Below are 72,089 nucleotides of genomic sequence, written 5' to 3' on the forward strand. Positions count from 1 at the left end.
TTGTTGTTGTTTTTTTCTGCGCAAGGGAAAATCTGACTCCAAACTTTTTGCCTCGATTTTGCATTTAGGGCGACAATTTTAGTAGGACCTTTTACAAGAAAAATGGTGATGTAGCTGTTTCTCCTTCAGCCTGTCCTTCTTCGTTTTTAAAGGACACTTAGCAGCTGAACGGGATTTGGTTTTTCTCGCTGTAGATCATTTCTGAGGCGTAAATCGATAAGCTCGCAATAATCACGTCAGATGACGTCATACTTGGCAGGGGACGAATCGATCTTCGGGAGGTCAGTGAGGTCAGTCTGAGGATTGATCACTACGTCACTTCCCTCCAGTCGGTTCACATCGGCATCCCAAAGGGTTTGAATGAAACTCGAGAAGTCCATAGAGTCGAACAAACTGGAAGCTACTGTATTTTGGACGGGTTCAAAATCATCATTTAAAAACATAATAACTATTCAACTCCATACGAGTCGAATAAGCTTACATATGCGCTAAATTCCAATTTGGCACATAGGGAAGTAACAACTTCAATACAGCTATTGAAAATAAAACAATAATTTATCTATTTGTCTTAAAAAGCACCTAATATTTCTATATTAAGTTAACTAAATAGATTTAAGAAAGAAAAGAGAAAGAGAGATAGCATAATTATAACAAAGCAAACAGTGACAAATTCCCAATAGCATGTGGTTGTGACAGGAAAAAAAACCCACTGATATCACCAACTGACGAAAGACACATACGCACACAGTCATACTGTATATGCCATATATTTCGCGAATCTAAATTTTCGCGAATCGGGACTTCCCGACAATTTCGCAAGCGGTTAAATTCGCGATCGTGGAGTCCTGTACTGAACAGAGAAATTTATACGCGTACGTCACATTCATATCGGTAATACAGTCAATATTTTCGCGTGTTTTTAATTTCGCGAAAAGAAGGTGACTCGTGAAATTCGCGAAAATAAAAACCCCGCGAAATATTCGGCGTATACAATACACTATTTCTTCAATATTTGATTTACCGGAATCGTCTCTGCACACGTCATGGTAGTCTTCGCAACAGTCGTCGAGATAATCGCACCACTCATCACAGTGACACAAACTTTTCAAACTGGAGGAGTGGTCACATCGTCCTCCAGCGCAAGACAGTTGAGGATCTGAGAGACAGAAGTAACAAGATGATCAAAAGTTAGGAAGAATGAAAAAAACAACAAGCAAAACCGGAAAATAAGAGATGACATACAAAACAAAATTGCTTTCTCCGTCATACAAATGATAACAGAAATACAGCGAAACTCAAACTGAAATTCAAAATTAAACCAGCAAACTTACATAACATTGCGGAATAACCAAACAATCGATTAACAAAATTAAGATTAACTTAAAAGGAAAAGATCAATTTTGATCTTAGATATAAAAGCGCACATATAAACCATCAAAGAGCAATGAAATCAGTAGAAGAACAGGAGAAATATTTTCATAATATCTCACCAGTTCCATCAGTGGTGCTGTGATGGTCAGCGTTGGGTATTGTTGACGTTGCGTCCGTCTGCGCATCTGCCTGGTAGGGCATAACAGGGTCACCCATAGGCACGTAATGGTCATCCACGTGCATGGGAGGGTCATCCATAGGAATTAAAGGGTCATCCACATGCACAAAATCATCATCCACGTGCATGGGAGGGTCATCCATAGGAATTAAAGGGTCATCCATATGCACAAAATCATCATCCACATGCATCGCTGTAACTGGTGGCATTTCTATAGGAGTTGCCTCCGTCGAGTGCGTGGTCTCAGGTGAACCGGAGGTGGTGATGGTTGATTGCATAGAGCCTTCCAAAGACGGAGTTTCATTCGCCGTGGTAACAAGCGCCTCGTCCTCAGGAGTTGTTGGTGTGACAGCTGCTGCAGAAGACGGCATCCCCTCGGTAGAAGCGGAGGAGCTCTGGCTTGTAAACAGGCTGGTCTCCCCGAAATACATGGGCTTTGTTTGTGTTACAGAAGGTATCTGAGTCGTAGAGGTAGCGTAGGCGACGTGAGGAGTTGATCCCCCTGGAGTAAGAGCTAAAAACATTTTAAAGACAATTTTGCTATTCTCAAAACAATGAAATCACGTATTGAGACAGGGGGGGGGGGTTGTATCAAAACGCAAAAAGACATTTTTGTGTTTTGTTTAGTGATAATTATTTGAATTTCTTATTTTTGTTTTAATCGGTTCCGTCAATCATAGTATAGTCTAAGTAGAATTAATTCTCCCAATCTGATATACAGTGTATTATACCGCGACCTGCGGCTCATCATTAACAAGCTTACTTCTGCGTATCACCCATCAATTTCTTGTACTAGGACCATTAAAGTCCAATTCTGGATATTTTTTTTTTGTGTGTGCGTGTGTATGTGTGTGTGTGTGTTTATACTTAAACAGACTGTTGGTCCATCCAATTTATGTTTTGTATAATTTCAGTATTGCCTAATTGCACTGTCTTCTTGTCTGTGCTATTTTTGTGAGAAATAAATTGAAATTGAAATAATGTCTTTAAGATTATTGCAGGTTAACATACCGGTATTAGAAGATGACAAACACGTTACTTTCACTCCCTTGCGACTGCCCCTAATTAGCGCTCTTCTGGAAACGGTCACCTTAACTCCCTTGCGACTGTCCCTACTTAGCGCTCTTTTGGAAATGATCACTTTTATAGTATGTAAAAAAAAAAAATGCTTAACCCGCCTGTATTCTACTTTGTGAATTATTACATCTATGGTAATGTAATGTCTTTCTCGTTTCTGAAAGTTCAAAGTTCTTTATCTCCGAAAATGTATCATTATTTTGCTTCTTTATTACTTCTGTGTGCGTGGTGTGTATGTGAATAACATGTGTATAGATAAAGAGACATAATATGAAAATGAATCATTACCATGATTACATTGTTAGTATTATAGGGCGGTGAGTTGGCTCAGTTGGTAGCGCGTCTGCCTCATGATCCTAAGGACCCGGGTTCGAACGCGAGTCTGGACTGAGCATTGTTGTGCGTAATCATACTGTCCCCTCTAGCAAGAGCCAAAACAGTCTGTCCCTCGGATAGGACATAAAATGGAGGTCCCGTGTATGAGAGAGTCACAACTAATGCACGTAAAAGATCCCGCTTCATTCATTAATCGCAAAGAGAAGGGTGTTTAACCCGGTGAGGTGGTCCCACCTCACATTCAACTGGACCCCATGGAAGACCAGCTTAGCGTAGCTGAATATGGGCTATCCAGTCTTCTTCTCGGATGGAAAATAAACAAACAAACAAACGAACAATTATACCTGTTGCACAGTTTGTGCCTTCATATCCTAGAGGGCAGTGACAGGCATATCCGGTCATTGTCTCCTCACACCATCCTCGGACACACGGATCACTCAGACAATCTAAGAGATCGACAGAATAACATAATATTATGATCTTCAAATTTCAGTTATGTTATGATGTTTTAAGTTTATAAGAACAGAGGGATTCCTTTGATTTCCAGTCTTCATGGGCAACAGATCATACGTTCGGCACAAAACGCAGTTGACTTTTTTATCATGTTTATTGCTGATAGTCTTATCTCTCCTTGTTACTGTTTTATTCACAGTCACGCACTGTTCTCAGGGAACAGCACTCATATCTATGTATCTATATATTCATATCTATGTATTGGGTTATTCATCTATTTATTGTCAAGAGTAAATCAAATCAAATCAAGTGTTTATGCAAATATTATTTCATTTTTCTTTAAGCAAGATTAATAATTGCCTTAAAAAGGACATAAAACTGCGAACTGACGGTAGACGTATGTTATTACATAATAATTAGTATACACTTCAAACTCCCTTATAATCCAAAGAATGTTGGACGAGTAAACCTGGTTTTCGGCATTCTCTGGGACCAGGAGGAATGTTTCGCTTGCTCGTTCTCCTGCACGGACCGCGAGAAGGATCTCCGATTGATGCGGAAACCACTTTGGGAATCGCCTTGATGTCAGCAGCGCCGATTCAAGAGTCTTTCTACACCGGCGGAATGCGGGCAGAGTGTAGTTGAGATCATACCCATCTGTGCAAAAAGTCTGCGGCGACCCCGTCCCCTTCGATGCATCTACGTATAGTTATGTTTGACGGGAAAGGAAGACAGGATAAGAGAAGATGCTATCCATAGAATCTGTTATTCACCACCTCCTTGTTTCAATAATGGTATCAGTCTATAATGTCTCCCTTATTTAGCTATACATGTAGTTTGATTGCTTTTTGTTTCATCACGTACTGTATCTTACCAACAGCGAAGAGAGAAATAATTACTTGGTATGATTTTGCTTTGGCTCTCGCATTGTGTTGTTTGTGGGATGCTTTAGCATGTACCCATTATGTTCTCATTCCTCTTAGTGAAAAGGTTGTTTGCAGATGCTTTTCCGCATTTATTTCCAAATAAACCCTAACAATGACTATGCAAGACACATTTGTAAAAAAGATCAGATGATAAACAACACAAAATGTTGTAGCGAAAGTAGATATATTCGATACAAAAACTTGCTTGGTAAATTAGATACAACTGCAGTGAATGCAGAAGACGAGGCTATCACAAGCCAGAAGCGACAGTAGCTCTCCCCAATGTCATAGAACATAAGTAATAACAAATAGATTAAAAAAGAATAAATCTTTGAGAACATCCTATATTCTCCTAACCTCTCATCTTCGTTCTGGCGCCGCACCACAGCTATTTTGCGCAACAGCATGTTTTATTTTGTAACGGATTATCCTTTCCTTCACAGAACTCTCACTAAAGCATGACATCTGCCGCTTATGCCATGTATGCGGATGCTATTAAATAGATGTTTGGTGTAAACATCCTTAAAGGGATCGTACAGTTTTGGTTGAGACATAATTTTAGGTTTCTAACATTTTTTGGTGAGATAATGAGAAACCTCTTATAAAATATGAAAGAGCATGTAATTCTATGAGGAATTCAAAGTTTATTTGATGAAAATTGGTTTTGAAATGGCTGAGATATCCAAAAAGAGCGATTCTGATAAAGTGTGGGATCCACACTTTCTTACGATCGCTTTGTTTTACTTTGTTTTTGGATGGTTCATTCATTCCAAACCCGATTTTCATCAAATAAATTTTGAATTCCTCTTAAAATGGTATGCTCTGTGCTATATCATAAGTGTTTTCTTGGTATCTCGCAAAAAGTTAAAAGCCAAATTCTCATCTCTACCAATACTGTACTATCCCTTTAATCTAATTAGTTGACAAAAATGGACAGGAAATATTTTGCAAAGAGCATAGCTCTTTAAGAGTAAAAAAAAAAAAAGTGATTCAGGATGCTGGAAACACAATCCATGTTCATGGATTGTACGGATACTGTAGATTTTCAATGACCCCACCAACGCATTTAAAACAAAAGGCTTATATTCCGAAGATCTTCAACGTATATGACATTTTCTACCCTGTTGAAACCTCAACCGAAACAGGTAAAAAAAAAATGAGAACATGTAGAATTAGGAAGTGAAAACGCTTCAGTTTTGGACATTTGAATTATAAAAGTCGTTTGCAATCCCTTTTCCACATTTGACCCGCTGGAAGTGAATTGTCCTTAATATCCATGGGAAGCTAATTTCATCCCTTGATCGGTTGTTGAAATGAAACAACCTTTGGTAACAAACAACAAGGTCATTCTGCATAATCGAAAATATTAAGAATTCATCTTAATCTTCTTAAGTGGTTCATTTCATTAGTTAACGGTGGACCGCATAGGTAATCAGCGTGATAGAACGGACAAATTGTGTTTGCCGTGCACGTAAATAGGGTTATTACATTATTCCCTAGTTTCATTTTGAGTGAGCTTTCAAAGTCATTCCAACGTAACGAATTTGGTGAAATTGATCAGCACTTCTCCCTAATTCATTTACGCTTTCTTTGTTAAGGCATTTTATTTTTTTCGCTGGTTCGACTCCCCACAATTTCAGTTGTGTTTACGCTGTTGGGCCTAAGATTGTAAGAGTGTCATCAACGAAATTAGATAATCGACTAAGATAAGGTTATTAGGAAAGAAACCCACCTATCAGCTGTCTATATACCGCAACGGGATGAAGCTATGGATTATGTTCAATTACCATTTATATTTCCAAGTCTTTACATGTATTACAGTTGTATTACATTGACTGATACATTATCAATTTATGTACATGTAATCTATACAGGTACAATGTATTTTATCAATTTGATGTGCCATATAACCCTTTCAGTGCCATTCTTATGATTTCATTCATTGATTATCATTTCCGTAAGTTTTCATTTTTGTGTGTGTATACACAAACGTGTGATTTTTTTGTTTTGTTTTTTCCCTACAAAACAGCTTAGAAAATGCATGAACAGAACCCTTATGACACATATACATGCCCATATATTCGAAAAACAAAAGTAGATTGACAAAAATGTCATTGCCAATACTCTCTTCTTCACTCACAATAATTAAGAAGCAATAATAAGTGTATAATTATACACCTATTGTGCAATTCGAGAGACCTTCTGGTAGTTTGATGTGAAGTTATCCTTGATTATCCTATTTACACCACTGCATTATATTTAAACTCAGTTGCGGTTAAGTGGGATTAATCAATGATTTGTCGCGAGCCTGCTTTAACATGTGCCTTCTTGTTGATTGTTTAACTAGTCACTATTCCACATTTAGAAAAAAGAATAGGTCACTTCCTTTCATGACTATGACTGGATTCAAAGTTAGTAGGATACTGACCCAAAAGATGTACAGTGCTATTATTGATACAAAATTAAACCTCTGTCTGAAAGATCTGTAGAGCAGCACACTCTTCATTCTTTTACACAGCGGGTTTTCGTAAACGCCATATTTGTGCATAAGGGGTTTAGTTATTTCTTTGCAATAAAGGGTGTAGATGATACAACAATCAAAGGTATACTATAGGTAGTGGCTTAAGGAGGAAATAAAAGCCCTACCTGTCGAAATCACAGCTGTGAACAGTAGCAGCACCTCCCACGACCGCTTTAAAGAGGTGCATGTATGCTGCGATGCTCCATTCTGTGTTTAAATGAATCGTTAAAGATATCCGATTAATCCAAAAATGAGAAATAATACAAAGAAAATACCAAACCTTTTGCTTATTTTTGCCAGATAAGATTTTCCCCTTGTTCAAATGCCATGTTTAATTTATTTTCCCGTTGCTCCTTCAGTCTTTTTTTCCTCCTTCTCTTTACCAAATTAAAGGGCGATTAATCATGATTTTGCATTCACCCTTTTTTCTGTGCTTCAAATTCTATATGATTGCCAATCAGTTGCAATTTCTATTGTTGTCAAGATACATTTAACTCCCTTTAAATCACTGTTAACTTGCCTTTATCGTACTTTGTTCTAATCTCTACTGAAATCATGTCTAGGCAGGGATATTTCTTTTTACCATAAACTTTGCATCCACGTAAAAGTTATACATAAATTGTATATCTTGTAGGTCCTATAGCTGGTGGTCAGGATAATGCATTAAGTTCAAGTGACGTGATGCCGTGACAATTTTCAGAAAGTAAGACATGGTAGAAGGCTGATATATAAAACTAATACTTACCATTTTAAAGAGAATCTCAATACTTTTAATACTTACCATTTTGGAGAGAATGTCAGTGATGGCAAATACCCTCGGAAATGATCACAATCTCCGACGTCTTGCAAGCCACACATAAAATCAGAATTAATGATACGTTTTTGAGGATTACGAATATTACGCCAATTGGTACCGAGTAAAATGCAACGATCCTACACGCGAAATAAGACAATTTCCATGAAATGTAGGGAATTCTTGTGATTCATGGGGAAGGGAAATGTGACAATGACAGTTTGCACTCGTCACACGAGGAAATCCAAAGAAAAAAAAATTGAAGATTTTCGAAGGAAATGTCATTAATTATGAAGAGTCGTGTAAAGCCCAACAGCAACGTGAGAAGAGGAACACTTCGCTTCAGATGTGTATGAAAATACCAATGCCTTTATCCCTCCATTGTGAAATTAACGTTTCCAAATTTCTGCTATCGTGCGTATGAGCTGCCGTTGTGCTTCGCATAGCCAACTTAATTTCAGGTAACGTTTTTAACAACTGACGACTGGTAGCATCCGGTTAATTCCTCGGAAAGCGACACAAAAGTTGTTACAGGTGACAATGCACTTATTGCTTATTCGATGTACGGACACGTCCTCGAAATCCCAGCATGAATTTTCAAACCCACTTGTAGTGACTGGACGCAAAACACGGAACTAAAATCCACTCATCTTCGAATCCAATTACGGATATGAATTTTCACCTTTGCCAGGAGTGCATGCGCTATCGATGGTGCGTAACAACTGATTCTGCTTTCCAATGACCTTCATATTTTTTTTTCGTTCTGATAATTCTCTTTGCCCAATCTCATCCGTATTCAACTTCCCACCCCCCCCCCCCTCCCTCTTTGTCTCTCTACCTCGCCTTCCATCAATGGATCTATTTACTGCATCTCTCATTCTATCCACGTTGTATCTTTCTTCCAGTTTATTTCTTTGTATATCACCAAATTAATGCAATTTAATCTATTCATTCATCTGTTGTCTTCCTTTTATTCCCATCCTTCCACTCACGGTCCATATGCACTCATTCTCGATGCCTGTGTTCCCATGTTTTACAGAGAGCTGAACTGCCAAAAAAAAAAAAAAAATACGACAACAAACGAGCAAAAATAAAAAGAAACATAGCAACAAACAAAGAAATAAATAAACATAATCAGGTGATGTAACCGCTGGTTAAATGGATCTTTATTGAGCACACCCAAAAAGTATAGCAGATCAAACTCATCAGTCATTACAAACTAGTGTTCATTGTCGGATATACACAATTTCGATTTTAACTAAAAGTATATATATGTATATATATATATATATATATATATAGAAGTATTGGAACAAGTTCACTCGGTTGACAGCAGGTTCATCCGTATTTTTGATAAATAAAAATAAAATACGGATGAACCTGCTGTCAACCGAGTGAACTTGTTCCAATACTTCTGTCTAAAGCTCTTCCTTTGAGGATATCGAGCACTCTTCATAGAAGGATAGAATCACCAAGTATATATATATATATATATATATATATGTATATACATATATATATATATCATATTAATATCTTTTTCAGGAAATATATTTCTTGATTTTACTAATAGTTTTGAAAGTGCGCTTATCTTAATATCCTTTGCTAAACCTTTGCACAAATCAAACGAGCCTGTTTTCGCAAGTGTTACGATCATTAAAGAGTGTTCAGGAAAAGAGCTCAGACTTCAGGTGAAAGCAGACAACAGCGAGATAGCTGGCACCAGTTGAATGGAAATCACAAGATCCTTTAAACGAATACCAATATACATCTCTCTCTTTTTTTTCCACAAAAAGTGAACACAACGTCGCCTATGATACAGTTCGTAATTCTAAATGTATACGTTATTCTGATGGTATGTTATTCTGGAGGTTTTTTAATTGAAAAAAAAAAATGAGAATAACGAACATTAACCGACGCCACAGAACTGCCAGTTACAGCGAGAGTGTGTGTTTCATCGGTTCCCTTTTGGTATACTGTATATCTAAGAAAAAAAAACCCGACAAAACTGCTCAATCTTATACAATGACAATCAGAAATAGTCGAAGGCATGTAACATTCGGGCCTTGAACAGTCAATCCCCTCTCTATAGCCGTCACAACGTTTTGACCGTACGTGTTTTACCTCCGGTTTACTTTTTGAAAGCATTTTATACAATTTTAAGCATACTGATACAACACATTTAATTAAGTTTGTACTTTTATTCTCTGGTTTTTGACACGTATATCTTTCATAATGTGATGCGTTTGCAAAGAAACAAATTAATGTTGTATCAAAACAATGTCTTGCCATTACGTTAATATTAAATTTCTGCGCAGAAACGCTGAGTGAAATATTTGGCGCTGTGAATAAATTCAATAGATTATTGTTGGCTGCGCAAAAATTTACCGTTACACTGTTGAATTTCTTCTCCTATACATCTGGTGTAATGTATAATAACCTCAAGTCTCCATCTCAAAGTGCGTTGAACTTATAAACCGATCCTCTTGGCTCTCGCTCTGTACCCGTTGAGTGCGGCCTTGCAGGGTAAAAGTACTGACGCCATCCGGATTCAGTAGAAAGCACACGGTGTACACAGCGAGCTCGAACTCCGCACTCACTCCAAAGATGATCGAGCTAGTTGCCTCGTATTCCAAAGTACCACCGTGAAGACTGAAGCTGATTTGCATCTGGTGTGGCTGTGACAGATGTGGGGAAATATTCGCACGATGAGATCCTTCTGTTTTGGGAGTTATCTAGTTGATTTGAAAAGTCTTAAACTTGGTTATCTTTCTGTCACATTTCAGTAATTAAAGGGATCATGTAGTTTTGGTTGAGACCTAATGTCAGGTTTCTAAAAATTTTTGGTGAGATAATGAGAAACCTCTTATGAAATACGAACGAGAATGTAATTCCATGAAGAATTCAACGTTTATTAAAAACTAAATTTGATGAAAATTGGTTTCGAAATGGCCGAGATATCCAAAAGAGAGCGATTCTAATAAAGTGTGGGACCCACACTTTTTACGATCGCTTTGTTTTACTTTGTTTTTGGATGTTTCAGTCATTCCAATCCCGCTTTTCAATAAATAAACTTTGAATTCCTCTTAGAATGGTATGCTCTGAGGTACTATTTCGTAAGTGTTTTCTTGCCATCTCACAAAAAGTTAAAAGCCCAATTTTCATCTCCACCAATACTGTACCATCCCTTTAATAGTGAGAGATGTAAAGGCCTATTCGCAATGATTTCAAAAGATGCTCACGGAATGACTAAAAGGAAATAGTATTGTGCTATTGCAGACGGACATTTTTTTTGTATATATATATACTTTGTATAATAGGCCTAGTGTGTATAACGCGTAGTCAATGCAGAGTTCAATCTGGCGGGACACGGATCCAGAGCAAATAACCGAAGGAAGTCGAGAGTAAAACAAAGGGAAAAAAAGAGGTACGGTAGATCAGTTAAATATCAAAATGAGAGGTCTAGTATGTCATCCGTTTTGGCCGTACCATTTTACGAGATTCCAAAGCCATTCATTTATATCTATCTACATTGCACGTGCAAGAAAGCACACCAACGTACTGTAGTGACCAAAGGTATCAGTTGTATCACTGGTTTACGATCAACAGCTTTCTGTAAAGGTTTCAATGGTGTTGTTGATTTGTATTGTTTTGTTTGCTTTTTCTTCCAACTTTTGCATGGCACCGAGAGTCCAAAGATACAAGGGAGATGCACTCGAAATAGAAACTTGAAACATCTCTCTGAATTCTTACTTTTCATTTACCTGGAGCCTACAAAGGTTGACATTACCTCTCTTTCTGCGATGTATCCATGGTAGGTAATCCGCCCTTCCTTTTCGTCCAAGTAGAAAGCTAGCCAGTTGTGGTACCCGCTGACCATTCCATTCACGACCTCGCCGACGAAAGTGCGCTCGAAGCCGGACGAGTCCACTGTCGTGCCATTCGAGCGGGAATACTGCGTGAACCAGATGCTACGGACGTGGGCCCGGAACTTGGTAAGCGAGCAAGGCTTTTGAGGGCAAAGATCTGTGGGCACGATGAGGTTGGCGAGGTCGTGCCAGTGATCGTCGTAAGAGGCACGTGTTCAGGAACAATAACAATAATTCATAAGGGTGAGAGTACACCTTTTTTTGCTTGTCCTTACTATAGAAAAATTTATGTAACAAAATAATGTTGTGGATAACGTACAGCACATCATGACGTCATTACGGACAACTAAAGAAGTCTTTAAAAATTCAATATTTTTCCCTTTTCTGGCAGAATAAAAGAGCGCTTGGCATACGTCTTTTAGAACGCATGGGGAATAACTCTTTAACATATGTCAGGAACAAATCAATGGACTGTGAACTTTTCATGAAATATAAGAATTTGTTGGAGTCTCCTTACATTTTTTTTTTTCCAGAATGACGTTATGAACCGTAGTAGTTTCCTCATTCATGGATGACTAAATTAACCGATTTTGAATCGAATCCAGATTTAATCAAACTTTCACCGATGCGATTTTCTATTATTACTACTTTCACTAAAGCCACATTTCGGGGTTGGGTTTCCTTTAAGGTTTTAGGCACATATTTACTAACGGAAGGACATTTAAACGATGTTTGTTTTGATATCTCCGTAAACCTTCAACAGCGCACGAGCCCTTGCTTCTGCATACCGTTATCGACCAGGAATTCGTAGGTAAGGTTCATAATGGAGTGGCGAAGACTTCGGTAATGAACTCATCGATCTCGATCCTTTCCCGAACAGGCATGGTCTCCATGGTACCGGTCAGCCGGAAGTAGTTGTCCAAAAGGGCAAAGAAGGATGGCCAAGTTCCGGTCAGTTTTGTCTCATTGACATAGTTGAAAAGACTGGTACTTAAATGTGAAAGTTGGGAAGAGAGAGAGAGAGAGAGAGAGATTGAAAGGAAGAAGAAGAGGGAATGAGTAAGAGAAATAGTAAAATTAGTGCCCAATGACTGATATCATGGAAATGTTATCATTCATCTTCAAATACTGGACATTGATATAATCCATAGCATATTCCTGTCCAATGTTTGGCTGTGGATCTAGGGATCTGGCTGTACCTGAGGTGAGGCTATGCACCGCTTTGACATGAACTTTCGTAGAGCAAGGCACATCTTCGTAAATTATTTTACGAGTTACATGCCCCGGGTAATTACTAGGACATTAGACCTTCTGAAGAACCAACTATGTTGCTTTAAAACGTTTTATCCCGTCCCATTCCGCTTCCCACCTAACATCAAATTCAACAGACTGTTCGTTGCTTACAGAATCCCCAACCGTTTCTTTTTTTTTTCCTTTTCTTTTTTTACATAGCCTCTATTCTTTGTTTTTATTTCCCTTCTCGATTTTTTTTCTCTTTATCTTATTCTTCATAGCCAAGAATGATGATGGCCTTACCTAGGGACCGCTTTGGTAGGAGTCAACTGGGCAGAATCATCAAGATAGTTCTGACTGTTGATGACCAGGTCTGGACCGTCCAGTCGGTTTGAATCTGCCTCCCAGAGGGACTGGACAAAGTCCGAAAGGATGTCTCCTTTAAGGAGAAACAACGAATGAGATTATACGTTAAAGATGGATATACAGATGATTAATGAAATAATAGAGAAGTTAACATCATACATTGGTCAATCTGCCATAACATAGATGAATTAGTAATAAGCTTGAAAGTGAAAAAAAATGCAAAGTGACAACATTCACTACACTGAATGCAAAGTTATATGAAGGCTCTATTTTTTTTTTTTTTTTTGTGATGATAGCACAAACACTGAATTACAAGAAGTTCAATAAGGAAAAAATGATAAGGGATTCTTTACACCCTCGAAATGTGAAAAGAGAGAGCAGGACCAGATGTTGAAATATAATCGAATACCATGAATTACACGATAAGGATTGATAAAGATCGTTGAGGTATAGTTTTCCGAAGACTGTTTACACATGCATTTTTAGCCTGTTATGTATAATTTCTCGTCAAAATTGATAGGTGAGCAATAGGTAGGTAATAAATAGGCTGGAATAATTTGCATATTCATGTTCTAAAACATAAAATTATGTTATTGTTTTGCAAGCAGCTGTATAATTGCATTTTTTGTAGGAAATAAAGGTAAATGTAATTATTGTGATGTTGTTAGACTTTAGAACAAAAATATCAATGTGTATAATTTATTAAAATCGATACAGTCGGTCACATTTTTGAAGTCCTCCTCCTGTGAAGTTCTCCACAAGCACCGTGGTTATACTTTTTGTCATTCTTTAAAGAGGAGAAGTAGTGGGAGGGATGGTGATTCAATGTTTCACCAATTTGTGAGCTGAAATGAAAACAACTACAAAATTGATGTGAAATGATTAATCTAAAACACAGGTGACCTTTGTTTGACTGAAATTGGGTTAGAAATAGCTAAAACTTGATCACGTGAAGAAACATATAGGATTCGACTGGCCTTCAAATTTCATTCGAATTTGGTTTTTAAAAAGATGTTCCTTTCCCTCTATTATACCGGCAATGGAGCCGATGTCTTTGCAGTTTCCACCATCAATCGTGAATGCAGGATTTGCCTTTTCTGCATCTGTGGTCCCAGATGTGCGTCGTTAGAACCCTGCACATTACTACTCGTCTGAAAAGAAAGATTAAAATGTAATTACTATTCTATGATTTCTGTAAATACTACTTTCACTAAATCTACATTTCGGGGGTTTGGTTTTCTCTAAGGTTTTAGGCACAGATTTACTAATGGAAGGGAATTTTAAAAGATGATTGTTTGGATGTCCCCGTAAATCTTCAACTTCGCATATGCTAAAAACATAACAGCAAAATGTAATCAAATAAAACTTCGAATAATTACGAAATTGTGAAATGTCGGTAATTCTCGCAAAGCAGATCTTGAGCAGGCAATAAAAATATGCAAATGAATGACTGGATGATGCTATTCGCTACAAAATTTGTCAAATATTTTGTTCCTGAAATCTTGGAATTCCAAAGGCTTTTTTTTTTTCTAAAACGCAATAATGGCTCAGTCTCGATTCCTATAATGTATGTGATTGATCATAATTGTAAATTTGTTCATTTGTGAATAATAGGCGTTTTAGAGGTATTGCATTTTTTTTTACATTATCATTGCAAAATTCTGAAAATGATGACATTATGATGAAGTTCACTAAGCAGTCTCCTGAAAACTGTTTTGTGTCGTTAGCAAATCAATGTTTCCCTGTAATGTGCGTAATCTCTTTTTCCCGAAAAAAAGGCTATTTCCTGCTAAGACGTTGTCCTCTAATGTGTGTCTCTTGGTTCGATTTCTCATTGTCGCCCATCTACTTTCCATCCAATTACAACTGGTTGCATTCATTACCCTGCTTGTCATCGGCAGTGTGGCACTTCATGTAAAGACATGAAAATAGACACTTTTGCCTTTCAACGGTCCATTGTTTGAATTTCACTCATGCTTCATCACAAATAATGGGCATGGATAGCAATTAAAAGCGGGGAATGGTGTCGGGCGTGACAGCAGAACACAGCGGACAATAATTATCATCGGCGAATTTTTTTTATTTTTTACAGAACATGGTGTGTTCAAAGCAATTATAGGCTATGATATTTTGTGTGGAGGACTTGCTAATGAGAACGACTTGTTTCTATGGATACTGTCTGTAAGTGTCTTTTCTTTCTTCCTCTCAAGGTCTCAAACAAAACAACAACAAAGAAGCGAGTTGCGTGCACACATCACATAGACTATAACCGTTACTAACAGCAGGCATTGATCAAGATAATGTTAACGGAAACGTGTGTGAAAGAAGGCGCATTGCTTGCCTTGCCCTCAAATGGTCAACAGACAAAAACAGCACACATGCACACACACACACACACACACACACACACACACACACACGCACACGCACACATAGAATACACACGACTGACAAGGTCCATCAACGTGCGAGGTTTACATAATGATGGTAATAAACTGCATATTATTTTAAATGTATTACGTGCTATCTGTGTGTGCGTATGTGTGTGCGTGTATGTGTGTGAGTTTACATTGTTATGTGTGAAAATAGTTAACCAAGAAAAGATGAAAGAAGAAAAGAAAACCTTTTTCATCCAGATTTACACGTGTGGTGCTTGTTGTCAGATCTGTAACAAAACTTGATTTCGTCTTGTCCCCTAAGGGTGGAGACTTAGATGCTGTTGACGTAGCAACAGTTGCAGGCACACTACTTGTTTCAGTTGTCGTTGGAAACGGTGATACCCCTGCTGCCAGTGATGTTGTTAAATCCGCGAGCGACGGATGAGATATTGCCAGCTGAGTGGTTGTAAGCAAAGTCGCAGCCATTGCCCCCGTTGAAGCTGGTTTGGATGATTGTACAATCGGAGTAGTCGTACCGTCGCCAGTGACTACAGCTGGAACACAGTATTAAAAATGAGGAATTCAGTAACTGTTATAATGTCAGACTCCCATGCAACTTTTTTTTATTTGATTTGATATGAGTTTTTTTTTTTTTATTCCATTTTATTTATTTATTCTCTGTATGGCATCATTTACAATTCCTTTTTTTAAGCGATATAATCAAACATAATACATACATGTATACGATACTCACAGTTTCTACAATAGTGAATTTCTTATCTGGGTTTATATTCCCACCAGACATGATAGAGTTCTATAGCTTTCGTACGATCAAACGAGATGTCAAGTCCCATATAAAGTTCAACTTTGTATGATTGGAAATGGTCGTGTGATGTCTACTATAGGGCCAAAGCAAATCCATTATGTATACATGTATTTCAAAAAAGTTTTTCTTGAATAACGGTTATGGAATAAAAAAGCATTTATACCTTTATGCATATTTTACCGAGATCTATGATTGACAATATCATTACTTATTTTATCATGTGATAAACATTAACCCCCCCCCCCCCCCTCCCCAGAAAAAAAAAGAAGAAAATGGCTGTTTTTGTTTTGGTTTGTCATACTCTACGTGTTTAGATTATATTGTTATCCTTTTAGAATAATATACCACTACAACAGGTTTTTCTCAACAACTTTACAGAAACTAGTGTTTGTTGGAAAGTATTGAAGTGTATCAAATAAAAATACAAAATCATACATAGATAGTGCAGTTACCATGACATTGTGAGGGCGGGGAGATGGGGTGGGAACATAATCATATCCGTGAATGTGCAAACACTATGTAACGATGAGATCTCACCACTGCCACAGTCTGTCCCGTCGAATCCCGGTGGGCAGTGACAGATATAGCCACTTATCGTTTCCTCGCAAGAACCATGGACGCAAGGACCGCTGTAGCAATCTGTGTACAGAAAGTAAAACAACCAAGCAAGTGCCGATAAAACACGAGCAACAGTGCGACTTCAGTGGCTTTATGATCAAATTTAGGAACACAAACACACATAATTTTATTATCATAATTATTATATCATACATCCTTCATACCTACAAGATTATAACTACATGCTGTACAATGTATCTCTACAGAATGTGCTTTTAAGTAAATGTCTGTATGTTATGAAAGTTATAGCACACAGACAATTATACAAAAGGAACAGAAATAACGACCATGCAAGGGAGACTATACAATACATTATTCCGTTATTAGCAATCAAGAAAGTTCATATTATCGATTGCACTCATGTCATGTTTCACAGCAAGCAAAATTTAAATGAAAAAGGTATGGCACCCATAGTGCATTTATTAAATCAGCCTTCCTTTTGGGTATAGTTGTTAACCAATAAGAAAGCTCCGTGAAAGACGGGCAATTAAATTGTTTTTGATTTGCATGATTGTATCTCTTAGTTTTCCTTGTTTTGAAATCTAATGAATATGATAAGTGGGTATGTCTTTATATACACAATTTATTTGATTTGTGTGTGTGTGTGTGTGTGTGTGTGTGTGTGTGTTTTCTTTGGTCTTTTTGGCTGATCAGGTTACCCTGTATAGAGATTTGCAATAGATAGATACTAGATAGATAGACAGATATATAGATATATAGATAGATAGATATAGATACATGGATAGATAGATATAGATAAATAGATAGACAGACATAAATATAGATAGATAAAGAGATTAATGAATGATAAATAAATAAGAGAGTTTCCTGATGGAATGTACCTGGCTTACGACAGATCCGGTATCCACGGGGGATCCCCAATCGGCTGACTCTCTGGCAAGCGGAGTTCTGCGGCAGCTGCAACGGTTCCAAAGGTGATGCCACGGGGATCAGCTTGGGAATTGTCCTAACGGCGGCGCCGCTGGGATCATCTCGAATAACCGGGCACAATTTGAACATGGGAAGGGTATAATTCAGACCAAACCCATCTCTACAACAGGTTTTCAGAGAATCTTTTCCCTCGGTGATACCTAGGCAGTACGAGTGATGATGGTAAAGATTCGTATAAAAAAAATATTCATATTCGTGCGTAGTTCATAATTATAAGATTGCACTTACATTATACGTTGTTACACAATGTATGTGTATTACGTATAAGGTGTTTGTGTATTAATACCAAACATACAAAATCTAAACAAGTATTTGCAAGACACATTCAGGTTTAATCAAGGTCAAAATGATAAAAGACGAAACATACAGGTTAAATCATGAATCACTGTAAAGAAAAAATAACAACATCGTATGTTCCTCACCCAACAAAATAGATGATGAACAATATAAAGATGACGTTTTGCTTCTTTTCACAGTGAGCTTAAGGTTACAATACAACTGGAGAGTTTGTTCGCAAAAACTGATAAGTCCATTTTTGAAGATTTTTTAAGTACGGTCTCTGTCATAAAGTACAACCTATATTGGTCACTACATGTAAAGGTACATTTTTGAAGTTATGGTCAAAAGAAGAAAAAAAAATCTGATCATTCTCTTTATTTTTCTTTACCTTTAATCGCACATATCTCCATTTGAAAAATATGTTCTTATCGGGTTTTTTGCAAACAAACTCTTCAACTATTTCCAACTAATTCCTGTTGGGGTTCGAAAGAGCAATAAACAAGTATGTTCTCAAATATCACTCGAAGATGGCAAGTCGTTTCCGCGAATTGGAAGGATATTCACTACTTTTAGTAGTTTTCTCAACCGAATATCACATGTATTCAAAACTTGCTTTTTCGGTGACATAACGAGAAGAATGAAAGTACGACAATTTACAGATTATGTCAGTCCAATATCTCCATCTTACGATAACTGAGAATAATATAAAATAGATTTTTAGAGAGTATGCTCTTACAAATTTTTAAGAAAATGTCTTACCAATGGCTAGGATTCCAAACATCAGCCATCCTGCGTAGAGAAGCCACGTCATTGAGCAGGGTATCGGCATTACAAGTCGGGGAGTCTAAAACGATACTGAAAGATATGCACGATAGCTGTAACTGTTTCCGTGTCACTCTAAATAATATCGAATTCTTTGGACATTTCCATGGCGGTTTAACATTTAGTTGTCCGTAGTTTCACGGTACTATGTATTCTTTCTTGAAAGCGAGTGAAGTCCTGAATAGGTTCTATTCAGTTTCGACATTTTGGTATGCATGCTCTTACCGTCTTCAGGAGAAAGAAGTCCAATATATCGACACCAAAGACAAAACAAAAACAAACATACAAACAAACAAAACACGAGACTGAGAAAATGACACAAAAATCATTCATTCATTCATTCATTCTATCCATTCATTCATTCATTCATTCATTCATTCATTCATTCATTCATTCATTCGTTCATTTATTCATTTATTCATTCAAGCGTATGGAACAATGTGCCTGCTTGGTACCGTTTCCCGACTGTTAAAGAACTGTTCTTCACACAATTTTCGTGACCATGAAAATTGTTCAAATACATAACTTATATACCGATTGTCTTTTTACCAACAAAAAGGAATAAGCAAAAAATCATTCATTCATTCATTCATTCATTCATTCATTCATTCATTCATTCATTCATCCATCCATTCATTCATTCATTCATCCATCCATTCATTTATTCATTCATTCATTCATTCATTCATTCATTCATTCATTCATTCATTCATTCATTCATTCATTCATTCATTCATTCAATCATTCATTCATTCAAGCGTATGGAACACTGGCCGTGCCTGGTTGATACCGTTTACCGACTGTTAAAGAACTGCTCTTCACACAACTTTCTGACCATGAAAACTGTTCAAATATGTAACCTTTATACCGATTGTCTTTTTACCAACAAAAAGGAATAAGCATATAGGTCCTATACATGCTGCATATTGCACTTACCTTTAAAAAAAAATGTGTATATACATATATATATATATATATATATATATATATATATATATATATATATGAGAACCGGGTGGCCACCGAGTGACTCTATCCACACCAAAGGACAACTTAAGAGAGCCTAACCCATTGAGGACGGACTGATTTTGATACAACAGGCATTTCCTATAGACACCTGTGTTATATATGACTAATACTTGTAATAGGACAGTTACACTATATCTGAATCGGCGCGATGATGAGCATAGCAAACTGCAGACAAATACGACTTTCCTATGCTACGTCCATAACACTTTCTAGGTAGAAGTGGTACAAAGAGTGTCGGGTGGAATACTTCAGCATAAAGCGGACCACCAAAGCAGGTCATTTGTTAAAGCCACATTAAGTCCTCTTCTTCAAATTGTAAAAAAAGAAAAGAAAAGCAAAACGCGCGAATTCACAGACATAACTATGAAGAGAGAAAACTATTCCCATCATACAGTTGAAAGCTTTACCAATTCGTGAAGTCAACCTATCTCAGTAAACGTTATTTTCCCCTAGCAAAGGAAAAAAAATGATTTAATCCACTCTGCTCCAAGTAAACCTCACGATTGCAATGCCGATACCAACTGGACAGACTTTGACTAGTTCTCCGGTGACAGGCAACCTACACGGTGATAAAAGGGGCCTGCAGTTGAGCGTGCACATCGACCACGCGAATGCTTTAAGGTACATACAACCTGCTTCCATCGTGCAGAAACATTGAAAAAAAAAGAAACCACGATTTCATATTTTATTCGTATGATGTACGTGCCTGAACACTGAGGAGTCACTCTGAGGTCACAAAATGAGGAAGAGAGAGAGAGAGAGAAGAGCGGGGGGGGGGGGGGGGGGGGGGGGGTGTTTACACGAACAACGTCGACAAAGAAAACAAAAAAGGGACCCATAACCGAACATTCAATATTAACCTCTTGTCATTTTTCCGTAAAGGCGACAAGACCGATGTCGTCTAAGCGCAAGTGTAAATAGGGCGCCCTGTTTTTTAAAGTTCTCTATTTTGATGTATTAGACTGGAAACTCGCGAGAGATCGAAAGCTACTGCTCAGGTACACGCTCTATACTAGCTATGAATTATTACTCATTTTGAGTTTAATGGTACAAACATATTTTTGCGTTGATCTTAGAGCCACGATTTTTTTTTTTTTTTTTTTTTTTTTTTGGATAACAATTACTTTCGTCTATGCTGACAACTCAGTAATCAATAATTTCAAATGCTTTTAATGGAAGTACTCTGAGAATGTGTCTGACTCTGACTCTAAGAAGCATCGCCTATCTACTCTGAACGTGTCATTGTGACGTGTATCTAATGTCGCAGTTGTTGTTGCTGCTGCTTCACCAGAAAAACAACCGTCATGAGAAAGTCTGTAACTTTCTTCAATCCAGAAAGACTTGGGATAATTCTCTGTGTTCATGTAGTTTCATTTTGTTAAAAAGATCACAATATATTACTTCATTTTTGCTTTTCAGCAGTATGTCGAATTGATAAAACAGGGATATGTTTCTGCATTTACATCAGATATACAATGTATATATAAATGGAAAGAAAATAGTTTATTTTGAATATTAGCTGCTGGATATGGACACCAAAAGATAACCTTTCTTTGAAGTTTTGTGGCAAAAAAAAATCAAAGTTTAGGCTTTATACCTTGTGTAACTTCATAAGTTTAAAGTGTCAACAGACGGATAGATTCCCTTGATAGGTTGCAGTTGTAAAAGGTTTAATGCATTTTGTCTGCAAAATCATCATTTCTATACTGCTCATCGCGTGGAAGTTAACTACAAGTCAAATCTCAGCACCATCGAGTAAAGCAACACGACAACAGTTTCTGACAACTTTATTGTGCATAATTTATTAATTCTATTCAGCCTTGCGATATTCATTTTTACCACGTTCAGAAACGTGTGCGATGTACAAATGATCATGAGATGTTTTGCTCCAAGACACGGTATGCGTAAGTAATGTTGAACACATTTTTTTTTTTTTTTAAATAAACTAGAGACATCACAGAATACAAAACAAAACATCATCACTTGGTTTTAATACTGAATCAGGATTTCATCCCTTTACATTTGATGTGTGCATGTTTCACTTAAAATTCTTGAAGGATTTCTTTTCCTCTAGCTCCATGGCTGATTGCAAGTAGGCGTGTAAAGAGTTACGTGGTTGTGGAAAGAACAGCACATTACAGTCAATGAATTGTCCTCACTCTATTCTACAATATTCTAATAGTGAACAGGCGCATTTCACAAGTTAATTAAATTTCATTAAATTCAATTTAATCTTATGAAAGTTTATTAAATTTCCATCAGTAACACTACTGAGCAGCATTAGTTCTGATCCCTCCCAGACAATGAGCTAATTTTGCTATTAATAAAATGACAAGTGACCCATGTTGTATTAAATGAAATTAAATGACAAAGCTTTCATTATCACTCCTACTTATTATAATCCCAGTGCTCTGACCCGGTTGACTGTGCTTTGGATTTAACCTTTTAGCAACTGAAGATTCCATAAATAATGACCTATTGTTCACTGCATAGTACAGCAATATTACTCTCATTTCAACAACTTTCTAAATTATGCAAATTATGTAGATCACTGCATGTTTATTTTTTTTCTATCATATTAATTATGTTTATAGCCTATTAAGACTTTACCAAGAGACTTGTGTGTTACAAAAATAATTCTGACACACTTTTGTCGACATATGACCTCTTTAAAATTACATAATTAAATCTGTATGAAACTAACAAAAATAGTAAAGCATAAATCTACATGTACAAAAAAAAAAAGCGGGCAGGTGGTTTAAGGCAGTTTAGGGAGTTATCTGATGGGCGGTTCAGTTACTAATGGGTTAACCACTATCATACTATATTGCAAGACAGGAACTTACCTACTACTTTATACTCACATACTAGCAATACATGTACATGCAACACATGACTTCACAACTCTGTTTGTAGACACCAGATGGCAGACTACAGACTGAGTTTCAGACAGTATACTGAATGTATACTGCACCCTGTGCTGGGTGGGATAGTTTGCTTGTTTGGTTTGGTTTTGTTCTGATGTACTGGTCACCAAGGATACCAAGAGAGGTCGCTGTCCTCTCAAGCTTTGGTCATGTGACTTTTCACATTAAAGGACAAGTCCACTTTTATAGACATGTGGATTGAGTGAATGCAGCAATATTAGTAGAACACATAAGTGAGAGTTTGAGGAAAATCTGGCAATCCGTTCAAAAGTTATGAATTTATGAAGTTTCTGCTCAGTTACTGTTGGATGAAAACACTACTCCAGCTTGTGATGTCACAAGTGTATAACGACATAAAGAAAATATGAAAGAAAAAAGAAACTCAAAATATTTTCACTTTTTCCACACAATAAAAGAACACTTGATTTGCCTCTTTCAGAAGGCAGGGCGAATAATATTACCCGTAACATATGCCAGTGACAAGTCGAGGAAATGTGCAATTTTTTTCAAAAACTAAATTTTTGTGAAATTCTCTTTATATTTTCTTTAAAACACTGGACGCATGTGATATCAAACACTTTAAATTAGTAGTCTTCTCATCCAGGAGTGACTGTGCAGATATTTTTAAAAATGCATAACTTTTGAACGGATTGTTCGGTTTTTCCCAAACTTTCACCGATCTGTTCTTGCTGTATTCACTCATATCCACATATACAAAAAATACTATGTATATGAATGTGGACTTGCCTTTCAAAAAGTTGAGAACGGGCTAATTTTGCTATAGACCCCTGCACGGGTAAACTTCAGGACTCATCCTCAATGGGTTAATACACTATGTAGCACCACTAAAGAACACTTCACAGTGGGGTCCAGTTTGACGGAAGGCAATATCATTGCATTTTATACTGTTTCTTATAAAGGCATACACAAAGGGAGGACAAAATAATAACAATTCTTAATATGGCACAACATAATTATTTTGTCCATCACTGTCTCTCACACCTTCACTCTGTTGCTCAGAGATCAATGAAGGGAGCTTCTGAAATTCTTCAGGCTCGAGGTACCTGGAAAAAAATAACTATGTCTAACGGGGAGCTTTCATGTCCGTACCATTGGAGATGGTGACTACTCTTGTTCTTTTAAAATGCCATACAAAACTAGAGCTTTTCTACACTGACTGAGGCAGAGGTATCAATAAAAAAAAGGAACAAAGAGAGCTACCCAGTACGTCCAATGTATTCGTGACAGCAGTGGATTTAATTAGCAAGGAAATGATTCCACAGAATACGAAAAAAAAAAATTCAGCTGCATCTCCTTGATATCATCCTCTTGTTTTTCCACCGACCAAAGTTACAGAGGAACTAGTCCTCATCCCACCAGTTATCTGGGGGTTCACTGTTGTGAGATCGTCTGTGCTGGTTGTCATGGCGATATCCTTGCTGCACATCCCGTCTCCAACGACTCCCTTCGGCTCGGTCATCCCGGTCATCCCTCCTCTTCGACTGGGCAGCCTGTCCGTACCGACCAGCATTGTCCCTGACACCATCATTGTAATCATCATCATCATCGTCATCGTCGTCGTCGTCCTGGTGATAGTTACCATGGCGATGGCCCGAGGGGTATCCTCGTGCATCATCCTCCTGCAGTCCATCCCCCTCCATCACCAGGACATCAACGATGGAACGCATCACTTTGCCCTCGTGGGAATCCTGCCGCCAGTCGGTGGGGCCTGGGTCTGTTATCTTCCGTTCAAGGACCCTGTCTAGCTCTTCTCGTAGTCTCTTCACATGCAAACAACAACAACAACAACAAATTGATAAAGACATACACTTACAGACACAGACACACTGTACATATTGTTGCTGGGGCAATAAGATCTTGTATCAACAAAATGTCATATGTTCAGGAGAGCAAAAAAAAAAAAAACATGGTAGCAAAGCACAATATCAAATGGGATAGCCTTTCCTCTGAAACGCCATGGTGGCTTCATTTTGGCGGTAAGACAGCTAGGATTTGGATAGGACACCACTTTAAGGTCATTATCAGACCATTCATTCAAAAAAAGTCATTTTCACAAAAAATTTGAGATACAAGTTATTGTAACCCTAGCAACGATACTGCATATATGCATATATCTTGTAATTTGCACCACATTGCAGAGCAGGAAGAATGATATGATCAAGGCAAAGAAACACATCTTTCTGGGTTTAGCTCTCCCCCCCCCCCCCCCACACACACACGCACATAAACACACACCAACATCCTAAACATGCACACACTCATATTATACAGTTGGTCACTGGTGGCACTCTTGTACATGCATTTAGGTTTTGTTTGTACTCACAATGACCAGATCCGCGGTGGCCTGGGAGCAGTGGAACTTGATGTCATCATCGACAAAGACCGTCTCGTGCCCGTGGTCATTGTCCCACGAGATCTTTCCCCCGCAGAAGAGGAGTGGGTAGGGTTCTACCATGGTTGTGTCGTGGAGGAAGACCTACAAGGGCACAAATGCAATGACTTCATGAACTCTTTCTGTGCCTATCAACTTAACTCTCTATGTGCCATGGTGGAAACCCCCTGTGTGCCACATTATTCTGAGACACCAATGTAGTCCTACTTTGAGAAAACACTTTGTTTTTCAAATATATGTAACTTCTGAAAATTCAATCTGTTGAGCTGCCCAAAGCTGTAGAGAAAATGCCAAGCTTTGCTTTGATGTAAATTGCATGTCAAATCTATGATTGATTTTCTTTTAAATGACCAGTAGCTATGCATACATCTCTGTAAAGGCCCAACTCTTGCACACAAAACAGTGGCAGAAACTTAGAATTTACACACAAATCCAGCAGGGAACACTGATTGCTAATCAATCCCCACATAAAATGCAAGCTAAATATGAGAGGAACGGAATCACACAAAACACTTTCATTGTTCTGTGGCATTTGGCGATTTATTGATCGGTTTGGGCAGGTTTGTGCATTTGAGCAGAATATGCGAAGGTGGCACGCTGGCGACTGAGTCGAGCGTGCGAACGTGGCACATTAAGATTTAATAGTTTAACCCGTTCCTAATGGGAACCTGGTACAGCTGTATACCAGGGCCCTGTTTCATAAAGCTTGCTATCAATAACAAGTTACAATAGTTGTTATAAGCTACTGAAATCCTTGCATCTGATTGGCTGAGAGCAAATTTGTCATAGAAATGTGTCAGTTGTCACTGAAAATAAGTTTTTGAAACGGGACCCAGGTTCCCAAAATGTAGACAGAAGAGCCTGCATTTGTGGCCTAAAGTCATGTTAATCCATTGAGGACGGTTTGATTTTGCTACAACACACATTTCCCATTGACATCTGCCCGAGTATACTCGGGACTCGTCCTCAACGGGTTAATGTGTGTTATGCTGCCCAGAAAAATGGCTTAAATAAAAAGTTTAGAATTTCTTCTATTAACTCTTTATGTGCCACGTTCGCACGTCCGACTCAGTCGACGGTGTGCCAACTTCGCATATTCTGCTCAACTCACAAAGCCGCCAAAACCGATCGATAAATCGCTAATCCCGCGGTACAATGAAAGCGTTTCTCGCGCTTTTGTTCCTCCCACATACGGCTTGCATTCTATTTGGTGATCTACTATCAAGCGGTGTTCCCAACTAGATTCGCGTGTACATTCGAAGTTTCTGTCACTGTTTTATGTGCAAAAGTCATGCCTTTACAGCAACGAAGGACCTGGTCAGTCAAAAGAAAAATTGAAAATAGATTTGTCATACAATTATTGTATATCGCAGCAAAATTTGGCATTCCTCTTTATGTCCAGCTTAACAGAAATTTGTAGAAGTAATACAAATTGGAAAAACAGAATTCTTTCTCAAAGCATGACTATAACTTTGTGTCTCAGAATAACATGGCACACAGGGGGTTTTCACCATGGCACATAAAGAGTTAACATGTTTTCTTTCTGTATGAAAAAAAAAAATGTGAGCATCACAGTATCATCTGCCTTTTCTCCAATGGAATGTGTATTTTTTTTTTTGTGCTGTAAAACATGTATAAAGATGTATATTGTGTTCAAGGTTGAGCTCAGTACATGACTAATTTTGCTGACCCCATTGAGATGCATCTTTTGTGTATAAGAAAAGAGTTTGTGTGCCCATCAGCGCATGCTATATGCATACCTTGGTTTTCTAGAAAGAAATGATTTAGTAAGAGTTTCTAATTAGGGGGCTCAGCTGCGATAAAGATGCAAGACCAACTCTTGGAATGATAAGGTAGTTCTTATTCGTGGGAAGGCACTTTTATAGAGATATGAGCATGGCAATATAGTGGGTGATGTAGAAAAAACTGGACCGAAACACTCACGCTGGTCGACTTGAGTTTCAGGTGGTACAGCAGCCACTTGCTGGTGAAGTTTGTTTCAGAGACATTGACCGATTTCGGGTGGATGGCCACACGTCCATCTTCTGGTGTGCTCAGCTTTGGGGGCCTGCACAAGGAGAGATCGACGTACAGATTGTGATGAGTTTCACGACTTCATAGAATTGGGACTTTATACCAGACAGTGTCTGACAACCACAGTACTCATGCATTATCAAATGATCATGGTGGCTGCTTCAACTGCCCTTACAGTAACATATCACAGACAAACCAATTCAATGGGGGAAAAAAAATCATTCCCATAATATAGAGATTAAAAAAAACAATTAAAGTGTTAATAGTAGAATACATACACAAATGCACTCACATACACACACATACATAAAAATGTACATACATACTTGATGTCTTTTTCTATACTTTAAAACATGATATATTCGCGGCAAGAATTTTTTTTTGCGAATTGGAACCAACAGCCTTTTTTGTGGCATGACATTTTTGTGTATTGCCACTGGCATTCAAAGCATGTAGTGTAGACAACAACTTTTGCATGCATTTTAATTTCCCAATCTTGGCACTAGCGAAATTAAAATGCATGCCAACATTCCTCATTTTACAGTATATTCTTGGAACAAAAGTGAAATTTACTGTAAAATATGTCCCCTGATTGACCACTAATCTTGACTTGTGTTATGTTTCACAATTTGTGTGTAATATATTTTTCCCTTTCTTTCATGCAATATTCTCACAACCCTGGAGGTCCACTCACCTACACGAACGTACATTGTAACATACAGTATTCCTTTACTCATATGACAGTTAACATATTATGGATACATAAAATAATATATTACCGGTTCATCTTGTGTGGAACCTTGTAGACATGAGCCACTTTGGGGTACAAACCAGCACATAGTACAGCCTTCACAAGTTGGATGTTCTCTGCACAGTGAATGTTGGACAAACAAATCTTGCATGACTCAAGACTCTCTTTATTAAAACATGGCCAGAGAAAGTAATGAGATTATCAATTTCCAAGAAATAAGATCAAGGATCTTAACACAAACTCTTCTGAAGATCCCATTCACAGTCAGACAAGATAACACAAAACTGATGCCACTCCTAACATTCTCATTGAGGACTCAAACTAGCACAGGAAAGAATCTATAGCAGTATGCATTCTCTGCCATCAAGTGCAATTCATATATTCCCCTGTAAGTAGTCTTTGCAGCATTATCCATGCCAAAGTGAAGCAGATGTCTTCGAAGCACAAGGTTTTAGAATGTTTGCAGATTGTCATGATTCAGAGAGATCGAGATTACAAAAACAAATATCCATCAAACAGGCAAGCTGCTACAGTACATACAGCGTACATACATACTGTATAAGCCGTTTTCTTCACAAGGGTTTAATTTTCGTGAATTTCTTGAATCACAGCTTGGATCGCAAATTTAACAACATGCAAATATTATGTCTCCATGTGCTTGGGTAATACATGTACATAGTGCATTTATGTTAGTATCGGCGTCACTTCGTGAAAACATCTTGCAAAAATATCTACGACCTCCTCATTTGCGAAAATATCTGTACGCTAAAATACAGTGTATACAGTAGTTGCCAGTTTATAATGACTGTTCACAACATGCTTCATGGGGTGGACGCTTTCAAGCTGTGTACACACATAGTACACACATTACCACAGATGCCAACCTCTTGACAAAGAAATACAGAATAGATGAAGGACTATCCTACAAAGAATAAGATGTTTATAGCAGTGGAAAATCAGATTTTCAGGAAATCTTGATACCACCATTAGCCCACTGGCCCTGGACCAGCGAATTGTCAAGGAAAAAAGAATGTGGCTCTGGTAAGAGCGGGCAAGTAATACGTTACTACTTCATCAATATTGCTACAAGGATTGTAAAGCATCCGCATATTTCCTGCCCATTTGGACTCGTAGTTCAACGTTTTTGTAGGGGGTTGCAGGAACTTTAGTTCACTGTATATCTTTCTACATTATGATGCGCGTTTTTTTGCAATTTTCTTGGGTTTATATTGGCTTCTTCTATTTTTTAATCTAAAAGATGAAAAGTGGTACTTCCAACAGGCAGTATCGTACTATCGCATTTCACTTTGTTTATCATGCTAAATACTGTAAAGTAGTATTGGTTGGCATCTCTGCATTACATACCTGAATTTCTATTGGCAGCAGGATGCTTGGCTGATCGATGCGAGATGAATCGCAGCTCATGGAGAAGATCACTGTACTGTCCCTTCATCTTGTCTAGCATCTAGCAGAAGGAAATATTACAGACATGATTAACACTTGGCATTTTGTAGATGTTGTGGTCAAGTTCGATCAACAGTGAGATTCAACATGCATGACACCCACTTGCAGAATGGCAAAGCAATCGGGAATATTGCCTGATACATGTCCCTGGATATTCATCTTAATGCACTGTCAGTCCCACATGCAGCCTAAATTTCTTCACAAAAGGATCATGTTCATATGCTGACCTAAAGTCAATCACTCATCAGAATATCTCCACTTTTTTTTCTTCTTTTTTTTTTTGAGAGAGAGAGAGTACAGGTTTCATATTTCTGTGATATCCAAGAAACCCTCATTTACATGTGCAATTTGTATTCATTAGGTTGTGTTTTACAACCTTAGTCATCATCATTAGCTGCTATGCTATCCTCCTGATTTCCCATGAATGAAGTCATCTTCATGTACAATACATCGATCATCAATAACGTTATCATTGACTGCAGTTACACATCATTTATTCCTCAAATAATCATCACTCTTGGTTTCATCTACCGTCCACTAATTTCTCAGCCCTTCCACACTATCTAATATCAGTCTTTTCCAGAGCACGATTTTACAGAAAAGACAAGCACAGCACTCGGAGAGCACAGACCTCTGCCAAGCAGCTACTTTGTAATTTCCACACATACACACATGCTGAAAATTGTCTAATTTCCCAATATTTTAAAGCTTTTTTATTTTTAAAGCTTTTTGATGCCGTCATCAGCTTCCAACTGCATGTCATATCGCCCAAGCAGAGCATGCGCTTTAGAACATGTACGCAAACCTCAAATACATGCAGCTTGAACTCCCAAGTTTATTGACCCTATCAATCTGCAAAAAGAAAAATGTAAAAATCCTTTTAAAAATTCACAAAAATGCCTAGATCACTAGCAAAATTGTCATCTGTTCCTTGTATCATTATCAACTTTTCAGCGAAATTTCATCCAAAGCCGTTCACAACTTTTTGAGATATTTTGCACACAGACAAACAAACGAACGCCAATGAAAACATAAACTCCTTCCTTGATGGAGGTAATGTGAGAGTGATCAATGATAATGACAGGAGGTTTGAATCTGAAGAGTTTTATTTCAAAATGAGCTAAGTACCATTTCGAAACATTCCAAAGTAAGTCCATCATCAGATAGTCAAAGAGCAAAGTTAAAACTTTCCAGTGATACCTCACTTGTGATAGACATAACAAGGAATATTCTAGAAATTATGATAAAGATATCCTTTTTTTTTTAATCAGCTTTAATCACAAATATCTCAACTTAACAAGAATGGAGTTAGCTCATTTTGAGATAAAACTCTTCATATGATGCCCCCACCTTCAAGACGTTGTTGGACATGAAGTTGTGCCAGCAGTAGGATCCATCATCACCATGCTCTCTTGCCTCCTCCCATCCCCTCACAGCATTGCAGAGCATCAGGTGGTCGCTGCGGGTGTTGTTTGACAGCTCCTTGCGTCGGGCGTCGGCCAGTTTCTCCTTCCCCTGAGGAGGAGGAGGAGGAGGGGGGAATTTTCTTTTTCATCAGAGGCAAACTGCCATCAGTAATTGTTGCGTGTGCTTGTTTTACTATGAAACTCATATGAAGATGTACATAGCGATCAAGGATGAGCTTTATAGTAGATTTTGAGTTTCGCTGACCCCATTCAGGTGCCTCTTTTGGTACTGGCAGAAAAAGAAAAAAAATCTTTAAAAAAAAAATCAGAAACTAGTGAATCCTTAAGTCTAAAGTGCTAAAGTGCATTAAAGAGACTGTACAGTACTGGTTGAGGTGGGGATTCATGTTTTGAACATTCCTATTAAAGTGAGATAATGAAAAGCCTCTTATGAAATATGAAAGAGCATGTAATTTTAAGAAGGATCCAATGTTTATTTGATGAAAATTGGTTTTCAAATGGCTGAGATCTCCAAGAAAATGCTAATAATAAAAGGCGACATGCCACAACTTTATTGGGATCTCTTTGTTTCACCTTGTTTTTGGATATTTCAGCCATTTCAAAACCAATTTTCATCTAATAAACTTTTGATACCCCTTAGAACTGCATGCTCTTTGACATCTCATAGAGTGGTTTCTGAATATCTCGCAAAACATTAAAAGCTAAATCCTCACCTCGACCAGAACTGTACACACCCTTTAAACTGTGAACATTTCACTACTTTGGAATTTCCCAAAAGTCTGAAAAGTGGGCTCTAGGCAAAGCAAGAAAAAACATTCCTGAAATCAGATTGAACTCTAAATTTTTATATCCATGACTAGAACAATGGACCTCTTTTAAGATTGAAAATCCAAGTCTAAATATTGGCTCCTCTGGAGTCTAAAAGAGGAGCAAGGGCCTACCAGTGGGATGATGAATGGGTCCTTCCAGCTCAGGGACGTTGCTATGGTGAGGATGGGATCCAGGCAGCAGAACATGGCCCCGAACAGCATCATCTTACCGATGCGCGGAGCGACCGGGAGGCGGGAGAGGTGGTGCCCCAGGGCAGTCAGGTTTTCTTCCTCATCAAGGGCATTCTAGGGGGAAGATGGAGGCGGGCATCGGAGGCAGGGACCGGAGGCAGGGACCGGAAGCAGGAACCGGAAGTAGGGACCGGAGGCAGGGACCGGTGGCAGGGACCGGTGGCAGGGACCGGTGGCAGGTGCCAAAAGGTGGGCGATGATTGGAAGTATAAGAAAGGCAGAGGAAGTGACATGACTATAATGGACATGATACATGTACTGCCTGGAGGGTACACATAATAAATTAAGTGCAAAGTTGCATGATCTAACTCAAATTACATGTATGCAACTCTGCATTTTCAAACTAAACAACAACTTGCCAGACATGGATTTTTAGTGAATGGCAGATTCTGAAAGAGGTGACTCTAAAAAGCTAGCTCAATACAAATGGACCTTCCTAACCTACACTTGTACATCTAGATAATGGAAAGAAAGTACACTCTCAGGCACAGTATTTACTGAGAAAAGAGGCTATGAAGTCTAGGATCTATTCAAGTGCTAATAATCTCACCAAGTTGTACTCTAGATTTCTGCAATAAATGTGACAAATAAAAACTGTATGTAAAACTGCAATGAAGGGATTATTGGACCACAGCTGTATGTTGAAATTTTGCACATTCTAATCATGACTACTAATAACTTTCAAAGCAGTAGCATCACCCTTTCAAAAGTTATTAAGAGTTGAAAGTGAAGAATGTGTAAAGGGATTTTTAAGAATTTAATGAAAAGGGACCTCTACAGACATACATGTACCTACACGTAATCACACACTTCCATATTCTAAGAGTGGTTTACAACAACACACGAAATTATTACTATGACAAAGGTGGGAACAGCCAACTCTGTTTCTTGGAAGAGGTACATTGTAATCCTCAACTTCTCATTCTCTTTGTTCAGGCTCTCTTTCACAAAACTCACCACCACTAAGATTATTCCAATCCACAAAAAAATACGCTTGTGAAATACATAAAATATTAAGTACAAATTATAGAAAGTATCCCCTGTTGGATGACCTTACCATTTGCTTCAGACTGCTAATGGCAAGAGTCACAGCTCTCATGTCTGGCGGCTGCAGTGCTCTGCTGATGAATGGAATGATCTGACCAAGCTTTAATGTCTGGAAAACAAAAGGGAAGAATATGTACACAGTATATAAGTCTACCTGGAAGACCATGAACAATCATCAGCAAAAAGAATAATAAAATCAAAGCATAATAAGGTGTATTTTGAATATCTAATCAAGTATCTCAATAATAATGTATGCATTGGTTTCTTTCCTATCATCACAGGGAGATGTAGTTAGACTGAAAATGAAATACTTTTTATTCATCCTTTCATTGACACAGGTCAAACTCTTGCATTTAAATTCTTGAGATACATGTATGAATGGGATATCCTACCATCACATTAACTTGTTGAGGACGGACTGATTTTGCTACAACATGCATTTCCCATAGACACCCACCCGAGTATACTTGGGACTCGTCCTCAACGGGTTAACGAGGAACTCACAGAAACATTGAACCTCCCAATACATCGAACATGCTGCTGAACAAAATGATTCATACATCCTTTGATCCTCTAAAATTCATCACTTCCATCGAAAGAAAAAAGAAAATGAAAAACAAAACAAGCAAATCTCAAAGAGAATCAGCCATGTGTGGGTGGGGTGGGGGGGAGGGGGTAGAGATGCCCCCAGGGCCCACCTTGATGTTGAGACAGAGTTCCTCCAGGGGTGTTCTCTGAATCTCTGGCAGCTGGTATTCCTCTAACTGGGACTCCTTTAGCTGGCTGTACACATGGAAACACTCCCCATCTTGGACTCTACAAGAAAACAATCGGTATAAAGATTGGTGTCATTTTTTTTTTTTTTTTTACGGTTTCACCCTTTATGCAATAGTATACACAGGTGAGAGTGTGTTGGTGGAGATGCAGCAATCTTGAGGTAATGAATACGATGGTATAACATGTTGAACGACACTGTGAATACCCAAGAGTGAGCTGCATCTCCACAAATGTTACAAACTTAACCCATTGAGGACGGACTGATTTTGCTACAACACGCATTTCCCATAGACACCTGCCCGAGTATACTCGGGACTCGTCCTCAACGGGTTAAACTTGTGCATAATTCGGTTTATAAAATGGATCTATGAAATGTATCTTCAGTATAATATCAATGATATTGGGTGCCTCTTCAATAGGCTTTATGAATGACCCTGTAAAAGCATACATATGACTGTACTTGCACATGATGCACAGCTAGCGGCTACGTACTGTATACCACCTGTGGACTACACCGAGCAAGTGGTACATTTGTAATCTGCCATAGGATAACACACCATGCTGTTTTTATGGATAATACACAGTTTTGCTGCACACTTTTTGCATATTAAGTAAGAAAATATAGAATGCACACATGACTCATTTCAATGTTTTGGCTATATTCTTTGAACCCATTTTATAATATGATCAGCAAGAGCAAAAGGTGTGCTCTCGCTGCTGAACCGTTCAGACATTGTGAAACTATTAATGTCACAGGGTCACATGATATCTCTCCAATACCCAGTGTATCATAAATGCCCTCTGGTGGGACTGTCTTCAGGGTCACCTGACTCTTTTGTTCTTGTTGTTTTAAAAATCATATGGTAGGGGAGTAAACGACCGACTGTGGGCACTGGGTGTAGCATGTGTTATCTCCATGACAAATTGATACCTCAGGTGCATTGGGCTATTAGAGAAGCAGAAAACACTGTGTAGCAAGATAACATAGAATGGAAGTTTACATACAATAACACAGATAATCTTGTACGTATAGAACATCCAATCATAGTAAAGGGTCAAATTGCAGCAGCCAACTCCCTTTTAGTTAATTAAAGAGAGTACTTGCACCCAATTTCTTGTCTGCAAAGTAATAAATAGACAACTGCATGACAGAGTTTTGACAATGATTTGAAATGACAGGTATGATCATGTATATTTTTCCTTCAAATTCATGAATTTCTTCCGTCGAGATGTTTTCATTGCAACTGATTGACAAATTGCCCTACATCGACATAAATAAATAAGCACTGAATTGATCAGTGTTTAGTAGTAGCCATGATAAAAAATAATGGGCGTACATACTCGAGCAGGATTCGAACCTACGACCTCCTGATCACCGTACAGGCGTCATCTCCACTAGACCACCGAGCTTTCGCCCGAAAGCAAGTGTTGGTTCTTATCCTTATAGCATGCAACGGGTACTGCTTTGTTATTCAAATTCATGAATTTCTTCCTTATCGGTTCTTTATATAGAAAAGTCATTTGTGACCGTGCACCTCAAAACGAACCTAAAGTCGCACACACTGATTTTGCGTGAGGATTGGAAATAAGTGAAATGGGTCAACCTAGCCAAACTTGACTTTTTCATATTTTCTGAAAGAGCGGGTGTTCTTTTACATTATGCTAAAATTTGGTATCATAAAACGGGCAGGAAAGTGTGTTTTTTAGCAGTTTATCTCGAACATTTTTGGTAGAATAGTGTGATTAGGTGTGTCTTTAGAATCCCTTTTTCATTTCTGAAAAACCTTGTCCACACTCTTCACTTTCAACTCTAATAACTTTTAAAAGGATAGTGTTACTGCTTTGAAAGTTGGCATTAATTATGGACAGAATGTGTTAGAGAGGCATGCTTAATTTCAGTTTAATCTGATAATCCCTTCGTTGTTGTTACTCTGGTGGTTTACTTCCTGTTTTTTGTCCCATTCATCGCACAGCCAGCACGGTTTGGTAAAGAAAGCGCTTGAATAGACACTGTACTTCAGAACCTCTTTTCTCCGTTCACACTTTTCCTGAGTTTGTGCTTTCTTTCCAATATTTAGATAGGTTAGGACAGTCCATTTGATTTGAGTTATACATCATTTTAAAGCTTTAAGTCTGCTCTTTCAGAATATGGTCTTAAAACTAAAAATTCATGTCTGGCGACTTTTTGTTTTTTTTGAGGTGCATGGTCACATTTTATCTCTCTCCATTCTTTCCCTTTGTCTCCTATTCCAGTGCATCATCAAACATTTAGCCCTTTCTCATAGGATCACTCTGCCTTCTCCCTCCTCGACACAGATACAGATGACAAAATAATTATAATTATATTTCTCTTTTTTTCCATAAATTATCTCTCTCTTTTGCTCCTTTCCACTCATACTCCAGTGCCACACCAACCATGGGAACCACGCTCACCGGCCCGCCCTGCCCCTCCTCTGATGAGCGGAGGCCTTGCTGATCCACTCTGCCTTCAGCGTGCTGATGTTGCGCTCCACGTCAAAGTTGTGCTCCTTGGCCCGGCCCATGTTCAGCACGTAGACAACGTCGTCGATGGTGATGCTGGTCTCGGCGATGTTGGTGGCGATGATGATTTTCCTCACGCCTGGCGGGGGACGATCAAACACCTAACAAGAATGCAATCAGGGGGGCATTTCATGAAGCAGTCTGGTCCGATATTTTTCTGACAAACTGTTACAAGCTACTGAAATCCTTGCATCTGATTGGCCAAGAGCAAATTTGTCTGACAACTTTGTCCGACAAAATGCTTCACGAAAATAAATTTCTACTACTGCTACCTATAATGATGACTATAAGGAGTGCACAAAGAACTGTAAAACCTGAAATTTGGGTACATGAAACGTTTGTGAATTTCGCAAGTAGCCAAGATTTGCAAAAGTTAACTGCAGGCAAAAGCTTTTATCTCCAAAATACATCAAATGCCAGTTGCCCATTCGCGTAAATTTTATGCCACAAATATTGCCAGTTTTACAGTTTGCAGGAAAAAAAATAATTATGGTGCTACTGCCGGATTTCATTTCAAATTTTTCTTTTATTTTACGAATAGCAAAAGATAAAGAGGGGGCGTGCACCCAGTGCGCCACCTTCTGGATCTGCCACTACTATGTTACTGTCTCAAAACAATGTGGCACACAGGTAGTCTACACCATGGCACATAAAGAGTTAAAAGAGAGTCAGTGAGTTAAACATACTTGTCTTTGGTTTGCGGTGGGCATCATGGAGTGTAGGGGAATGATGATAAACTTGCTGCTGGCAAAGAACTGCTGGGAGGTCAGCTGGTCATGGAGTTTGCTGATCTGATCCCAGCCTGGGAGGAAGACTAAGATGGCTCCTTCCTGAAAGAGATAATACAGTTGGACCTCCATTATCCAGCAATCGATTACCCGAATTCAGTGTTATCCTTATGTACGTCAACCAGCAGACATATTTTTTAATGTTTTTTTAAAGTATTTCTGTGCCAAATCTCACTCAAAGCAAACACACAGTCAACCATTATCCAACGAATACACGCCGGGACAAATTCCAATCATCACAACCGACTTTAACGTCTACTGCAAAACGAGGAATGTTCGCGTGCATTTTAATTTCGCAAATTCCGCAAGCACCAATATAAGCAAAATCAAAATGCATGCGAAAGTTCTTGCCTACATAATATGCATTGGATGCCAGTGGCAACTCGCAAAAATTTCATACTGCGAGAAAGGCCGTCACCTCCAATTCGCAAAATTTTCATGCTGCGCATATATTGCGTTTTACAGTATTTAAGTCATTTCGTGAGACAATGTCAATGACTGATGCTGGACTTGTCACTGGCCCTGAGTGCACAGCAGTGGTTCAGTGCAATATAATGTAGGGGCAGTATTGGAGAAGTCGCAATATCAATCTCATTGTCAGTCACTATCAATCGACAATTCATGAAGGGACATTGTACTCTATATAAAAAATTACCCAGCTTTGAAAAATACAATGTTTTCAAAATGTGCTCATGCATTGCAGTCTCGGAATAATATGACACATCAGGGGTCTACACCATGGCACACATAAAGAATAAAGGAAATACAGAACTCATTTAACCCGTCCCACACTGAATTCTGAAATCCCAACAGACTTATACACAGGCCACCAGGTTCCCGTATGGAACGGGAAATGTATGAAATCTGCTTCATCATATGACTCTTTGACACATCCTCATCCTAAACTTTCTCAACAAGCACGCCAACAAGTCTTGTTGTTTTTGTTGCTGGCATGTGGCTATTGTCATTGGTGTTGCTGATTGTTGCTGCCATGTTGTTGGCACTATTGCTGATGTTGGCATTGTTGTTAAAGTTGTTGCTGTGGTTGTGTTTGTTGCCATTGTTACCTCCGCCAAGGAAGGAGGTTACGTTTTCATTGACATTGTACAACTGCATTTGGTATGTTTGTTGGTTGGTTGCCTGCTTGCTTGCTTGCTTGTTTGCTTGCTTGCTTGCTTGCTTGCTTGGTTTGTTTGTCTGTGTGCAAAATAACTCAAAATTGAGAATGGATTTGCATGAAACTTACAGCAAAGGTTGAGAATGACACAAGGAACACATGATTAAATTTTGACAGTGATCCAGGAATTTTTAATGGATTTTATGAAGGATTTTCAATATTTTGGCAGGTACAGTAGGGTCAATGGACTTCGGAGTTCAAGCTGCGCATTTGTTGAGGTTTGCATACCCACACTAAAGTGCGTGCTCTAGTTTCAGCCCAAGTGAGGTGCGCCGCACAGCTGGAAGTCGATGATGTATTGAAACAAAAGGCTTCTACATCAGGAAATTGGGCGATTTTCAGTCTGCATACGTATGGGTGGAAAACACTGATCTCTATGGAAGAACAAGACCAGTGTTAGAAATGAGCTGCTTGGCGGAGGTCTGCGCTCTCAGAGTGCTTCTCTAGTTGTATCTATTTTTGCTCTTTCTTATTGCTGTTGCTCCTGTAGTTGTGGTTGTTGTAGTTGCTTTTATATCAATCTGAAATAGTTTGTCCTGCATACTTACCCCCTTGTTAAGGGAGATGTGTTTGATGATGGCTGCTGCTAGATTCAGATCCAGCAGGTCGTGATCCATCGTTGTCAGACTGTCGACGACACGCTCCGAGTACCTGAGGGAAGATCCACAAAGGATGTCATCATTCAGTATTGACCCTTCAGTGACTGAAGATTCCATATATAATGTCCTATTGTTCCCTATAAGGTGCAGCGATATTACTTTCATTTCGACAATTTTCAAAATCACGTAAAATAGCTAACTGCTTGTTTTTGTCTATTATAAGTTATGTTTATTATGACTTTACCAAGAGAATGGTGTGTCACAGAAGTAATTCTGACATACTTTGGTTAACCTTTGACCTCTTTGAAATTACATAATCATATATTCTATATGAAAAAAAAAATGGTAAAGCATAAAACTGTTTTGAAAAAAAGATAAATAAAGAAATGGACGGGCAGTTTCAGGCACTTTCGGGAAGTTCAGTTACTAATGGGTTAAATGCATTCAAAAAGTGCATCATCACTGTTGATCTTGAAGTTGCTTCTTAACAATATTGAACATAAAAGATGACATTTGAAAAAACATGTTACAGACACTTGTTAAAGGTAATTTATTTCCCATTCATTCTAATGGAGGTAAATCAAGTGTGTGTGTGTGTGTGTGTGTGTGTGTGTGTGTGTGTGTGTGTGTGTGTGTGTTCATTCTTTGTTTTTCTTTTTTCATAATGCCAGGAAATTCAAGACATATGATTCTCTTCATACTTTTTTTCTTTAGATCATGCCACAACTGGGTCATCACAAACATGTCCTGGTCATCTTACCCAGCAATGTCAGCTCATGGACTGAAAAGAATAAAAAATAATACCACCATAAACGACTTCAGAAATCCACAACTTTGTAACTGATTTTCATTAGACTCCACTGATGTGTACTACTTCAGCTCTGCTTCTGCATTCACTAAATCCACATAAACTGATGTATGAGGAATCATACCTAGGGGTTAATTTCCCTTTAAAGGGGAATTCCAGACCAATTAAAGGGATGGTACAGTATTGGTGGAGATTAGAATTGGGCTTTTAACTTTTTGCGAGATACCACGAAAACACTTATGATATAGTACAGAGCATACCATTTTAAGAGGAATTCAAAGTTTATTTGATGAAAATAGAGTTTGCAATGACTGAAACATCCAAAAACAAAGTAAAACAAAGCGATTGTAATAAAGTGTGGGTCCCACACTTTATTAGAATTGCCATTTTTGGATATCTCAGCCATTTTAAAACCAATTTTCATCAAATAAATGTTCAATTCCTCATAGAATTACATGCTCTTTCATATTTCATGGGAGGTTTCTCATTATCTCACCAAAAAATGTTAGAAACCTGAAATCAGGTCTCAACCAAAACTATGCGATCCCTTTAAAGGTCAGTCTGAAAAGTAAATAAAGGTTTACAAGTGCAACAGTGAAAATTTGATCAAACTCTGATAAAATCGAGGAAGTACTTAAACAATGAAGTTTTGCTAATTTTAACAAAACAGCTCTTGAACAGCCACTAAGAAAATTGACATTGAAATGTAAATGCCTTACAACTAGGAGCACAGCTTGTACACAAAACCTTGAAAATTCAAACCGAAATACACTATGTAAGTACATCTGACTGATTGTTACCTTGAAGTATGATGTCACACAAGTACACCAAGAATTTCACAAGACTACTTTTTTTAATAGTAAGGTGCACATTTCTTTGACTTGTTACTGACGTAGGTTAAGGGTAATATTATTCACCCTGCCTTCTGAAAGAGAGAAGTCGAGTGTTCTTTTGTTATGCGAGAAAAATGGAAATATGTTGATATTTCTTTACTCTTTCTGTAAATATTGTGGTACACATGTGACATCACAAGCTATAGCAGTTTTCTCATCCAGCCATGACTGAGCAGAAACTTCAAAAATTCATAACTTTTGAACGGATTGTCCAATTTTCCTCAAGCTCTCACTGATGTCTTCTACTATTATTGCTGCAATCACTCAACCCACATGTCTATGAAGGTGAACTTGTCCTCTATAAAGTACACAGTACACCATTATCGACAGCGCCCAATTCAAAGACCCAAGTGATAACTGTCTCCGCTCGAAAAGTGGTACTCACGTTCCCCTCATGGCCCGGATGTAATCCTCAAAATCTGCCTGCTCCTCTTCCTCCTTCTTCTTCTCCTCCTCCCTTGCCTTCTTCCCTCTCTTGTACTTCACCCAGACTGGTTCCTTGCGTCGGCTGGAGCCCTCCGGTGGCTGGTATCTGCATGGTATGATGATGGCGACGAATAGCATTTATACTGCACCAGTTATATGTGACCGTGCATCACAAAACAAACAAAAAGTCGCACCCCTTGATTTTACGTGAGGACTCATGAAAGCTGAAATGGGTCAACCTAGTCAATCTGGAGTTTTCCATATTTTCTGAAAGAGCTATCCTTCTACATTATTTTTCAGTTTGGGATCTTAACATATATGGGAAAGTGTGTTTTTAGCAGTTTTTCTACAACCCCTTTTTGGGGGAGGAGTAGAATGATCAGGTATGTCTTAGAGGCCACTTTTAATGTCTTGAAATCCTTGACACACTCTTCAATTTCAAGTCTAATTACTTTTGAAAGGATGGTGCTACTGCTTTGAAAGTTCATTAATCTTTGGCAAAATGTGTTAATAGAACATGCTCAATTTCGGCTTAATCTGATAATCCCTTCATTGTTATTGCTCCTGTGGTTTACATCCTGTGTTTTGTCCCTTTCATTGCACAGCTAGCATGGCTTGGTAAGATTAAGCACTTGAATAGACAGTGTACTTCAGAGCCTCTTTTCTCAGTTCACGCTTTTCCAGAGTATTTGCATTCTTTCCAGTATTTAGGTAGGTTAGGGGAGGCCATTTGAATTGAGTTATACATCATTTTAAAGATTGGAGTCTGCTCTTTTAGAATCTGCCATTAACTCAAAATCCATATCTGGCGACTTTTTGTTGGTTTTGTGGTGCAGGGTCACATATGTCACATAATCACTCACAGAGTTGACAAAAAATAAAAAAATAAAAATAGGTCTGTAGTTCAGATTTGAAGGTATCATGGTTGAATACAATTCCAAAGTTGGATTGGTAGAGCAACTGAAGAGAAGGTTCTATCTCCGACAAGTTTTAAGGCAGGTGTTGGGATTTTAACCCATACCTCCCGCAATTCTCCTAGAGCCTTCAATGCCCTAAAACACAATTCTTTTTGCAGGTCAACAGAGAGCTGCAAGAGCGTCGCAGCTTACATCGTTTTGCCAACAAAATTCCAACATTTCCAACTGGGCAGGGGCGTCATATCTAAATAATAGGATATGCTTTAATTTCATGATTTGTTTCAAAGTTAAATTACACAAACCAAATTTAAATATGGGACAATTAAAGTCCATTTTCTAACTGGGAGGGGGCATCATATCTACATAAGAGAATGTGTTCTGACTTCAAGATTTGTTTCGGAGTTAGATTACGTACGCTAACACAAATTGAACTGTGTGACTAAGTCCAGTTTTCTAAATTTTTCGATAATTGATTATACAATGTTTTGCCATCTCACAGCTGATCATGGGTTAACCCATTCCATACTAAATTCTGAAATCCCCATAGACTTGATACACAAACCACCAAGGTTCCCAAATGGAATGGGTTAATATAACCTACCCTGTCATCTCTAGGATGTCCTCCAAGTAGTATTCAGTCACAGGGAAGGTGAAACCAGGGATGTTCACCATCGGGGCGTCGCCAAAGTACTCTGAGAAGAGCTCGGCCTTCAACGTGGCACTCATGAGAATGAGCTTTAGGTTTGGTCTACAGCAGGACAGATAAACAGACAGACAGACAGTTAAAGAGAAAAACAGAGAAGAGTGAGAAAAGAGAGAGGGTGAATGAAAATTGAGAGAAGGAGGGTATACAGAGAGAGAGGGAGAGATGGAGAGAAAGAGAGAGAGTGATAATTATAGCATAAAACAAAACGAAACATGTTCTATAATGATTTAACAATGCATAAATATCCAGCATCATCTATGAGTCTACACACAGGACTTACTCCTTTCATTTTTGCACTGATCTCACCAAATTTTCTTGAAAATGTATTCATCATGACATAACAGGTTAAAAGAAAGAAGTCCACATAAAGACAGGCACTTTTAAAGGCTTTCCACCGTCAACTGTGTTGTACACATGCCATTGAACAATGGAAATATCGATCAGGCACAAGGTACATGTATGAATAGAGCATGCACAGATGGGCTCACAGACTCTTTTGTTATACACAAGACGCACATGAAAGAGGTCAGTGAATATCTACTGAGCTTACCCTTGATTGCTCAGGTACATCTTTATAATTATGAGTTTTACAGCAAAACAAGCACACACTATATTGAAGAAAAGGCAAATAATACTGCCATACACATAGTTTTCATACAGCAATGAAAACAAATATCGATAGAAAAAACTCTGATCTTTCTATTTAAAGTCATTTTTTTTCTGGGCAGCATAACACAAATTTACATGAATTTAGGCCACGAATGCAAGCACTCCTTTGTACATTTTGGGAACCTGGTACATATACATTGTACCAGGTTACCGTCTATCAGTTGGTGCCACGGGAACCGGGTATACCAGGTTCTAGTAAGGGACGGGTTAAGACTTAAAGCTGTACTTTTTAAACTCACAAACCTTGAAGCATGTACAATAATGAACTGTATAAGGGCATGGCGCTGGTTACCATTTCAAGAAATTCATTCATTCTTTATTCATGCAGTTCCATATCAGAAAAAAAAAACTGCCAAACAGAAGCTCAGTGGAGGTGATCCCCACACCTCTTCCCCCTCCCCCCCCCCCCCTCCCTCATTGCACCATCAACTGACCTCTTTGGGAGGAGTTCCTTGATGACGATGAGAAGAAAGTCGGAGAGGATATCTCTCTCGTGCACCTCATCCAAGACTACGTGGCTGACAGTCTGGAGGAGTCTGAGGAGGGAAAATCAATCGTAAAGAGAAGATCATGGATTGTTTTTAACTCTTTAAATGTCCCATGGTGTAAATCCCCTGTGTGCCACATTACTCAGAGACAGCAATGCAAGTCAGGCTACCAGATGAGAAAACATCCTGTTTTTCAAATCTATGTAACTTTCACAGATTTCTGTTACCCTGGGCACGTAATGAGCAAAGTTGTAGAGAAAAGGCCAAGCATTGCTTTGATGTAAATTGCATGAGAAATCTATGATTGCTTTTCTTTCAAATGACCAGTAGCTGCATCATTGTAGTGGCATGACTTTTGCACACAAAACAATGACAGAAACTTAAAATTTACACACATACTTTGTAGATTAGTACTTCCATCTGTACCATTACAAGGCAGTGTAAGAAATTTTAAGAGGACAAGGGATTCCACCCCGTCCCCTTCTTTTATCCCCCCCCCCCCCCTTGTCCTCCAGGTTAGGGTGCTACCCCATTTACATATTCCTGCTGATTTTTCCCAAAGGAGGGTACCACTTTACAGGATCCAAGGTCCTTTGTGAAGTCTTCAAGGGTAGGGTGCTACTTTAACCTCTTGAGGACACCTACCATAGTATTCTCAGGACTCGCATTTAACAAGTTAACTTTGAAGGACGAAAGTCCCTTCTTGACATCTTTTTCAAGACAAGAGGGTGGTCCCCATTAAGGATTGAAGGACACCCTGATATCTTCCAGGAAGGGTGCTACCTTAAAGGATTGATGCCCCTTCTGATGTCTTCCATGGTAGGGTGCTACCTGAAAAGATGGAAGACCCCTGTTCCAGAGGGTGCTACCTTAACCCGATGAGGACGGACTGATTTTGCTACAACACACATTTCCCATAGAGACCTGCCAGAGTATACTTGGGATTCGTCTTCAACGGGTTTAAGGATGGAAGGCCTCTTTTCATGTTTGCAACATTAAAGAGCTATGTTAAGGCCCCTGTTGTCTTGACATCATCCATGGTAACAGCCAGTACGTTGTACCTTAAACGATTGTAGACCTTTCTTCCAGAAGAGGATGCTACAATGTACCATAAAGGACTAAAGTCCCCCAGCACCCAGATCTTCCAAGGGGTGCTACCTCTAAAGGACTCACTTGTCTGACTCCAGCCACTTGAGCAGGATCCCCGTGGTGCAGTAGAGGATGCATCCCTGGGGACGAGGGAAGGCGTTCTCCAGTCGAATCTGGTACCCAACACTGCCGTTGTTACCACACCGCTCTCCCCTCTCCGCAGCCACCCTCTCAGCTACCTGTGGTTTTAAATCAGCAGTATTAAGATACATAGAACCAGCAAACATATGAATTGACAAAATCACAACACTATCATTTCATTAATTTGGGCTAAGGATTTCGCTAAGCAATTTCAATTCCACGGAAAGCCTCGATAACCATGAACCAAGCTTTGCAAAGAAGAGCGTACATCCTGTCAATTGGTAAACAGGACTCGTTGAATTTGCATCAGAAGAGCATGAACTCCTTCGACAACCAAGAGTGACAATGAACTGATTAGATTGCTGACCCAAACTAAAAGTTTGTAATCATCCCTATGGTAATGATATAAAGAGGGAGGATTTTTCAATGTGGTGGGTTAAAAGAAAGCATTGTTTCGTCTCTAAGACTCACCGATATTGCACTTATTCTGCGGGGCTGTGTGCAGATGACCCTACAGACCGACCCCTCACCTCTTTCAAGATGGTCATCCAGGATGAACTGGGGAACCTGTGTGGGGATAGAAGGTACTTATGGACATGTGGTACCAATTCATCACCATCTCAAGTTTGTAAAGGTAAAACACTAAATACTAACAAATGATCAAAGACAAACTATCAAGATTGTTGGTACAAGTAACAAACTGCCAATAAATCTTGTACACACTGTGGCTTATCAAAGTTGTAATGGAAGTACTAGGCAAGACTCAGTTTTAATAACAACCTAATATGCTATTGATTCCTGATGCATGGCTCAATAATGTTTGAATGAATACAAGAATATAAACCCGAGTCAAATTTTGCGCTTTATAAGAGCTTCCACTTGTGAAAATGAACGGTTACTTCTTTAATGGGAAATCATGTAAGGGTTTTATTGAACAGAACCATATCCTGCCAAATGTGCACACCATTTGTACGTACATGCAGAATCTTTAGTAGAATTCAAAAGTGATATTTGAGGGAAACTGTTCAAAGCCTTTTATATCAAGGCTATGCAAATTTGTATAGAAACAGTATGGAAGAGATACAAAATAGAGGTAAATTCCCCTTTAAATACTGGACTTCTGTTACAGCACAAAAAGCACGAGTTTCTTTTTTTTTAATGTAGCCTTACATTGATTTACCTTCACCTAAGATATCCAAGATACCTTATCATTCACATTTCTGCCTAATCTCTGCTAGACCACCCACACCTGGTCAGAACTACTCATATCCTATCATGATTACAAGTAGTAGGGAGCCTTGCAGCATCCTGTTAGTTCTATCCTTCTACAAACACACTCTTCCTTCTCCTCCATAAAAGTGCTCTGTTCTAGAGCTCTGAAACACTGCACCAAACCAGATTTTTGGGTATTTCTTTCAAATAAACAGAGAGTGTTTTTAAGAATGTTTTTCCTGACCAGACCAAATCACAGAGATTAATTAACTACTATTCAATACAGTAAATGAGAAGAGGAAACATAAAAATAAGGGAGAGGGGGTTGTATCAACCCCCTTCCCCCACGATCTCGGTCATCAGCCACGCAATCAGCATGAAAATAATTGGCACATGCATTACCTGTGGTGTGATCTACCAAACTACAATAATAAAAAAAAAAGAAATTGGCATTTTCATCTTTTAACATGTCTCAGTTTATAATGCAAATATATGCGTGAAATTCATATGTTTTGCTCTAAATCAGAAAAGAAAGCTCCTACTGTGTAGTATCCTAATTTTGGGTGTACAACCTGTAAATACTCTTTGCAGCATTCCTAACATCCTAGAAAGAGATGGGATCAAAATTGTTTTTTTTTAATTGTTTTATGAATTTCTTATGTATTCTTTTGTTTTCAACCTTTTGTTTCATTAATATATTTTTGCAAAATTTATCACAGAACTTTTTCAAGCATAATTATACTAAGATGAATTGATTTCAGCCAATGAAAGTGAAAATAATCACATCTTTCTGAATAAGATGAGAAAACTCTATTCGCATTGACTTTGCACAGAAAATCATGTTTTTGAGCAATTTTTGGTCTGACAAGCATGTATAAAAGGTCGTGCAGCATCAAAATAGTATGCCCGATTTTCGTGAAAATGGTGTCACAGAATGGTCATGGAAAATGTCGAGGGGAGGCTGATCTCTCCAACCCCCCATCCCACAGTAAAATCCACTCTGGCTAGCATGAAAATGTCATGCACTAGTCTCAACAGCTGAGCATCATGCCCACCAACCATTAGCATCAGATAATGCTGAGTAAATGACAAACTTAGTGGCAAACGTCATGAAAATATCACATCCTTACCTGTGTAGTTTTACCACATCCAGTTTCACCACTTATGACAACAACTTGGTTGTTCCTAATAAGTGACAGCAAGCTCTGTAAAACAAAAGAAAGTAGGTTTGAATCTTTCTTCCTTTTCTTTTTTCTTTTCAAAAACAAAGTAAAGCAAAATGGTTTTAACAAAAGATGGGTCCCACCTTATATTAGGAACTTTTGTTTTTGGATATCTCATTCTTTTCAAAACAATTTTCCTCAAATACGTAAACTTTAAATCCCCTTACAATCGTATCTTCTTCTATACTTCATAAGAGGCGATTATAAATACCAGTGGCTCATATCAATACTTTGGTACCCTCAAAGTAGCACTCAAAATGTAAACAGACTTATGGTTCATATCTAACTCCAAGATGTTGTAAGTATTAACGATCAGAGGTTACATGTATATCAGCAACTATGAGGTACACACAGTGGAATCACTTTAAACACACTGTACAGTATATGATTATTTTTCCTCACACAGACAGTGTGGCAGTTCCCAAATTACAGTCATTCTTTTTTTAAAGGCCGCAATGGAATAATCCCTACATTTCATAAAATCAAAGCATCTTCATTGCAAATCAACATCATACCACTATGTATGTACGAAATTGTACACCAAAACCCTTCTAACAGTCTTGCAATGAGACTACCACACAGGCTGTGCATCATGTGTAGTTGGGATTAAATAAACCACTCTTGAATCTGCATCTCTTGTGTCCACGTGTTTGAGTGTTTCTCCCAGATTATCTTGTGCTTGGAAGTAGTAGCAGTACATACAACTGTAACACCTACACAGCTGCAATCATTCCAAACAACACAATCAATTTCCTAGTGCTTTTTTTCCCCTTTGCTCTAGTGTTTTGTTCTTCCCTCTAACCTTCCCTTCATTCTGTTTTCTTATTCTTTGTCTTCCAAACCTTCTGCATGTCATAGGAGGGCAGCTTCTCCCTAAACTTTCTCATCCGTTGATAGTCCTCCCTCTTCTGGCTCTCCAGGAATTCTGCCCGTAGCTGACCATCCAGCTCCGGGGTTTTCTTCAACATGTAGCTGTAGAAATTCTGGCACATTATCTCCGACTGACGCAGGTCTGCAAAAATTCAATGGAATATCCCACCAAAAGCCACACCAGAACAGAAACTAAATGCCTTTTCATCACTACAGGTGTACATTTGTAAAATTAGAAAACCAAAAACCAGACCAGAACAGAAACTAATAATGTCCTTTCATCACTACAGGTATAAATTTGTAAAATTACACATGACTACAGACTAATAAGCTGTTATCCACAACTTTGTAAAGTCAGGAGAGTGGGATTTTTCAATCATACAGGGTTTTATTTTCCCCCGTCCTAACTCTGTTTCCATCTATCTATCTTTTTGTGGTTTACATATTTTATCACTACCTAATATCTTTATCTTTATCTTTCCTCTGTTAGCAGGAGCTACAGGTATTACAGCAACAAAACACTACAAACATGGTTTTAAACTGCTATTTTTTTTTTGTAATGGCCAATAATTGCCCATTTAATAGCTATGACCTCCAAATTCATAATGATTAGATTAACATATTTTCATCTCAGAAAAAAAAAGAAGTACCCATATGAGTTGCCAAGAATGACTGAATCTAGATCCTTCTCTATCGCATGAAATGAGTTGAAGTAGAATAAGTGATCTTCTTGGTTAGTACAACATACTTCTTGGCTTCTGCGGGGCAGCGAACTGTGACGTCTCTTCCCGAAGATCTTCCACCTCCCTGAGCATCCTCTTGATCTTTCTCTCCTGCTCTTCATTCATGTTCACCCTGCCTCGCTGTCATCAAGGATTGAAAGTATGGGTAGCCAGAGATATGCATGCCAAACAGGTGTAGTCTATGAGATATCATTACCCATTGAGGACGGTTTGATATTGCTACAACACAAATTTCCCATAGACACCTATATCTAGATCCAAGTATACTTGGGACTCGTCCCCAGCGGGTTAAAGGTCCTGTTTACCTTTGGGAGCAGTGATTTAAAAAATGATCATGATATCACATTTGATGCATATGTGTAGGTCTGTTGAATCACAAAACATTCCTCCATATAAGATTTCAGCAAAAAAGCCGTAAATACATTGTATCAGTATTTTTCTCATTAAAACGTAACTGTAGACGGTTTAGTCTGGAAGCATTCTTATTATAACTATTGTTCACATTTTGTGTATCTAACAATACATAACATCAATTATACGGATTCAGATTTTTACAGTTGTTGTTTTTATCCCGAACTCACATTTTAGAACTATTTTTTTAAAGCACTTCTGCTGGGTTTTTGTTTTTTCTGTAAATGGTAAATTATGCCTTCAATGACTGATCACAGACTGTCATAGGTTATAAGCCAGTTCGTAATTAGCTCATGTACACATTGGTACCAACGATCTTTGTTTTCTGTCAGATGGTTTTATAAGTACTTCACTCGTTTTCAAAGCGAGATAACACATAGCTTGCCCGACCTAACAACTTATGGCATTCCTATTTTATACAAAGAATGAAGCATTTAGACCAGTGCCCCGTTTCATAAAACTTGTTATCAATAACAAGTTTCCATACAATAGTTGCTACTGAAATCCTTGTGGCAGTTGTTACTGATAACAAGTTTTAGTGTGACCAGAATAGTCCACCAGTTGACATCTTAGCAGGTATCGATTTTATTGGTTTGTATTGAATGCAATAACAACCTTTTCTCTTGATATTGCCAAACACCAGGCTTGCTGTCAGGTGGATTTGATGGCAAGCACCATTTAGATAAGGATCACATGAATAATCATCACATCAAAGATGCTTATCTCAGTGAATTGAATTGAAATAAACTGTTAAAAAAAAAAGACGACATTTTTCTGCTCATGTGCAAAGTGGAATTATGAACTGGTCTATCAGAAATTTTTTTTTAAAGTTTTCATTGAATGTTTATTATCATGTCAAATGGCTAAAACTCTGGATTCCAACATATAATTTAAACTGTTGCTGGCACTGAATGACATACATAGATAGCACGCTACTCATTGGAAGTCAGGATTCGATCCAGCCATAAGAGCACTCCAGTGCAATGAAATTCTATGTATCAAAATTCTTTTACAAGTTTAACACTGTCATTGCACACTTTTACGGGGTCCCATCTTGTTATAAAAAACAAACGAACTATTTAAAAAAAAGCACTTCAAACCTCCTTATCTTGCATCTCAAGCATACTATTCACCTAGTTCCCTGAAGAGTTACGTATGACAATACTTGAGACTGGAACAACTTTGTATCAAAATCATTGTAAAGAATGTGAATGTGAATAGTAAACAAATCACAAAAACAAACTCAGTCCCTTAGAAAATGTTGGTAAATAACATCAGCATTTCCACAGAATTTGATGTTTGATTGTTCAAGTCCTTTTTTTTTTTTTTTTTTTTTTTGGGGGGGGGGGGGGGGGGGGGGTCTCTTTTTATACTGTTAAACCACTGTGTACTTTGAGTGCTGATTAGCACAGCAAACCCCATAATAGCATTGTACACACTGGTCAAAGTCCCTGGTACCAAACAGTTTAGGATGGGTTGATTTTGCCATCCCCTGCATGCATTTCCCATAGACACTTGCCCATATGCAAGTATACTCGGGTCTCATCCTCATCGGGTACAGAACCTGTTGTTATGTAGTGTGACAAAATATCAAGTTTCATCCACTTTGCTTTATCATAGAATCCTTTGTGACTTTGTTCTTAACAAACCTCCTGGATTTCCTTTTCTCGCTTCTTGCCCCTGCTTCGCTGGGCGTACCACATCCCGATCTCGCGGCCGGTCAGGCCCGGTGGTGGTCCGAATCCCCCTCTGCCTCGCCCTCTCCCTCTCCCTCTTCCTTCCCGCTCATCTGCATCTCTGCCTCTCCCACCGCCATCATCATCCTTCCGACCTCTCCTCCATCCTCCTCCGCCTCGTCTGTCTCCACCCCTCTGTCGTCCCCTTCCTCGGTGACCCCTCCAGTGCCCGCCGCCTCTTCCCCCTCTGCCAGACATCAATTCAGAAATTCTGCCACCGCCCTGGCTTGAAACAGAGTCAGAGACCTAAAAAATGTGTGTTGGCACAACAGCATTCACGAACTGTAAGGGAGAAAGTGGAGAAAACAATCTTAATTTAATTCAATTTCAATATATTAAATAGAATAAGGCCTAGGGCTAGTACAGTAGAACATCTAGGCCCGAATTCACGAAGGTGGTCTAAATCTAAACCATGGTTTATGTATATTTCTTCTGCGTATTTATGATTGACAGATTGCGTACGCTAACAGCCATCCAGTAAAAAAACGTGCATTGATGCGCGCAAGTATTGGTACGCCTATTTAACGCTTATTTTAGACCATGGTCTAAATTTGTACCATGGTTTAAATTTAAACCACCTTCGTGAATTCGGGCCCTAGAGTCTAGTAGAAGTTCATCTACTTCTAGTAAAGCCAGCTGCCCATGATTCGACCATAAGGCCGTCCAAAATTTGACCACCTGCTACATGTAAAACCTATGCGTTTGTGTGCGGTTAAATTTTGGCACAGGGAGGTCGAACCTTGGCGTTTTTGCTTTACAGTAGCACAAGTAGTAGAACCATTCATTCGAGATTTGTTGATCATTTAACAAACATGTTGATTATAAAGTAAAAATAATGAGAAGTGGAGAAGAGTGAATTAAATTTACTTCTCCGGTATTTTCTACTGCATGCATATTTACTTGACAATAATGCAATAAGCTTTGCAATGTTGTTCATACTGCCTACTAGGACTCGTAGGAGTACAAGTGTATGTTTCAGTTCATGCTATTGTCAAGATTGGGTGATTCGGGCATTGTGTCTCGAGAGAGAAAGAGATTTTAATAACGGGTTTTTTATTGACTCTTCCGACCTCATTCTGGGGTATGAATGAGAGTACCACACATAAATACAAGATAAATAACAAAGAATACATGTTTGTGATATATTACAATGATGTATATAAAATAGTCTATACCTACTAAACATATAAACAGTGATATACAAATTGGCAAGCATGGTTAACTAATCGTATGAACCATACGACCAAACAATCATAACATACAACTAAGGTTACATGTACTATTACTACTAACATTTAGAACTAGATGATGTGTACTAGATCTACATCGAGTAGACTCTATCACTGGATCAGTGGATGCTTAATTTTTCTACCACTACGAGTTACAATATGTGACTGTGCACCTCAAAACGAACATAAAGTCGCACACACTGATTTTGCGTGAGGACTGAAAATAAGTGAAATGGGTCAACCTAGCCGAACTTGACTTTTTCATATTTTCTGAAAGAACGGGTCTTCTTTTACATTATGCTAAAATTTGGTATCATAAAACGGGCAGGAAAGTGTGTTTTTTTTAGCAGTTTGTCTCGAACTTTTTTGGTAGAATAGTGTGATTATGTGTGTCTTTAGAATCCCTTTTTCATTTCTGAAAAAACCCTGTCCACACTCTTCACTTTCGACTCTAATAACTTTTGAAAGGATAGTGCTACTGCTTTGACAGTTAAAATTAATTATGGACAGAATGTGTTAATGAGGCATGCCTAATTTCAGTTTAATCTGCTAATCCCTTCATTGTTGTTACTCTGGTGGTTTACTTCCTGTTTTTTGTCCCATTCATCACACAGCCAGCACGGTTTGGTAAAGATTAAGCGCTTGAATAGACACTGTACTTAAGAGCCTCTTTTCTCAGTTCACACTTTTCCTGAGTTTGTGCTTTCTTTCCAATATTTAGATAGGTTAGGAGAGTCCATTTGATTTGAGTTATACATCATTTTAAAGCTTAAAGTCTGCTCTTTCAGGATATGGTCTTCACTAAAAATTCATGTCTGGCGACTTTTTGTTTGTTTTGAGGTGCACGGTCACATATTTTCTTTCTTGACTAAAGTACACTCAACTTGTTCAGGCTTCTGCAAATTTGCAAAATATGACATGATCAGCCTCACACTAATAGATCTAGTACTAATCGTGTGTCCTAAATGCGAACATGCGAACATTGTGATGAGCAGTGCGGTGCGATATTAAACTAGCTCCACCACAGTTTAACGTTCTACGTTAGTCCCACAAATTCAATATTTTGTAATGAATCAATTCGTTACGATTTTACAAAAACAGAACCTGCCCGATCATCACAGAAAAATTAATAATAATGATTATAATAAATAGCTAAATTTGGTCCGAACGTATTTTTCCTCCACCAAATAGAAGCTACATTAATAACAAACGTATCCACGAGCTATACCCACCTAAATTTTCAATAATTTTGGGCAGCACCGCTACCGGCCGGCTGGCTGCTGCTGTGGACCTACGTTGTCGGCGTGTCAAGGTATGGTATGCCACCGGTTTCGCTGAATCACTTTTATCATCCTTTCAGAATCTACTTCAAATTGTTATCAAAATTCATAGCTTCTGTTTTTTGTCATTTATTTTATTTTTGTCACATGAATTGCTGCATGAAAAAGTCTGCGAAATGTCAATTTTCTTTAATCAGATAGAATTATTGAAGACACACACAGCGTACCATAACTATAACATAGTACGCGAGTGAGCTGAGCTTGCAGCAAGCGCAGCTCGTAGCTGTCATGTCAAAGCGGGGGGGGGGGGGGGGGGCGCCTTGGGGGGGTACATCGAAGTATTAAATTCTCACCCGCCCCCCCCCCCCCCATCTCCCCCCCCCCCCCCTCCCCACCAAAAAAAAAAAAAGAAGTGAAGAAAAACATAAGAAGGTACGAGTACTATAGGATAGGTATATTTCTCTGGGCTTTTTATAATAATAGGGCCTACATAAACGTTGAATTTATGAATATTGTGCATGGCGTTTGATCAGCTTACAGATATGTGTAGATTTTTTTAAAAAATTGAATAATAGGCCTAAAAATCATGATAATGATGATCATGAATAATGATAATACTACTACAATACTGATTATAATAATGATAATAATAATAATAAGAAGAAGAAGAAGAAGAAGAAGAAGAAGAAAAAGAAGAAGAAGAAGAAGAAAGGATTTTAATCATTGATATATTTATATAATACAGTTCAAAAGTAGTCAGATTCGAAAAGTAAAGTTTCATAGCATTGCATAAGCACAGCCGCGGTGAAAATTTGATCAAAATCAAACAAAAATAAAGCCATTGCAGTTATGGTATTGTGAAGTTTCGCTACATTTTCACTGCACTTCTTTTGTCAGTCTATGTGGGGACCATGATGAATATGCAAGTGAATGATGCAATATAATCACCTCACAACTTGCCATATGTCGTTTGTAAACAGATTTCGACAATCTATAGGATTATGTATTTTTTTTAGGGAGTGTTATTTTTCCCATTTGCTATACGCAATGTGTGTCTTTATATGCCCCGTTCTCAAATCCCAATATAGGAGACAGATGATTATTCTGAACTTTGATTAAAGTCAGGAATACCATGATATCATTCTACTTTATAGTAGTTATTAGCAGAAAAAAAAAATTCTGTCAATTTTTGTACAAGATAAATGGAAATTTGTGAGGTGATAGCATTATCTTCGCTAGCTCATTTGCAATATCCATATCAACTGTTCGAGAGCTGTTTTGCAACACTTAACAAAAAATCACATTTTCATAAGTTCTATGATTTTTACCCGATTTTGATAAAATTTGCTGTTGTTCTCATAAATTCTTACTCTTACTCTTCAGACTAACTTTTATCTGGTCCGGAAATCCCCTTTGAAATAAGAGAAGGGAGTATTCATTCAAACTCATCAAAATGACAACTATAGTGATGGATCGAAGAAATGTTACAGAACGCTATGAAAGAAATTGAAATAGAATCGTTGCACTCTTGTTTCATACATTGTACATAATATTATCCAGACTTTGATGCAATGCTTTTAGTCTTTGATTACCAAAAAAAAAATAATAATAATAACAACGACAATTTGGTGAATCCCAACTGAGTACTGCATCGGGTATTGGAGAATGCATTAAATTATAGTCGCAACCAGCCTGTGTATGCCATAAGAAACGAGAACGGACATTACAAGTACACTATCACGTTCCATAACGTATTATGAGGTTGAGCGCCACCTAGAGATGAGTATTTTTTTCAGTAAAATTAAACTCTTCAACGTGTTCAATATTTTAGATGATGTTTCATCCTCGCTTCCAGCCATCCAGTTTTTTTTTTATTATTGTACTATCTATTGAGTATCAGCTTAAAGCTTAAAATGAACTCTTTTAATGTTTCATGCTACATGTAAATATTGGTTTTGATTTGTTTTCTTCTTGTGTGTTGTTGTTGTTACTTTTATTTTTACCGGCAAATGGATGCCAGGGAGAAAAATGCGACGTGATTCTACAGCGTCAAACCCTATAATTGTCAACCCATACGCCTCTTCAAGAACAGTTTTTATGACAGCGACTCAGGGCCATGAAACTGTAAGTACGTCATGGACGTGTTGAGCTAATAGACTTGCTCATCCGAAGGGCAGTACCTTGTAAAATGTTGCTGTTGGTTAGGTAAATGGCAAATGCAACGTGAAGCTGTGTGCGTGTGTGTGGGCGGAGTTGTTGCTTTCCATGGTAACCATGTTTGTTAAACTAAAACAAAAAAAAACCCCAAAAAAGTTCATTATGTTTACACTTCATCCTACCTGCCAAATTTTTACTGTTTTAGAGAGAAAAACAATAAGGGGGAAAGGTGGAACTAGCATGATACCTTCAGAAGCTGTACATTAGGTTACATTGTACATTGCAGGATAAGGGACTTCCAGATAAGGTCCATGAATTGTCACAAGGAAGTGAAAAATTGCATTAGTATGGTATAAATGCCCACCAATGTTCTATACACGGCTATCGATCGGGGTGCGATTGGCATTGGACTTTATGTGAAGTGCAAGTGCAGGCCTCGTGACATGACATTAGCTCATGGGAAATTCAACTTCAAAAAAAAAAGAATGTAGGTTAAAAACATGCCATAGTTTGGCATCACAAAGTTGTTTTGAATGACAGAAAAATAAAACAGTTCAGAGTGCAACGGGTTTTTTTTCCATCAATTGAGACCTTGGTAAGAATTGTGAGCAATTAACGCTAAACATACACACATAAATACTCCCATAATTGCAAAAGGAAGTCACTTTGTAATGTCACGAATTCTTTTTTTTTTAATATAATCTGCGAATCATGCCAACGCTGAGCTTCAAGTTATTTTCTCTATAGGCTTACAGATCATGTATTCATGTAATAAGAACAGTCAACGATGGTTTTATCACCATTTTCTTCCCAGATATGTAGTCGATGACGTGATCACTCTGATGAATAGGGGCCTACGTATAATAACATCAACAAAGTGACGCTTCGACAATTTTGCTTACAGTTTATGTAACTCACTGATATATCGAATGATTATATCAGACTTGTTAGTACGAAAAACTTAACCACAGAACTGGCTGACGCGGCCTTTCTATAGAGCTATTTTTGTTTTCCCTTCAGCTATCGCCTGGTAACCTTATATTTTTCTTCGCCCCTTCCGTCATCATTTCCTATTTCATGCTGATATCATGGATACGATATTGAGGTTGACATTGAAACCGCCTTATTCTCTTCATCGTCATTGCCACGAGAGTGGGTTTTTTTGGATTGGATTATCCTCGAAATTGCTAATCTTTCTCGGATGTTCCCACGCGACTGCCCTTTCCCCTCGTGACAAATGGAATATACCGTTGCTCCCGTTATTAGGGAATAATATACTTTATAGTATTATAGACTGACTCTGAATTCTTTCGACTGACCTCATAGATAAATAAAGACCATATGGCATATAGTGATATTCATTTTTTTTTTCATTATTTTCATATTATTTCATTTCTGACAAAAGTATAAAAGAACATGACATTTACATAATTATACAAAACAAAAATTGGTTTACAATGTGACTTTTGCATATTTAAAGGGGAAGGCTAGTAACTGATCAGTGGGAATCAGTGGAAATGCTGGGAGATGATTGTTCCAATCCTTATGGGATTCATTCAAGAGTACATTATATATCTATTGTTGTGTGAAAATTATTTGCTTCAGAATGGTCTCATATTCAAGTAATGTGCAAATTAATGCCCCGTCACTGACTAGGGACGCTTACCTGGAAACATTAAACTGCACATTACTTGAATATGAGACCATTCTGAAGCAAATAATTTTCACACAACAATAGATATATAATGTACTCTTGAATTAATCCCATAAGGATTGGAACAATCATCTCCCAGCATTTCCACTGATTCCCACTGATCAGTTACTAGCCTTCCCCTTTAAGCGAAATTAATGCAGATCATTTTCTTTACAATAAAACAAAACATAGTTTAAGGAAATGCATAGGCAAACTGTAACTGAATCGTATGAAGGAAACTATGCTTTTATAATGCGATTTTAGCTATTTGGAAATATAACAGTTTGCTCTTAACCACACATTTGTTTTTCAAATCAGGACGATTAAACAACATTAAATATACTTAGCCTCATCAAAACAATCTCACTCCATCTTTATAACAGAGTAGGCCTACTTTAATTTGTTCAGCTGTGATTCGTATTTGATTACGGCATTATTACCACTCTATTAGCAGGAAAAAAAACTGTTCGACTCTCGTGATGAGAGAGAGTGAGAAATATATATATATATATATATATATATATATATATATATATATATATATACATATATATATATATATATATATATATATATATATAAACATAGACATGCAGAGATAATTAGTAACTTCTTGCTGCCTGATATATATATATTATATATATATATATATATGAAGAGTATGTTCGCAAAAACCGTCCATATTTGCCAACTGGAGATATTTGCTATTAAAGGTCAAGAAAAATAAAGAGAATAATAAGAAAATTTTTGCTTCTTTTGACCATAACTTCAAAAATGTACCTTTGTATGTGGTGACCAACATATCATTTAAAAGGTATTATTTTGTACTTTATGACAGAGACCGTACTTCAAAATCTTCAAAAATGGACTTATCGGTTTTTGCAAACAAACTCTTCATATATGATATACATAGACATGCAGAGATAATTAGTAACTTCTTGCTGCCTGACCATTACACTTATCATCTCCCCATCATGCCCATTGCAAGCGTGAAATACACATGTATCACAATTTACATACTATAATACTTCTCTCACTTGCGTATACCTTACTCAGCTAGTCCTATAATACTCCTTCTCCTTGTCCTGTATCATCTTCTTCCTCCTCTTTTTACCCATCTGTCATGCTTGCCTTCTCATTCCCGTCCCCTTAGCGTCATTTTCTTCTTATTCATACGCGCTAAACAGCCTCCCTAAATCGCCGTCATTCTTCCTGCATGGTATATTATTATCATGTTCCTTCTCCTCCTCCTCTTCTTCTTCTGATTCCTCGTCATCACCATCCCCCTCCCGTCCCTTGTAATCCTCCATACCTTTCATTCCCACCTTCTGTTCATCTGCATTTTCCTCCTATATCCTTCTTCTTCATTCTCTCCTCCCGCCCTCTTCCTCTTCCACCTCCTCTTCCTCTTCCACCACCACCACCTCCTCCTCCTCCTCCTCTTCGTCCTCATCTTCTTCCTCCTCTTATCCCGCATCCTCCTCCTTCTCCCCCTCCTCTTCCTCTACCTCCCTTCCTCCTCCTCTTGGCCCAAACTCCCTTTCTCCTTCTTCTATCCCCCTTCCCCTTCCATCTCCTCATACATCCACTGTGACTGAAAGTTCACCCCCACCACCACCACCACCATCATCATCATCATTATCATCATCATCATCATCATCATTGTTATCCTGATTGCTATAATCATCTTCTTTATCATCATCACTATTCCCCTCCTAAATATCACGTTATTACAATTCTCGTTCACCATATAGCAAAATGTGTTTGTGCTACACTAGTAGACTATCTATAAGAAAAACTATCTTCATCTTTCCATGAATTGTAAATTAATCGTGTCGAAACCGATGCTTCCCAGGAGTATCTAGCTTTGTAGTCCTTGTCATCTGTTATTTATAGTGTTGAGTGGAGAGGTGGAAAAACAAACTGAAAGAGAAACCTTATGACAGTCCTAATCTGCTGAAAATTCAACTCTGTTTAACTTATACGTTAGGAACTATGTGACTAGAATCATGAACATGTAATGTCATAGTTATGTAGAGGACATATCAAGGCACAAGTTAGTCATCTTCAGTGTTTGTGTGTGTCAGCATTATACGTGTAAGGAGAAATTGCGAGGAACATTAGAGTTTATACGTGGGTACAGAAAATATTAGGAAAAAAGTGCACGTGAATGCAAGTTAAGGGTCACAGAAAGAGAAAGATATGTATATATTGAGGGTGGGGAGAGCTGCTGCGTATTATCACAATGACCTCTCGCATTTTTCTCTCGCACATGTATGATTCCTGTCGCGACCTAACTGTGTGAACATGATCAGCCAGCAAACCAACATAAACACAGAACATCAGATACATGCGTTTCCAGCGGTCCAATCATATCTGTAATGACCTTGCTGAGAGGAAAATTCCCAGGCCTTTTGCGTTGACCTGGTTTGAATTCCATTCAGATGAAATGGTTTCGCCAATACTTCTCTTTTCCCTTACCGTGTTGACATTTTTGGGTAATCGATAATCGACGTCTGAAGCCACCAAGTGGGTGTGTAGAGTCACTGTACTTTTGTTTCTCCGGAAGTAATTGTAAAGTTCAATTCCGGTTTAAGAAGAGCATCTGTACTTTTGCTGTCAATATGGACGTGCACCAGCCTTTGCAGCTGCTGGAGGCCCTGTTGAAATCACAGTATTACGCGTGACTTTCTTTTCCTTTCTCTCTCACATATTTAGGCATGACGAAACAAAAATGAGCCAGGGTAGTTGGATTATTTTTTTTTTCAATTCAATTCAATTCATTTATTTCCATACTTCTCATTTATGGACATTATAACAGAAATCAAAAAAGTTCTTTCACCTTGTAAACAATGTGCAAAACACAAACAATATACATGGTGATAACACAGTAATTATATGTATCATTACTAATGATAACTGGTCAAAATCGAAATCGAGATGGGGTTGATCAAAGAAAAGTATGACGGGACCTACATGAAAGCAAGCTTGTTTGGCTGTAAGCCCCGAGTAATCAGTGTTTGTGAAAAAGAAACGGAGAACGGATAGAAGAATTAAAGAAGCAGGTAGGCATTTCAGATTTTACTTTTTCTCTCAGTCCATGTACATACATGAATAAGTAAAAGCACAAAAATAGATATAGTATAGAAATAAATGAAAAATATGGTTGTATATATATATATATATATATATATATATATATATATATATATAATCATAATAACAATGATAATAATAATAATGATAATTGACAGTGCTTATATAGCACAAAACACAAAGTGATAATGTCCCTATGCGCTCAAAAAATGAAAAGATTATACAAAAACATACAATTCCAATTCCAAATGAAATTTCAAACTAGCGGAACAAGAAGAAGTCAAGAGAAGTAGGGAACATAGATAAATATCAATCTATGAATCGAAAAACCTATGTAAATAATGTATTTTTCTGCGCTGTAAAAGCTTCTGGTATACTTGGTGGTAATGTACAGTTAAATGGAAAAAAAAATGAGCCTTGATTTAAAGACTGCTACAGTTTGGGAGTTCCTGGCTAAACATTCTAATGGTAAGGTATTCCACATTTTGTGTTTATATGAGATTTACGCGTTAGTAGTTTAGATAGATTCGACGAAAATTTATTGTTGGCAGTTTTGTGTGTGTATGTGTGTGTATCAAGTGCAATACACGCGAATTGTAGCGTTAATATCATTTTCATATAACATAACATTAAAAAAAAGATATGACGACTTTCATGTTTATAAAAGAAAATGGTTTCACAAGGCCTAAAAGATGTTCCAAAAGGATCTAAAATAAAGAAAAAAAATATGCAGAGTTAATTCTAGTGTTAATGAGACTCAAAAGCAAAGATGCTATTTTTCATATTTCGGTGAACTGGCTGCTTTGAGATGTTTCTCCCTATATTCTGCAAGTATAGCAATTTTATCATACAAACAATACACAATCTACACTATATCTATATATGTATATTATATATATATATATATATATATATATATATATATATATATATATAATACATATATAATATCATCATTATTATTATTACTATTACTATTACTATTAGGCCTACCATCATGAGACTATACAGATATCACTGAAATCATGAAGGGAAATAAAAGGACAACATAATAAATCGTTCATCGTTACTTTAATGATTTCGTCTGTTAGGTATTTCCTTTAAAAAATATAATTTATCAATATAATTATGTGTAATTTGATCAAGAAGGTTCTCACATCTGTTTAGCTACCACAACATTAGCAAAATCTTCATAATTCGGTTCTGCTGGTCATCGTTTTCCCAAGATTATGCCGAGGCATTTAGCCCAGGGCCCTTCTGAAGCTGTTCGTTGTTCACACATCGACAACTACCACTGTAGTGTTCTCGTTTACTCAACTCTAGGGAGTAAAATCATTTATAAAGAAGCAAGATGGCACAGGGGGGGGGGGGGGGGGGCAGTTATCCCAAAGAAACTTTCAAACAAATTTACAAATTAAGTATCACTTGAAAGGTTTTGTTTTGCTGTACATGATGATGGGCTTACTTTTCTTTTAAATTAATTGGCCCATTTTGGGGTCAAACACTTCATATTACAGGCGTGCTGTGTCTCAATGTCTTTGCTCATTAGCAGGAAAAAAAAAAGGTAATTCGTACCAACAGGCATGTTGTTGTTTAAATTCACTTGGTTAAGCATCTGTGGTGTACTAATCATTCATGTAATCCTTACAAATGCTGCTTGCCAGCAAATCCACCGTTTCTGACATCAGCAACCTAAAGTGGTATTTGTCAATATCAATAGAAAGAGATTGTTAATGCATTCGATGCAAAATAATGAATGGACGCTTTTTCAAGCGTTTATTAATTTACGGATTATTCTCAAGCATGGTCGTCTGGTCTACGCAGGTTCATTCTGTGTTTTAACATATTGATTGATGAACCCCATAAATTTTACGTAAAGCATAATGAATTATGTCGCTCTGAAAACGAATGAAGTGTCCCTATAAACCGACTGAGAATTAATCAGAAAGGTCATTCGTACTAATGTCAGTGCCCATATTTACTCCAAACTGGCTTTAGAGGTTATGATAAAATAAATTATGAAGAGCTTGCTTCCAAAAGGCGCTAATCCTTCAGTTTCCAATGGATTTAGCCTGCGCCTTTTGGAAGCAAGCTCTTCGATCATTGTCTTATTTGAATCGTAGATGGCGCTCGGATAAAACTCCATGCCAAGCAGCCCAGCGGAAAAAAAAAAATAATAATGCCACGGTTTTGTCAATATTCACGGCTGTTCCCCTCGAACAGTGGTACTCCAGGTTACCAAACAGTGACCAAAAGCACGAGTTTCGGACGAGGGTGTCGAACTTCATTCGAGTACGCCAACAAGATGTATGGTTCATGGTGTAATTTGTAGATTACATGTTGACCATAAATCTGAATATCAAGTTTAAGAAGTACACGTATGGCAAGATATGTTGCATTGCAAAGGTTTGTGGGTCTTTTTTTAGGCTTTCCGACAGGTTGAAAAATTCTCTTCAGGGTCATTCCCATCGTAGTGTAGTAATTTAGGGAAGAGAATCTGGAATGAAAATGACAGAACATGCCGTATAAGTTTAAGGGTATTTGAGATTCTTTATTATTGTTGTTGTGGTTGTGGTTGTCGTCGTTGTATTAATTACGCCCGGGTCGTCCGGTCCCTGCATCACAAAGCCCACAAAAACTCATCAGATTTATCATTTACCATGGCAGATTCTCGAAAAGGAAGATTTCACTTTTAATAATTCAATTCAATTCAAAGGTTTTATTTTCACTTCTTTCAACAGAATGTACAAAAAGTATAAATTCAACATGGCACTGCGTTTGTAGGAATAATGATTCTTATTCAGGTCAGTTCGGTTCTTTATATTACTTCTGTTTCTTGATTCAAAAACCGAAAGAAAAAGCAATAATCAACGACAAAAAAAAAAAATCATAACATAAGTGGATAACATGAGCGAAGTATACAAAGATACATTCAAAGACATCATAGAAATATCATAGATTTATTTAAATATCATTTCTTTTCTATCCAAAGCAAATTATGTTAATGAACAAATCGATTATTCATCATCATGGTATTATGTAAAACAACTGTTATTGTTGTAACGGAATGAACCTGAAACGTGTCGCTGGGGCGCTGTCTTAATGTGCAAAGTTGCTTGACGAGTTAAAGATCTATCAGGTGTTCATTCTGTTCAAGTTGGGTTAGTCACCATTAATTGTGTGGAAAATTGCTAGACTATTGATAAAATTTGGTGTACCCATATAATTGATAACATTCTATATTAATGATTATACAGTCGACGTGTCCGAGCAGCAGCTAATGCTGACCCTTGATGTTTGTTGTTGATTTTTTAACATAGGCCTACATATGGCGCCATACAAATGCGCTGAATCCTCACCATCTTAAGTCAGACGTGAGAATTATGAAGGTGTTGGAACACTATATTCTTGCTCTTTGTTTCACGACTTCAAAACTCTGAATTTTGGAATAAAAAAGGGGGACTTCTGTCAGGAAAATAATATCCTTAAAATTCCACATATCGGCCAAGTTAACCCTAAATACATAACTATTTTAGGCCGACTGTAAAAATCGATCCAGGCTGTTGATGTTGTTGTTTCTTTATCTTGTAGTGCGGGGTCGCCGAAAAGAAGGAAAGTCTCACTCCGCGAAAAGCACAGAATCAGAATTCCACAAGATTCATAACAATGACTGTTGCGCTATTATGGACCTCGAATTAGTCGTGAAACACTTTCAGAGTGGCTTTATTGAATCGCTTCACCTCACCGCAAATTTCGTGACAGCATGCGGATCTCCAATTAGCGAGTCTTCTCACGAGTACGATAATGAAACAGTTACTGACCTTTTTTTCTGATTGCTTTGACATTCGGTTAACCTTTGACGGATGAAATCAAGAAAGAAAAAAAAAAGAATCGAACTATTGTGACCCCGACAACCATCCATCTGGTGTGGTGTTACCACGTTTGAAGATAGTGTGTAATAGTTGGAAGGAAAAAGAAATATCGCCAGATATAACAGGAGCAGGAGAAAGCTATCACCTGGGAATCCATCACTAGAAGGATGTTAGAGTCGGAAAACCAAATAGAGATACCAAAACATTTACTCTGGTAAAATGTATCTGCCGATCGAGTGTAAAGGACATGACCAGACCGGGACAATTGAACCAGTTCTCACGCCGCGCCCTCCGATTTCTCGATTTCTTCCGCATCCGCCGGTGGTCACGGTGCTTCCTAATCTTTTATGAATCCCGTAATCATAACAGAGCGTTGGGCGGTCGGTTCCGCCAGTCGTCCACTTGATCGCAGCTCTATGCCCGTATCGCAAACACAAAGGGTAAATAAAAACAGGTTTGGACAAGTTTATTCGGTTATTCCTCTCACTCTCTTTCCTCATTTTCTCACTTTCTTTCACTTTCAGTCAATCAATCAATCAATCAATCAACCAACCAACCAACCAGTCAATCAATCAATCAATTGATCGATCGATCAAACAATCAATCAAACAATCAATCAATCAATCAGTCAGTCAATCAATCAATCAATCAATCAATCAATCAATCAATCAATCAGTCAATCAACCAATCAAACAATCTATCAGTCAATCTCTATCCAATCAATCAATCGATCGATCAATCAATCGTCAAAATATATCAAGCGTTCACCAGCGGAGCTTTAGCGTTAGTTGTACAATTAGCATGCCATGTCATATGAGTAAACTTTCAAAGACAACATAGAAGAGACTGGTTAGTGGTAAGGTTACAGCAAAGATTAGGATTAGGGTTAGGTTTAGGGTTAGAGTTTTGGTTAGGGTTATGATTAGGTTCAGGATTAGGATTAGGGTTTAAATATAGAGGGTAAGGGGAAGGGTCTGAGGTAATAATATGTCCACGGGGGCAAATGCCCTAGAACCTTTCAAAATAATGAGATGTGATGATAGGCGGGTATTATGACCTCACAAGTCCCCCACCAACCTACACATACTGTGTATATTGCTACGTCACAATATGAACAAAAACATTTGGTATCTATTTGCGCAACACCGTCTTCCAGCGGGAAAATAAGACTTCATGACACCATCGTGCCCACTAATTCCGTATCTTTTAGTCCGAGGGGGAGGGGGCAATATCACTTTTTGGTGATAACTTGTAACAACTATTTCATACAACTGTCTCAGTTTTGTGACCGATTTTGAAGAAAGGACTAACACTGTATTCTTCTGCATTTTCTCTGTTTATTGAATAATGTAGATTGAAAATGGATTGGTATTACGCTTTAACTTTAGTGATGGCGTTCTTGACAGTCTCTTGTGAGTTATATTTCCTCAAGAGATTGTACATGAAATAATAGTCTTTCATACAATTGACATAATGCTATATTATAGGGTCGACATAACTACACATTATTTCATTCAAGCCTCCTCGATCTGTACCCAGTCAAATTCTAAAATTTTATCAAATAAATTATACCTGACGTGATGTCATTGCTCGCAATAATAACGATGTCCATCTTCGCCGCATGAGTTACATTATACTGCATTATACCCGAATATCACCAATCACAGACTGTTCATTTAGACCATTCATTGGATATTGTGCACTGTAAACTATTTGCAATATTGACAGATATGATCAAAGACACAAACATACACTTTTTTTAATGTCAGAGAAGAAATTACCAAAACCATTTCATATAATTCTCATTCAAAATGAGGATATTCCGAAGCATAGTTGGCATCGCTTAACTTTCTATTGTGTATTTACGTCTATTATCGCCCCCATGCTTTGATCAGTCATCAGTGTAATCCTATACACGTGGCATAATCCTCGAAGATTGCACGTCATGCTAATCATTTACTTTGCGTGTAAATGCCTTCATAATGAGCAACGACAACTTGAATATCGTTAGTTATGAATTTGCGTGTCTATGTTGAAGTGAAGTGATAGCACAACTGAACTCAAACGTTTGTGTGTGCGTATGTGTGTGTGTGTGTGCCTGTGCGTCTGTTTAGTTTTGTGAAAGAGAGAAAGAGAGTGAGGAGAAAGAGGGCGAGAGAGAGAGGGAGAGATGGAGAGAGAGAGAGTAGAGAGGGTGAGAAAGAAAGGGATAGCATAACCTTGATGACACAGTTTTAAATAGGACATCCGAATGACTCAATATGGAAACGAAAAAAGAGAGTAAATAAACAAATGCATACGTAAACTCCCTATCGGGCTCACACGGGTAAATAATTCCCCATAGAGACGTGCGTTAAAATTCAAATTTCAAAAAATTCTGTAAAATAGCTGAAAGAAATGAGGCATTTCATCTTCACTAAGCTGGATAAGTGAGCTATACCCTGTCATCCATCAAATTTGCAAGGCAGGTTCTTCGGCTCAAACTCTGTCCAAGGGTCCACAAAGCCAGACTACGAGTTCTTGTCACTCAAAAACTCACCTATTTTCCGTACACGCACCAAATGAAATAATATAGTCCCTTCAAATTCTATGAGAAAAGCTTTCATGTTCAAACCAAAATGCAGTTTGTAGAGGAATTCATACTCAATATCTGCAGCTATTCAGTATTATGCCAAACTGCATTAATGATTTTTAATTATTTTTTTTCTTCATTTATTTTGGTATCTTTGGTACGAATTTGTGAAGGGGTCTGGGACATTCCATTTCATTTACAGGTGTAAGCCCTATAATGCACGCGTACACATACGCACAATAATCGTAGATTACACAAAAAGTTTTGCAAGCTAGTACATATAAGTCTATACGAGCAAGTTTTTCACAGAGCTGATATTCATAATAATAAAATTATGTAAGACAAAGTTACAGAGCGAGAAGTGGTTAAAGGGGTGGTATAGCTTCGGTTGTGGTGCTTATAAAATGTGGATCCCATCTTTTATTGGGACTACTTTATTTGGGATATTTCAGCCATCTCAAAACAGATTTTGATTAATCAAATGAAATTTGAATTCCTCGTAGAATTACATGCTCTTTTATATTTCACAAGAAATCTGAAGCTCCATGTCAACCAAAACTATACAATTACTTTTATGTATTCCAATCAATGTCTGTGTTTGAGTGTGTGTGTGTGTGTGTGTGTGTGTGTGTGTGTGTGTGTGTGTGTACCGGTGATACTGTTCTAACTACGATAACTACTACATTGTACTATACGATGACTTCAACAACTAATACTAATAATAATTATCAAAATAATAATGATGATAATTATAATACAGTTAGTAATACTATTACAAATGCCGCTAATACAAATACCAATAATCATAAATTTTTTTTCTCGAATATTCCACTCTAAAATGCATAATAAGTCAAATGCGTGGCAATAATCATTTACCTCTGATCCGTCAGGACATCCATATCGGTCTCGCACTTGTACTAAGTAAGTGGACCGGTCCGAGCCCCATCACTTTTTTTTTTTCGTACCAAAGATGCTGAAGTAAATCGGGGAAGGGGGGGGGGGGGGGGGGGGAGAACAAAGAAAAGAAACAAAAAAGTTGCCTATCGGAAACAAAATGTTGATGAGCTTGATCCGTTGACAATAAGACATCTCATTTGGAGAATGAATGATTATACTCTTTTTTTATTTATATAGGGGACACCATTTCGATTTAGATTCACGAAATGGGTGGGACTTTTGAGTGGTAAAACAGCATTGTGTTTTAATATGTTTGTTTGTTTGTTTGTTTGTTTGTTTGTTTGTTTGTTTGTTTGTTTGTTTTTGGAAGACACCTGATCGGAATTCGAGCAGAACCCCAGCTCCGCCCCCCCCCCCCCACCACCACCAAGAAAAAAAATGATAATAAATAAAAATAAAAAATAAAAAATAATGAACAATAAATAATAAATAATAATAATAATAATAATAAAAAGATAAATGAATAAATAAATAAATCAGGACTTGAGTGAAATAAGTTGGTCTACTCAGGGGCATAAAACACGAAAAACATTAATCTTTCGTGTATTTTTTTTTTATTTCTAAGAATGCGTCTCTGAAGCATTACGTGCAGGAGTGAGGCTATAAGCATTACAATTTGCTCGAACCTATATCATTATTCATTACGTTGTACTAATACTGTGCGATGAAACATGCGTGGAGAAAGTAAGCCCTATGTTGTGCGAAAATACAAAAACTATATCAGATAGAACGATTATTCCTTATATATGTTAATGATTTGCATTTTTCAAGTAAGTTACTTCACACTATTGCTTTTGCAGATGACACTAGTTTATTCTTGTCTGGTAATGATATGAATGTTCTTTGTTCAACTTTTAATCATGAACTTTGTTTAGTTAATGATTGGTTTCAAGCAAATAGACTTACATTAAACGTGGATAAAACATGTTGTATGCTTTAAAGCCTAGAAACAAATATATTGTAAATGAAGTTGATATATGTATTGATAATTGTAAGATTTCTTTTGTTAAGTCAGTGAAATTCTTGGGTGTAGTAATTGATGAAAAATTAATGTGGAAGGAACATATTGATATGGTTTGTGTGAAGATAAGGAAAACAATCGGTGTTATGAATAGGCTAAAACATATTTTACCGTTCAACATACTTATTAGACTTTATCAAACCTTGATCTTGCCGCACCTTACCTACTGCAATATCATTTGGGGGAACAGTGCAATATGCCATTTGAATCGAATTTTAGTTCTTCAGAAGCGTGCAATAAGAATCATAACGAACTCGAAACCATATTCGCATTCCAGTCATCTGTTTGAAAAATTAAATTTTCTGAAAATATTTGATATTAATAAGTCCCAAACTGTCTGTTTTATGTATCTGTTTAGAAATAATATGTTGCCATGTTTTTATGATTTTGATTTTGTAAAGAATAATGAAGTAAGTAGATATCGTACAAGACGGGGGAAAGATTATAGGTTGCCCATTTTCAAGTATGAGTTCTCACGATCCACAATAATATATATTGGCCCTAAGATGTGGAACAGTCTCCCAAATAATATTAAGCAGTGTGTCTCTATATCTGCATTCAAGAGAAAATATAAAGAATATGTTGTAAATTCATATACGTGCAATAATGCCTTCCTGTAATAATTTCCTTTATGCTAATATATGTACATATCAGTAGTTTTCGTTTTGTCTTGTTTTGATTTGTTTTGATTTGTTTTGTTCTTCTTTTTTTGTATTGTGTCATAATTGTTGCTGTTTACTAGGGAGAAGCCTTGACAGGTCAATGGCCTTTGCTTCTTCCTCCACACCCTGTATTGCATATTATGATTGACATGTTGTCCTGTATTGTTCATTCTTTTTTTTTTTAACCAGTTGTGCAAGTTGTGGAAATAAATGAAATGAAAATATTGTTCAATTCTGTCTGATTTGTTTCTGCGTTCCATGATGTAATTCCATGTAAAACAATTTAACAAAGGGTCTGTGTACTTGCTGTATAAGTCATGCAAAATTGGTCACATGATTAATAATATTCAACGCATTAGTTAGAAAACATAAAAAAGTATCAAAAGCAATCGCTTGTCTATGTGCATACAACCTAAAGTCTATTGATACAACACCCGATCGAAATCTTGCCCGGTGATTTTCACCATTGACCGCTGCTGCAGTGTTATCTGCGTGGCTCGCGAGTACTGGGAAATCACGGCTATCTATTACTAACACATTCTCACGAAAGTTCCTCTCAACTCTGCTCACTTTCAACCTATACAGTTCGTTAACCGGATTGATGAGAGAGCGTGATCAAATTCAGCCGATATTGTACATCTCTATACATTTTATAGCCTGCGATATATGTTACAAAACCAGGATTCTGAAGGTACGTGTAGCTGAAATCAATTTGGCGTGGTCAAGGTTAACAATAATAATCTTTTCATACCCTTGCAAATAGCTGAATTATGATAGGTGGAGGGGGTACCCTCTTTATTAGTGTGTGTGTGTGTGTGTGTGTGTGTGCGCGCGCCTTTTTTCATTTCCAGGTAACTAACACTTAAACAAGGCCTTCAAAAATCTAACAACAGTTCATGAAAAGATTGCAATCAACTTAGACATTGTAACAGCACATAATCATGGAATGTGAGGGAGATCTGTTATGATGATGTTGTTTGTTTGATTGTTTGTTTGTTTGTTTGTTGCTGTTTTGTTGTTGTTGTTGTTGCTGCTGTTGTTGTTGTAGACGTCGTAGACATCATCTTCGGGTTTTGTTCTGTTTTTTTATTTACGCCTGATGTTGTGACGAAAAAAAAAGAAGCTTTTGAGCCGCCCCGCTGTACTGCAAAGCATTTACGTCTCTCGGGTTGTTTCTATACATCACCATAATAATAATAACTATGAAATCTGCAGTTTTAACGTACGTCGGGTGTTGGTTTCGGCTACATGGCAAATGCCTATGCTCGGATGCGTTGATGGTTGACTGTACTTTTCTACTCTCAACGAAAGTGCCAAAGGTCAATGGCATTGGTATGCCAATCGTTTTTGTTTTTGTTTTTTGTTTTGTTTTTACAGTATCATTTTACCAACGAAACAGATTGTAGCGTCATTATAGTGAAAAAAAGAGATAAATAACGTAAAATAATGAATCATTGCTGATGGGGGGGGGGGTATCTAGAACAGATAGTCGACCATAATTAACTTGCACTTTTTATTTTTTCTATTTTTTTTTTGCTTGAGCATTATCATTATTAAAAACATGCTGTACATTGTAAGTGTCACCATAATATTGATATATTGATAATATTGATGTTGAAAAGGCTACGTTACACACACACTTACTACCAAACAAACACACACACACACACACACACCGACACACACCGAAATCATTCTTGACAATAAAAGCTCAGAACTGAATAATAAGACAATCAATATGACATAACACAGTATCCTGCATTTAATCATTATTTGAAGAGTTTGTTCGCAAAAAACCAATGTTAAGTCCATTTTTGAAGATTTTGAAGTACGGTCTCTGTCATAAAGTGCAAAATAATACCTTTTAAATGATATTGGTCACTACATATAAAGGTACATTTTTGAAGTTATGGTCAAAAGAAGCAAATATTTTGTTATTAGTCTCTCTATTTTTCTTGACCTTTAATTGCAAATATCTCCATTTGGCAAATATGGACTTATCGGTTTTTGCAAAAAGTCTTCATTTCTTGCGTAATACAATGTAAGTTGACCGCGTTTACTGGAGGTTACTCATTTGCTATGCTAGAACCACACCAGCATAATGACATACTCGTTTAATGTTATTCACACATTGACGCAAATCGGGTCAAAACTGTTGTTTTACTCTTAAACTAGGCACTGTCGAT

At 37.7% G+C, this 72,089-nt stretch overlaps 2 protein-coding genes across 2 annotated transcripts; both read right to left on the reverse strand.

Moving 5' to 3' along the window:
* Nucleotides 1-10,096: 10,096 nt before the first annotated feature.
* Nucleotides 10,097-12,346, reverse strand: LOC139733874 (uridylate-specific endoribonuclease B-like). Its single transcript, XM_071644676.1, has 3 exons — nt 12,313-12,346; nt 11,446-11,681; nt 10,097-10,333 (listed from the first exon to the last, which is right to left on the reverse strand). Exons 1-3 carry the CDS (start codon nt 12,344-12,346, stop codon nt 10,097-10,099), a joined length of 507 nt encoding a protein of 168 aa, XP_071500777.1.
* Nucleotides 12,347-23,737: 11,391 nt separating this feature from the next.
* LOC139733848 (ATP-dependent DNA/RNA helicase DHX36-like) lies at nt 23,738-51,354 on the reverse strand. The gene is made up of 21 exons (XM_071644653.1): nt 51,278-51,354; nt 49,223-49,337; nt 48,447-48,616; nt 47,512-47,586; nt 45,641-45,736; nt 45,113-45,267; nt 43,886-43,987; nt 42,678-42,824; nt 41,119-41,265; nt 38,982-39,084; nt 37,155-37,298; nt 36,361-36,569; nt 33,849-33,966; nt 33,161-33,259; nt 31,984-32,157; nt 30,966-31,130; nt 29,517-29,616; nt 28,180-28,267; nt 27,311-27,434; nt 25,298-25,450; nt 23,738-24,734 (listed from the first exon to the last, which is right to left on the reverse strand). Exons 1-21 carry the CDS (start codon nt 51,329-51,331, stop codon nt 24,315-24,317), a joined length of 2,958 nt encoding a protein of 985 aa, XP_071500754.1. The 5' UTR covers nt 51,332-51,354; the 3' UTR covers nt 23,738-24,314.
* Between the last annotated feature and the right edge of the window lie 20,735 nt (nt 51,355-72,089).

This window comes from Diadema antillarum, unplaced genomic scaffold (genome assembly GCF_040938485.1).
Source record: "Diadema antillarum isolate AM-2024a unplaced genomic scaffold, OU_Dant_1.0 seq00000501_RagTag, whole genome shotgun sequence".
NCBI classification, from domain to species: domain Eukaryota; kingdom Metazoa; phylum Echinodermata; class Echinoidea; order Diadematoida; family Diadematidae; genus Diadema; species Diadema antillarum.

What these genes read in the sequence shown, in the direction of transcription:
- LOC139733874 (XM_071644676.1), bottom strand. Translation starts at nt 12,346, where the DNA reads ATGAACCTTACCTACGAATTCCTGGTCGATAACG. An exon ending in CGAATTCCTGGTCGATAACG is followed by an intron (nt 11,682 to 12,312) that starts GTATGCAGAAGC and finishes TCGTGCCCACAG; the next exon opens with ATCTTTGCCCTCAAAAGCCT. An exon ending in GATACATCGCAGAAAGAGAG is followed by an intron (nt 10,334 to 11,445) that starts GTAATGTCAACC and finishes CATCTGTCACAG; the next exon opens with CCACACCAGATGCAAATCAG.
- LOC139733848 (XM_071644653.1), bottom strand. Translation starts at nt 51,331, where the DNA reads ATGTGGTACGCCCAGCGAAGCAGGGGCAAGAAGCGAGAAAAGGAAATC. An exon ending in ACCCATTCATCATCCCACTG is followed by an intron (nt 31,131 to 31,983) that starts GTAGGCCCTTGC and finishes CCTCCTCCTCAG; the next exon opens with GGGAAGGAGAAACTGGCCGA. An exon ending in CCACCGCGGATCTGGTCATT is followed by an intron (nt 24,735 to 25,297) that starts GTGAGTACAAAC and finishes TTGCATGTGAAG; the next exon opens with AGACTACGAGAAGAGCTAGA.